Source organism: Drosophila grimshawi, unplaced genomic scaffold (assembly GCF_018153295.1).
Source record: "Drosophila grimshawi isolate 15287-2541.00 unplaced genomic scaffold, ASM1815329v1 contig_78, whole genome shotgun sequence".
Lineage (NCBI taxonomy): Eukaryota > Metazoa > Arthropoda > Insecta > Diptera > Drosophilidae > Drosophila > Drosophila grimshawi.
Window position 1 is genome coordinate 548,965 of NW_025063616.1, and position 72,089 is coordinate 621,053.

Consider the following 72,089-nt stretch of genomic DNA (forward strand, 5'->3'; position numbering starts at 1 on the left):
TTTGTTCTTTGCTTGATTGTGCTTTACAGGTGGAATAGTCACGTTTGCGACCACGGTAATGTCCATATTCAAATGTGAAGTTTCTAGCCCTTATAGTCTCTGAGATCGGAGCGTTGATATAGATGGACAGGCTGACACGCATACAGAGAAAGGACTACTTTTGTTGCTGATCAATACGTTATACGAGAATGCCTATATTCTTAATATGAGATCTCAATTTGTGTTTTGTCTGAAAACGACGGGTTCATACAGACAAAATGGATATAACAATAACAAATTTTCGGGAACGGATATGCATTTCTATACACATTTCATACATTTGCATGATCAAATTCTTTTTAATTAGTTTATGGGAGTACATAGTATCAAAAAAAATTGCCACAGCAACTCATGCATTGAAAATAACATAATATTTATTTAAATGATAAAGCCAATTAAAAACTAAAGTTTACAACATTCGAAGTATTTTGTTATATACAGCTTTGAGCGACATTTTATGACAATATTTTGACATGGAGGCATTTGAATCAAGTAAACAAACAAAATTAAATTTTAAATTTTTTAATTTTTTTAATTTAAATATATACACATATTTGCGTGATAGAGATGGGCATAGACACACATGCTATATGTGCTTAAATAATACAACTCCACAAATACGCGGAACACTAAACATGAACTTATATTTGTTCAAAACATAATAAAATGTAATAATATCTCGAACTATAGGCTGAGCTAGTTTTCGATTTGAAAACAACGATAGCAAAAACGACGGCTGTATTCTTACTAAATAAATCTAGCGATGTCGCGATTAAAAGAGTTACGAGTATAAAATATATATATGTATGTTATTCTTCTTCATACATTTTGATTCGATACATAGTGGCTCTATCTCGGGAGTGTTTGAAAACATTTGAAGGATTCGATTATGACAAAAAGGCTGAGGAGTTTCATGCAAATATCTGCTTACTTAGCCGGCAGAATATCAGAAAGGAAATATGTAAAGAAATTTAATTTTCTGACTAAATGGTCGAAGAATTTAATAATGAAGATGTAGAAAGGAGAGAAATATTGCAACGGGTTTGGTGAAGACCAGAAATGTTTACAGGGTGCAAACTTTTGATGAATTGTTGATGTGTGAAAATAGTGCGGATTGTTAAGGTAGATAAGAAATGCAAATCCTGATTCAATGAATTTGTGATCTAATCCAGGCTAACAGCACGAGCGGCTCAAAAATATTGCATCTAGACAACCAGCGTTGTTTACTATTACGGACAAAAAGAATATGCAATGGAAAGCGTCCAACTTTCATTTCTCGTAGGCTCATTAATCCACGAACTGTTGGTTTACTTAAAACCCAATAATATGCAACCAAAGTTTTTGGACAGTGGTGGTGTGCTGCTGGAGAACTAGTTGAAAAAACCTTATGCTCGATTCAAAATCATTGTGCTCATTCCTGTTGCACCAGCTGAATCAATCTGGCGCTGGCCAAAATTTAATGGAAATCGAATAGAAAAAGAATAACTTGAGAGAAAAAATCAGGAACAAAAAGATGAAAGAAGAATAGGAAAAAGTTTAATTATTTAACAGGATAGTATGAAAGTTTAACAAGAAAACACACAATCTACTGCGAAGAGCTGAATCATTATATAGATTTGAAGAAATTGTACTACTGTGCAAAAGACAAAGACGAATTTGAGGCGAATACAAACTAGAATGGCCAGACTTATGGGGTTGAGATAGGCGTAGACATCGAATACGCCTATCAATATGTATTTGTTGAAAACATATAAAATGTAATAATATCTCGAACTCCGGACAAAGCAAGTTCTTATGTTAGACAGACTAGAACTTAATTCCATATATGTTTATAATTACATATACGAATCATCATATGAAGCTAAGCGTCATAGTAAGAATTTTGTGCACACATCTTTCCTTAATACGTGTAATTACGGAAAGCATTTTTTTACATTTTTTTTTACTGATTTATATAATATGCTTATAGAATTTATCTCATGGCTCGCATTTTTCTCAGGCAAGGTTCTTAGATGTTTGTTTTGGAACAAACTTTCAGTATAAGTTCTTAAAAAATTGGTTTTAATATAATTATGAATGTATTTAACTATATTTAAAAACTTGCTTAATATTCCTTTACAATTAAGTATTTAAAGCATTTGTTGACCACTTCCAATTAGCAAGTTTTGTTTTTGCAAAAATTATGAATTTAATATTATCAACTTAAAAAAGCCCATTGAAGAATATATTCTTTCTTGTTATATTGACTATATGACTTATCACTTGTTTTATTTTTTTTACAATTTATTGGAATTGTAATTAAGTATATTCGATTTTAAATAGATACTTTGTGTTGCCATTTGGTACATTTAAGTGAAATTTCAACGAACTTTAACATTCTTTCATTAACTTTATATACACTGATACCGAAGCTGAATGTCCTGTAGATTGGCTTTGCGCAGTGTCCTTCTTGTATTATGTAAGTCCGTCCATCTGTCCGTATTAACTTTATTTAAATTATTTCAGCTCGAGACGTGACTTTGTGTCAGACAAATTGTTAATATTGTTAATTGGTCTCGCTCACCGGTGGCTGCCAATTTAGTAAAATCTCGAAATATCAATAAAATTTATAATTTCTCCAATTTTAAACTAGAGACAACAAAATTTGAAAGTGAACTACTGAATATATTATAGGTTAATCATTGGCCACCTCCGCTCAAATGCATCTTAGCACCTATTGGTATCAGAGTATTAAGCAGTCGGTTTGGTCCGACAGCATCGTCTTTACTTGTCTCTCACGAAATTAATTTGTTTTTCTATTTCTTAAGGTTATCTTATGATTTTTTTTTGTTTTCATTGCTGTGCACCTTGCGCATTTTTTGAGTGTCGGTTCAGCTAAATTTTAAGAAAATCCCTTATAGTGTACAAAGAAAAATATCAGAAATATAGCATAGGCAGTTGGAAATGTTATTCTAGCAATGACATCGATCGTCTTGGCAACGCGTATTGGATGCGGTGGCTCTTTTTTGCGCATTTGAACGAAGCAGGTCTGGAAATATAAAATGCATTATCGTTTAATTAGTATATGAAATATACTCGGGCTGTTGTCTCACCTCCGTGGCACAGCCATTGTTAACCGAATGGGTGCATGGGCTGCTGCTGCCGCCGCATGTGGTACATGCCACAATCTCATTCGGTGCTCCGGCGTCGCGTCGTTTTTCGCCCTGATAGACAGCCAACAAAATAAAACATTGTATTAATTGAGGATCAGTAAAAAGAAGATTTGTTAGTTTTAAATACAAGCAACAGACTTCATTTACACACATTCAGTTTGAATTCAAAAGGCTCAAAACGAAAATATATTGCTATTTTTGTCAACTGTCTATTTTGTATTTCGTCATAAAATACAACAACAAGAATATTTATTATTCAATTACGAGAAGTTTAGTACGTATGTAAATAAAATATAAGTCTTTCATTTTTATCAAGAAGTATGCATTGAAATGCAAACCATATTAAAAAAGTATATGCATATTTGTACAGTATACTTACAGGCTGTTATTTATCGAGTATACATGTTTTTTTGCGGCATTGAAAAAAGTATTAAAATTCACACATATAATTTGGCGGAATAAGTTGTTTTACTTGAAATAACAATTTAGTTATTTATATTGTTAGTTGTATTGTGTTTGTATTTGTTGTTCTATGTTTAGAAAATTTGAGTGCAATATCTTTTGTTATGTCTGACATGACGAGTAATGGCATGGGAATCGTTTTTTGCGTATTCATTCAAACTAATATTAGATTATAATACAATTTAATTTGATATTAAAGATTATACATATACACAAATTATGCTACAAAATTGTAAAGTGCTTTTAATTTGATTGTATATATTATATTGCACCAAAAAGCAAGAAGATAGCATCACTATCTCGTCTCCTTTTTTCTTTTGTATGCAGTGTTTTACTCAAAGCAACCATAGTAGATACACAAACCGTGCTAAATATTTTATGTGGTTAATACGATTTCTATAAAACAAGCAATGGATTGAAGTAGAAGCTTTTAACTTAAGTTAAATAATACTTTTTTGTACATATATATGTGATTCTAATTAAAAAAAACTAAGCTGGATAGTGCTTTTGTGAATAGGGTAACATGTAAATTGAGTTTCATTAAATAATACATTATTGATTTGATTACATTTTTGGGTTTCTCTGCAAACTAAATTAAAACCACTAAATATATGGGTTTTCAGTGATAAAAGTGATAAAAATAAATTTAACAGTGTGCAAGATGTTCTTAACTTCATAAATATATGCGTGTCTCTGAACTATTTTAAGATTAGCATACATCTGTTAATGCAGTATTACGATAGAGAATTTGATAAATATTTTAGAAATAAAAACAAAGTTTAAAAGTTATAAGAGATGGATATATATATATATATATATATATATATATATATATATATATATATATATATATATATATATAATATCCATGATACTGTCCGTCCTTTCTGTCCGTACGATTCTCCGCCACCTCTTAATGTAGGAACTTGAATACTTAGTGTTAAGGAAAGTGGGACACGCTAAAGTTCTTAAATTTGAAAGAAATTTATAGAGTGCCAACCTTTGTTAAAGAACGTGCGATTCGATTACCACTAGCGCTCTCATTGCACCCTTGTAGGATTTCTGTTTTCCACTGGTATTATAAAGCTGTATGATAAGTGTGGTTGAAACGTTCTCATTTGCTTAATTATAAAAATATTTATGTATATGTAAATAAATGTATATCACACATATGCATTTATGTAACACATCAAATTTTTAAAATTTGAACCACATTGAATTAATTTACAATAATTTTCATCTGTATTTAATCTCCTTTAAAATCTTGTTTTATTGGCAACACTTGTCACCAACCCTTAAAAAAAAAACTAAAATTTACAGTCCAGCTGAACTTATTAGAACTTAAACTTAAGTCACTTGAAGATCGCTGTCGGAATTCCAAAATAGATCATCAATGCCGAAATGAGAAACAAGTCTCACTCACACTTTAGTATATTTGCCAAAGTGTTTTGGTAGACAATGTTAATCTTTGCAGGGTGCCTTCCTATTCCCGCTATAAAAATATCAATAACATAAGTGCTTACATATCCATTTAACTACTCTACTTTAGAGCTGTAATATTAATTTGCAAATTTTAATAAATGCTATGATTATAATGACAGATTGGTCTACATAAAAAAATAATAAATATCACATCGCTCAGCTGTTCCGTATTGTGGTTTGGTGCCGACTTAGATAAATCAAAAGTGTCATGAAGATAGCTTAATCGCGAGAATCAATTCTGTTATTGACTCGACATTTTATGCTGATAAAGAATAATAATAATATGGTTCCTTCAATACGCTGGTACACAAAATAACAAACTTAAGAAACTCTATGTAAGTGTATACGAAAAAATTAATTCAATATACAAAGTCTTCAGCTTTATAGGCCGACAGAACAATATAGCTGGACTCAGCTTGTCAGCCTGTGCAAGAATACATACATAAATATGTATGTAGCTTAAATTCAGTATAAATTATAGTACGATTTCGACGTACTCACTTCAGTATAGTATTGAGAAAATCTGCCAGTTTGCCAAAACAGTCTCTTGAAGCAGTAAGATAAAATTCGTAAGGAATTCTATCGACCCAAAAACTTTCGCTAGACAACACCAGAAACTATGTAAACCTCATAGTGGTAGACGACGCCAATGCCTATCAGTATAGCTACCTTTTGAGGACCTGCTTTCAATACAACTATTTTTGTTATAAGGAAATTGAACGCTGCTTTATTATTAAAAATCTTCTATTAAGCAAAAGTTTTCATCGGCTAGAATTTTGGAAAGCACTTATTCTTCGACCGATAATATATCGAAATCAAAATTTGAGAATCACATCCTACTCCTTTAAAGCATTAAGAAAGTATGGATGACTTATCCATTATAGTCTAACGGAAATTTACGCTGACCCTTTGCGCTTTTATGCAGCGTGCAGTTACCAATTTAAAATGTTGTTCAATTAAGATGGCCTTAGTGTAAATACGAACAAATCTGCATTTTTTTTAGTCCTCAAACGGAAAGACTGCCTAAGTTGAACTTTAAGTGACGGTTCAATATATGGCTATAGATTTTGCTTGCAATCTGGCTCCACACCACAATTTTTGAACCCATTTTACTCTACCAAGTTTTAGCATGCTCTGAGGCTACCGGGAAAATTAAACACCCAACAAAGATTTCGGAAATTTGTATACGAGGACTTATAAGCACTACCGTACAACCTTAAGCATTTAGTTTCACCTTCTGGGAGAATCAAGTACTTAGACAAGTGCACGTCTGGTCACCGTAAACACACCACAGTGAGTGTAACTTATGATGGTAACGAACTAATGGGAATCCAAATTGCACTTATAATCCTGTCAACAGTTTATAGTATTACTATGACTTTAAAATAATAATTTGCTGTGAAAAGTTTTGTAATATTATTCTGTTCAAAATTCATATTTGTCTGAATTGTTAAGAAGCTTAGGAAGTGAATTTTAATTTTCATTGTTAATAGAAAAAAAACGAAATAGGTATTATATTCATCTTTCAACGAATGCTAATTTAAACACAGAGCACACAGCTTGTTTAATGATATCATCATTTTTTAGAAGCTATCCATGAAATAAAAATAGGACTAGAAAAATAAAAAGCTGCTAGATCCGAAAGACTCCAAAGGATTAAGTAAATTATTCCCACACAACCGTATCTCTTGCAAATACACCTGTAAGGAGAATCTGAATAACATTGCATCTTTAATATACTTCAGATCAACAAAATTAAAATTTCGGCTTTTATTGACGTTGTTAATTTCTTTGATGTGACGAAATCGGGAGAAATTTGCGATTAAATAAACTTAATCTGCATGTGGTATATGAGAACTGATATTCCATATTCGAAGATTTTAGCTTTTGTAGTCTCTAATATCGTCGTTTATACAGGCGATAGAATTTAAACCAATTTTTAATGGGTTCAGCGTTCAATTTAGAGGCCCCAAGTTGAATATTAATATTCCCAGCTTTCGACGAACGCGATCCAACAACAACTTAATTACTTCTACATTCACACAGATACTTTAGAAAAATGATTGTGCTTGCTGCAATCTGCTTTGTTCACTATGAAAAAAAGACTTTTCTAGAGATTTTTAGTTTTGAGATATTTTTGAAAAACAGAATGTTTTCGATCAAGTGATTTGCGAGTGGAATTCGAAAACTCATTTTCAAAATTTGAAGATTTTGTTCTTATATTCCCTAACAACACAGATATTATTAGAGCTTGTCACAGCAAAACCATAGATCAAGAATTTATCTCATTTTGGACACCTTGATACATATTTCACAAAGTATTATTTATAAAGATAACACCTAGTACATATATCCATTTTAATATTTGTGTACACACAATTTCTCAAAAATCTTTTGTCTATCTACTGAGTAAAGGGATAAAGCAGAAGACCCTTTGTCGAGCGAGTGCTCCCGAGCACGCGTGTTTAAATCCCTCTCAATTGTTTTCATTGGTATGGTTAGTTATCGGTTGTGCAGGGTCAAAAACAACATCGAAGGGATATTAACACACTTTGGGTTGTCGATTCGCAACTACTCACAGTTTGCACCGCAGCTTCAGCAGCGGTTGTTTTGATTGTCATTATTGATTTCGCATCTGCTGAGTAGGCACTGCTTGGTGAATTAGACCGAGAAGTTTTCTTGCGTGGTGGTTTTAACGGCAATTCGGACTGAACATAATCTTCGGTCAATTTAAGAGATGGCAAGGGTTGCTGCCCCAGATATTTCTCCATCTCATCTCCTTTTTCTCGGTCATTTGTCTCGCTCTCGATGTGCACCACTAGTGCTGGCGTGCTTGTGGCAACAGAGCGACGTAGTAGGTTGGAGCTTTCTTCCTCCTGCACATCTTTCAACTTAACACTTGTGACTGCTACATTCGTCGTCGCAGTTTCACCCAGCGCTGGCTCTTCATAGATATGTTCTGTAGTTATTGCGGGCGGCTTTACACTTGGCGGTGTGGATGTCGATGAACTGCTTCGTATGGCTTCTCGACCGTTCTTACGTTTAATCGAACGTGCACGCAAATTTTGCACAGCTGCACCGATGATGCCACCATGCGCCTCCTGCCACCGCATGCCGCCGCCAAGGAATTCCTCCTCCGTGTGCCTGAGTGTGTCCGACGTGGGTGACGAAGCTGCTACACACGGCGTGTTGGCTGTCATGGCGACGGTGCTTGCCTTTTTTTTTGAAGGACGACAAAGCATCGTGAGATTCTCGATCGATAATTTCCTGTATAGGATGTGTGGATGGGACGGTTGGGTGGTATATTTTTGGCTTATGCATGTTGTTCTTTGAAAGAAATACATATTTATATTCCGGTTGATGAGTAAGTTTGTCTTTTAAGTCAGGATTTCGTTGCTGTTTAGTCGATATTACTGTTAATTTTGTTATTTTCATTAAGGTTCTTTCATGCTGTTTTATATTTTGGAGTTGGTAAATAATTAATCTCTACAGTGCGATAGGGATATGATATCAATATAGAAAAAAATTACACATTATTTTTTTTACATAAAATGACACAATAATACACAACGACATCGGACTTGTTAAGGAGAAACCATTCGAAATCGTTGAGTGATATAAATTAATTTTGCCATTTATAAAACAACTTAATTGTAGCTTCAAGTCGAAGGTCTAGTTTAGTACTCGTTAATAATAGATTATGCTTAGTAATTTTTGTTAAGTCATAATTTTGTAAGTAAATAAATGTAGCTTATTTAATAGTGGTAAAAGTAGATTAAGAGTCTGACAACATTTGAACCAAATACAAATTGTTATTTTTAAGAGTCTGTTTTCTTTTTATATTAGTAAATCACATTTTTTTTCAATCACTTTTCTCTTCACAAAAAAATCCAAAATAAACCGCTTTTACATGTGTATTCAAATGTTTTTATATGTCTAAATACTTGTAATAGTTTGCCAAATGGAGCACTCTTGCAGCTTTCAGCATATTTAACGTAGCCATTTTATTTGGTTGCTGCGTAGAACTTTATTGATTGCAGTTGCAAATCATTTTCTAATTTTTCGTTCAATGTTGAAGTCGTGCACATATTTTCTTCTAGAAACCGTTGAAAACTAAATTTTCTTTATTTCTAGAATTATGTTTTTCTTAGCAAAAGTGAGTTTCTATAATGCCCCATTTTAAATTTGGACTAATCGGGAAAAAAACTTATTCTTAGTTTTATTTAGAGACTTGTCTTTCAAATCTTATCATTTTATATGGTATTGTATTGTCATTTTCCCATATTATGTTATGAACGCTTGACGGAAGCTCTAAATGAAAAATAATATAAATATATTTTTTTTTTAAATTGGAATGATAATTATCTTTTGGTTTTAATCAATTTTTTGGTTCAAAAATGTACATCAGCACAAAATCTTGGATAAACCGAATTCAACTCTTGCAGAACAAAGTGCTCAGATCTCAAATCTCTGGTGCTCCACCATACGAGTAACAGGACGCTGCACAACGATTTCGGTCTGCCGACAGTCAGACAACAAATTAACAGGCATACGAGTCGGTATAATGACCGGTTGCACAACCACGTCAACCCTTTGGCTTGCACACTTGGGTCAAATACAACGCAGGAGGTTGAAGCGCCTCCACACCAGCGACCTCTGGACTGTTGGGCGTTGAGTTAATGTGCCACAAATGTAACATTTGATGTTATTTATTAACTGCTAAAACCTGTTCTATTTTTATGTTATAGATTGTAATTCACTGTTATTATTCATTCTGTTACAAATCAATGTTTTATAGCCTTTGAATAGGTTGATTAATGTTTAAAATATAAATGCTATATAAAAAAAAAAAAAAAAAAAAAAAGTGTGCACCTTTTTTTTGTAGTATGGTTAATATGGGTATTGTTAGAGATTTCTTTTTATTTGCAATCAATTTATAGATAACTCATATCACTAAGCAGATAATAATTTATTCATTGTGACAATGTATTATTACACTGTTAAGCTAAAAGTAAAACTTTCTTTTCAGTATTCCTAATAAATACGAAGCTACAAGTAAAATTTTACTTTAATTGTTTTAACAAATATCAAATTGTGCCTTTCTTAAAGATTTTATTTAAAATGACGTACAACTCTGATTTGTTGTACAAAATATCTTTGGCAAAACACATATCATTAAGTATTTTTTGAAGTTATTTTTTATTTTTGGCTTGCGTATGATCTTTGACAGCTAAATAAAGGCCGATTTCAAATAATTAGTAAAAGAGTTATAGAGTTCATAGCGAATTGGGATTAAAGTGAATCTGTATTATATGCACGACTAAGAATTTTTGGTGTCACTAACAGCCAATGCGCTTGGGTCGATTACAACACATACATATTTATCAACAATGTAGATAAAGCTGAAACACAATAAATTGAACTAGAAATTGAGTCTATACAATTTTACAGATATGCACATACGTAAGTACATGAGTATTAGTATTTCAAGGAAAATTTTAAAGCAAGCGTATGTATAATTTGTTTAGTAAAAAATGTGTCTCAAGGCGTCTCAGTTGTCATCAAAGAACAAACAGAAAACATAGGCAATTTGTTGACATAAAAGTCCACAAAACTAATAAAAATGATCATACATCTTATTTAATTATAATTTCAGATTTTACATAACTACCATATAATAAATATATTCTTATTTTCGAGTTTTGCTCGGAACATTTTTCCCAATTATAAGTGATCTTAAAGTGTGTTTTTTTGTTGTTTTTTCTTTCTAAATTTTATTAACTCAAATTTGTAGTAAATATTGTGATGGTTGTAATATTAAATTAATTTACATTCATTTGTTATTTATGCACAAGTTGGTTGAAGTTATTTGATTGGTTTGTTTTGTGTCTCCTAAAAAGAGTATATTGAACGATTAAATATGGTTAAAATAGGAGTACGATGGAAATAATCGAGGACTTCATAAATAATATTTAACTAAAATGCTTGAAGCGTGCATCTACATAATGTAATTTGAATAACTGTTATAAATATAACTTTATTATTTGATTAAAAGGCAAATAACAATAAATAATATATGTTAATAGTCCAAATAATAAAAAAACGGAACGTTACAATTTGTAATGCATATAAATTTAAAAGCGAAATTCACATGCCATATGTTTGTTTTTATTTTGTTTGCTTTTAAGTTGATTTTTGTAAACTTTGAAAAGCAGGACTATTGAAGAATTTGTGGTCAATTATGTTTATGGTATGTTGTTACTAGTGTTCATTGACTCTTCAAAAATTGAAGGGAAGGTGCATGATTTCTGGTTAATAGCTTACCAAAGGACTTGCAAGAATTACTCCGATCCTGCTTAGTACCGCTGGAAGACGCTGCAAAAATGTACATAAAATAATATTCATACTCAAAACACACTTTAAGTTTAATTATTGCTGTTGTTGATTTTAGTTTTGACTGAATCGATCCTGCTATAAATTTGCATGGCTTAGTTATTATTAAGTTAATTATTTATATAGCATATCGTTTAGGATTTGTCTCAAATATAATATAAAATATCACAGAAATTGGGAACAATGTTCGATTTTTCTTTGGCTGATCGAGTATAATGCAATACACATCTAATTTTATTACGTTATTATATATTAAGTTTTATGTATAATATTTAAATATATGAATAATTAAATTAGTATTTTGCATTATTTTTTTTTAATTTTAAATAAAATCAAAATTATGTTTAAAAACTTGGCATATGGCGATCTTTAAATCTTGTGCTCAAATTCATGGTTATATCACTTTAAAGATACATTCTTCAGAATATTTGTCTAATCTTAATATCTATACATACGCCTAGAACATTTTATAATGATCGGACAATAAGCACAGAATACATTTAAGAAAATTTTTTCTATACCGCGGAATGGGACTATACATTTTTGTAAGTATTTGTACATGTAACTTTAACCCTATGTTACAATAGACCTGATCTGCGTACAGAGTATTAAATTATTGGAACTTTTGAGAGAATCGGGCTTGCTTGTAGAGATTATTATAATTTTGTGACAAAATTATATACATACCACCAAATAACAAAATCTATTAATTTTTAATTATGATGTTGAGCTGAGTTGATTTTGTCATTTACTTCTGGCACATTTCTATGATAGCCCGTCTTGATAAAAAGTATCAGCCTTTTTTATGTTAGACTTCGATCTGAAAGAGAAAATCGCATTCTCTCGCTTTTCCTTAATCCTTAAAAACAATAAATTTGCCACAATTTAAAAGCTAATGTCACTTTTTGTTAATAATTTCGATTAATTTTCTAGTGATTGTGTCGAAACTATCATTTTGAAGTTATTTCCAAATTGGTATTCTGCGGTATATTCGAGAAAACCGAAAATTTCACTGATTTTAAAATCTAGAGTCACCAAATTTGAAAGTCTTAACAAATCGGAAAACCAATTTTTGGCTGTTCCCCACCCTGCTCCAAAAATAGAGATATCATATATCTGCCGCAATTTAAGAGTTACTAAAGGTTTTAAGCTTGGAATGTAGATTATTAAGAATCTTCTCAGAAGCTGGGTCAGAAAATACTTTTTCTATGGTAATCCAGCTCCCATTGGGAAAGCATATATATCTCGCAATATTCGAGCTAACGACACAACATTAAAAAAAAAAAAACACCCACTTATTACAAAAATTTGTTATATTTGGAAAAATTACGTTTTAAGTTATGTATTTCTTAGTTTTTTTTTTACTTAACTTTATCCATCTTACTTTCATAAAGCACATATATTATTTATGTGTATATAAATATATTTTATGTCATTACATAACATTAATGAAAATGCTTAGCATGCCACTCAACTCAGTCTTTTTGTATAGTTCAATAAAGTAATTAAATACATATATATATATATATATATATAATATATATAAATATGTATATATATATAATTTTTATATATAATATATATCTACTAAAAATGCAATATAGAGTAAGTATACATACCACATTAATTAACATGTAAATCTTTAAAATATTAAAACAACATTTGATATGCTGTCACCATTTCTATAAGCGATTTTTTTTAAGAAAGATTTATTGCTTGGGATAAAACTAAAAACTGGGAAAATCTGTGAATTTGAGAATACGATATTCTCTCGTTCTTACTAATTTTGTTTATTTTTAAAAATGCAAACAAGCAAATCATCAACATCAGAATTAATACAAAATGTACATACATATAATACTGACAATTAATTGCAAACAAGCAAATTGGTTTTGATATTAATAAAATATAAATATTATTGAAGGGAGTATAATAATTTTAAAACTGAAAGAGATCTTCCCCAATCAGTATATATATTCACACCTCTTATTTCTTACATTTTTGTTCTTGAATACATCCTAACCCACTATAAAGCATTTTTTGAGGCACATATTTAAGTCTAGAGGATTACTATACATACAAGTTTTTACTAATATGATACAAAATAAGAGCAGGATGAATACAGACAGTGTAAATGATACTCTCAGAAAAATCCTATAAGCCACAGATGGAAGTAGCTGAGTGATAACCATTCTTAAAGATTACGATGAAAATCGTAAAAAATCATATTTCACATACAATTTTAGATTTAAAACAACAATACTTTGTAAAATTATAAGTAATATTTGAGCGCACTTCCACCCACAAAAATCTCGAAGATCTATATCTCTTATAAGTTTAGAGCTTCAGTTAAAAAATTTGGAAAATATAAATAACGCTCACAATAGTCGATATCTGCATTCCAGCAATTTAAGAGCTTTCGTTTCTAAATTTGAAATTTAGATAACTGACGACCCTTTCCAAAGGTTGAGCCCCGATATTAATTTTAATTTAAGCATGGAAAAAATATGGAGGCCAATTTGACGACAACCTTAACCTCAATTTGTTTCACACAATGCGTATATTTTCGAAAAACAATTTTCAGTAGTATTCAATTAGTTATAGTTCTAAATATCTATAAAAGAGATCAGGAAATTGGACAATTGTAGAAAAATTTAACCTGAAATAAAATATACTTTTTATTTACTTTAAGTAAGTTAAGGTAAGTTTTCCTTGGTGTTACTATATTATTATACACAAACAATTTTGAATTTGTTATCAAGGTACTCAACTTCCAACTGAGCTACGCGTTCGCTAGACCGCAGATAGAAGCTAAACTCGAGATAGTAATTTTCATTGCTATTTGATTTTCAGAAAAGATTTTTTCGAAAAAACGGTTTTGCAATTATACTTTTTAGAAATATTTTCTAGCATTTAGAAATATATTTCTGAAAAAATATATAAGAAGCCTTTCTAATTATGTTATTTATTAATATGGTGTGTATGTGTATAAAATATTTTTTCATAATTATTTACGCTGTCGTAAAAAATCTTTTTTTAATTGTGGCATTCGATTTATGGTAGGCAAATAAGTTGAGTTAAATATATAAGGATCACTTAGATTTTGGAAATATCAATACATTGTGAGTATTATTGCAATATTATGATAAGGTATTTATAATTAGTATGTTTAAGTAAGACTTAGCACTAAATTTGATGTAAGACTGTCGATACAAAGATATCAAGAGAAATATTATTTGAATAAAGGAATAGAGGAGATTTAAATAGTTAGAATATGAAAAGCACGAATCACAATACAATGACTGGAGTTTCTTTTTTCTATGACATTAGCTTAGGTGTAATTTAATGTAGTTTTAGTTTTGAATTAATTGGGGCTGTGAGTGTAATACACAAATTAACAATGAAACATTTTGTTGCGGTTTGGAGGATAGTTTGATTTGAGTGTGTGTCAGGGTTTTGTATGGTTTCTATCGATATACGGTTATGTTAATTTAAAATTTATTCTTTGTGAAATATATAATATAATAAATCAGCCACATTTGAGAATTCCGAGTGGCCTATTGTGCCTTATCTTACTAGTTTTGAGTTCGTTATCTTATTTTGCAAATTAATTTACCTGTGTTACGGGATTTTCACCGGGACGATAAACGACATTGTGTAATGGACGCTTGCGGCCCACATAATTGACACATACGAACTCCAGTAAAGAGGCGTAAATGAAGCACATACAAACGCCGTCCCACACGTTCATCGCCGTCAGATTAGAGACGACTGGCAGGGTGCTGCGAAAACCGTTCGAGGTAGTGAAGAAATTCAACATTGTTGTCACGCCTAATTATTGTTGATTGGTTTTGTTACAAGCAGTTGAGCATAGCATGATTTAAGAAAAATAAAAAAATTGGCATTAGTCATCAAAACATTGATATCAAAATACAATCGCGATGCAGACTTTCTGGGGACACGACAGCGTATCTTTAGTTGCAGTTCAGGGAATGTGAATTTTGCATGATAGTTGCAACTTACGTATAATTGAATTTGATGTGAAAATGTATATACACAATTGAGTATTCGAGTCAATATTTTATCAGGGCTCAGGCGAGGGAACTATTTAGTTGTGCAATGTGTGCAAAGCTAATTAGCCTCTACACTATACAGGGAGACATTTTTAATGCACTCCTAAAAAATACATTTAAAATCTAATTTTATATTAAACATGTGCAAAAGTTTTTTTTTTTTTGTCATCATATTCAGCGGAAAATATTATTGGTTTCGATCCTAAATTGATAGCCAAGAAAAGTGGTAAACAGCCTAACAGGTTGAGTTTATTTTAATAAATGGATTATAAATGTTCTACATTTTTTATATAAAAATAAAAAGGATTGCTTCAAGTTGGTAACAATTCCAGGATAATGAAACTGCTTTTAAACGAGTGGGGTAAATTTTCCAAAACATTTGTGGGCAGTTGATAAAGAATGAATTCACTATCCTATTTCAGGATAAATAATTTTTACAAAATAAGTCTGGTCTTAGAAATCACTGAAATTATCGGTTGCTATTTTCTCCAAAATACGTAAATAAACTCTAAATAATGAACACAAAGTGAGCAAAACTATGTCAAACCAAATGACTCACTCCAAAGGCCTCCTCACACTAGAGACTCGATAATTCTAAGAAAGTAACAGGCTCTAGAAGAGAAATTGTGACAATCGTAACCTATCATAAAATGTTAAGATCAAAATGCGGAGAAGCACGCGCAATTGTAAGATATGTATGCATGATTGCGCACATGTATACACAAAATGCGTAGTATTGCTCCTTTTTAATTTGTTAAATATGAAAATAAAACTTTTTTCCGTGATTCTCAACCGATATTGATGACATTTTTAAGGGCAGTCGATGTCTAGAAAAGCTTATCACAACTTTCACATACAAATTGTAAAAAATATGCTCATTTGAGATTTTCAATTGAAAATTTATATCCCGATCTTTGAAGGAGAAGTATCTCCTTTGTGGGGGATATGCGGTTTTATCGATCTACATTTTCAGAAAAGCAGCTTTTGGCAATTATAGGCAACGTATAGGGGTGTCTATAATTTCTCTCATTTCTATCGATATTTAAAGACGGTTACCGGTAATATACCTTTCAAATTTTAATGTATACATTTATGGGCGGGGACCTGGGATCGAGGCCGAGTTTTGAAGGACATCGCCAACCACCAGTCAGATTTGGTAGCTGTAGTCTTGTTAAAGCAGAACGTTGGAACGTTGCAGTCGGACGTAACCGACTGCGAAATACTTGACCATATGTAATATAAACTGATAGCAGGTAGCAAAGAACAGGGTTGGTGTAGCCAAGAAACACTGTCCAAGTTTGCCTTTCAAATTGCGATAGATATAAGCTAGTAACGTTTCTTCAAAGTTTGGTAACTGTAACCGTAGCTCTGAAATTACGGGAAATATGATGTTGGGGAAGGAGTGGGCGTGGCCGAAAAAATTTTAAGAGAAGGTTCCTAGTAATCTTCCATCCGAAACATTGGCTTTGGCTATTATGGGCGCAGGTGTGGGCGTGGCCATACAAATTTTTTATCAGCTTTTAAAGGCGGCTACCAGTAATATTAATACCAATTTCGACGGCTCTAACTCAGTAACTGCGGAAAATATAGCAATTTTTTTAAAAATCTTTAGCGGTGCAGGCCTGGGGACTGGGTGCGGTGGATGTTGGCGTGGCATATGTCGATTTTTGAAGGCCAACAACCTATTAATCAAATTTTGTGACTGTAGCCTTAAAATTGTGGGAGATATGTGGCTTATCGATTTATGAATATCGATTTTAACAATTTCCTAGCCCCTAGTAGGGCAAGTGTCTTATGAGGGCAAATACCAGTATATATTCCAAGTTTTAAAAAAAATGCGTTCATACAGACGGACAGACAGCATGATGGACATTGCACAAAACCAATATACGATGACACCTTCGGTAACAAAGAATACAAATTTAGCCTTTCAATTTGCGACTATCGATTTGAACGATTTCCTAGTCTATTAGTGGAGATCGCACCCCAATTTTAACACTTTGTCTGACGCGGGTACAGACAACTATATGTTCCTAGTTTCGATGCGCTTTAAGAGTATCGCTAGCTCTCATAGAGGAAGCTGGGTGTGTGAAACACTATAAGAGTATAATCAACACGATGAGACGACGCTTAGATTCGACTTTCGCCTCTGATGAACAGGTCTTAATTTCATTAAAAATTCTTAAACCTATATAAATATGTTTCTAATGCAGCCTCTTGTAAGGCGACCGCTAAATACCTCCTCTGCGATCTATAAAAATAGCGTGATCCTATTGAGGCCAGCCGCGAGTACCTACCCTTGAGAATGCCTCATGAGCCTGCTACCTGTTTAGAGCGTCACATGATCATACTTTAACACAGGGAGAGGTAGTGTATGCAGGCAATTTGCAAGCATTTTACAGGCGGAAGTACACGCCCTAAAGCGATGCGGTAGCAATCGAAACAATACGATCCTACAAGGTTGTCTCAAATGTGATTTTCTCGGTGAAGTCGGGCCAGGCTTGTGAAAATCTGGCAAGATTCTTTTGAAGCCAGAAAAAGTAAAAAGCTGAGAGCTCTGACACCAGGATTAATCATTGCTTTCTGCACATTATAGGACTAGACTAAGATCTATAACCATCAATCAATTAGAGCCGCAATATAACCAATAAAAATATAACAAAAATTCGACCAATAATAATATTAATTTAGATCAAATTAACTAAACTTGATTTGAGCGTTGTGTACGCGAAGTTATTTTGCATATTGAAACTTTCTAGTTATATAAGTGTCATTCGTACAGACTGAGTAAATGCCAGATGGCCATGGCTAAATAGACTCTTTTGGCTTTTGATGCTAACCAAGAAAAAATATTCTACGTGTACGAAATACTTTTTCTGTTTGTCACCAACATTGGCATAAGTTAACAAAGCCTGGTGCTAAAAATTGTATCAAGCCTCACGGGTGGGTCTTTGTGTACACATTTTATATGGGTGCTTCTTCTTACACTGTTATGATACGTTGGAATGAAAGTTCCGTTAGTTTTTCTAAGATTCTTACATAATTGTGTTTTTGAGCTAATTTTGGCGCCAATTTCAATTAAAGACAGTCACTTTCTAACCTTCGAAAAAGGAAATAGGACGTTATTTGAAATTTCTTTGAATGGGGTAATAAAGAATACATATTTATTAAATATTTTATAGGTAAAAGTAGATGAGATGCACACAAAAATTTGGAATAGGAAAGGACAAGACACTTTAACTTGAGGAGATAGCTAAGATCCTTGCTTACAAGGATAAAATAAAATTAAATTAAATGATGTCGATCGGCATCAGTAATTGATGGCATGTTTAAATTAAAAGAAAACTACAACAAATAATGTAAAAAAAAAAAAAACATAAAAAATGATCACACAGGCAGATATTTGCAATCTTCGCTGGGCTGCATACGGGCTGGGCTGGATAAAATGCTAAAATTCAATTTGATTTAAGGTTACAAATATGGAAACATTGTGTTCAACAAATCTTATCAGGTGGATAAAATGCTAAAATTCAATTTGATTTAAGGTTACAAATATGGAAACATTGTGTTCAACAAATCTTATCAGATGGTGGTCGGTTGGTTTGGACGAAAATGTGGTCAAAGCCAACGTTATCGAGGGCACACCACATATGCAGATTAAATGTTGCAAAAGGACACATGTCCTGGACCCACGAGTAGCAAAATGTGGTATTTTCTGATGAGAAAAAAATGTAATTTCGATGATTTAAACGGTTGAAAATATTACTGAAGTCTGAGAGATTTTACCTTACTCAAAGCTGTGACGGTGCTTCACTCATGATCTGTGATGAGATCTGAGCACTGATTTGAAAAATTTCCGTATGAGCTCGGAGGGTTATATAAACGTGTCCAATACGTTTGATGAACTTTATGGAGCATCAACCATACCCAAATGCCTTATTCCAGCACGATGCTCCAATACATGTACCAAGAGCCTGTCGTGGGTGGTTTCGGGATAAGAATTTTAAGCTTTTAGAGTGGACAGCAAGATCACCCGACCTGAATCCCTTAGAGTACATATGGGGTTCCTGTTTCGTCGAGTTTAAGTTGGTAATCGACAGTTTGAGACAGCTGAGCAGCTACGAAGGCTGTCGTTAAGGACTTGTCTAAAATCCCACTATCTGAGTTCTAAATAGTTGTTGTATCCATGCCAAATCAAATTTTTCAGATATAATGAAATCTGGAGGCTGAACACTTTATTAATTTGTTATTTTCATGTTATAACTAAATATTGTATTAATTTTATTAGCGCTGCCTTTAATCGAATTTCGCACCCTAACCTCGCTTTATATGGAAAAAATCAAGTGCCTTATACATTGAATATCTCTTCGCTTTTGCTCTGAAGAGTCTACTTCGCTCGCTATTTGTTATTGTTCTGATTTTCGCAGTTGTCTCAACACTTCGCAAAAGCATTGATTAGGCAGACTTCTAACTTTGTTGAAAATAACTTGGATTGTCAACTTAAAGCTAACAAAAAATTGGTATCGCATTGGTAAACATTTATGCATTTGACTCCACGGTATAATATAATTAACTAATATATTTAAACGCAATAGTTTTTCTGAGCAAAAGTTTACGTATTCCGCAAATGTTACGATAATTTCGTTCACAACGTTTCGTAAGTGCGCTTATATCTAAGGCACTTATCTTAACATTAAAAACAGTTTGTGTTGAAAATAAATTTACCATAAAAAATTATTATTGATATTAAATCTTATAAACCTATTTAAAGTGTAATATAAAAACATTAAACAAAAATAATTCTTACCAAAATCATGTTTTAAAATAAAAAAATAGTAAGACAATACATTGTATTTTATGTTTATATGTCATGTTTAAAAACATAAAACAAACTGTTTAAATATTTATTTAGTTTTAAATAAACCAACTAACAAATAAAAATGTATAAAACAGAAAAAATGTGTTCACTTATTATACTTTGAACGTATTAACAATGGGTGTAATGAAGTTGTGTATATAAAATGCAGAAGGAAGCATTTCCAACCCCATAATTTATATTCTTGATCAGAATCAACAACTAAGCCGATCTAGCCATCCGCCTATCCGTCTGCATGAACTCAGAGATTATAAGATATTATAGATAACCATCAAATTAAAAATATAATTTTTATAAGTAGCCTTCTAATTGGTCTGTAATATACCTTAATATACCTTAACCTTGTTCCTCCCCCAAAATTCACAATAGCAATTTTAACGGTAAACTTGAAGTATAGATTAATTGGAAACCTTCTTCAAAGATCGATAATTCTTGGCTACGTTCATTCTGTTCTGTGGCACCCGTTTTCAGATGGTATGCCTTATTGGTATCAGAGTATTTCGCAGTCGGTAACACCCGTCTGCTACGTTTTCTCTTGTGTTTTGTTGATTTCGTAAAATTACATATGATCCACATTTTAGAAATAACTGTTTCAGTCGATATTTGTAAAAAAAAACTCTTACGTTACGATAAAGGGTCAAAAGTGAAGTTTAGGAAACTAGTGGAATGTAGCATGCAGTGTTAGACTTAGTCTTGTGAATTTTTAGCAAAAATTGTGCAAAAATTTGAGGAAATATCATTTCACCATATTTTAAGTCGTATAAAATGCCATATTGAGGAAGACAACAAACTATTAAAGTAAATTAAAATCTAATTTTAATAAAAATGAATATGTTGAGGGAACTCTGTTGCTAAAGAAAGTATTTTATATAGAAATTCTTGACTTTTGACTGAACTGATGGTTAATTTTGATTTTATCTATTTTAGGGAAGTATCAAGAAAAATGTTGAGAAAGAGACATTTACACAAGGTCGAGGCAAACAACATTTCTCCGTAAAATTATGATTTTTCAAAGCTGTCCACTTAGATCAATTAATTAAGTTTTAATGATTTTTTTATTGTTTGGTGCTGCCTTTTGTGCATGATTGGATTGTTTGCTTGATGGACATGTGAAACATATGCCAACTAAACCTGTATTTTATGATAATATTGCCAAGAATCTGTGAAAATAGCTCTTAGACAGGTCAGGAACTTACTTGAAGAACGGACTCTAAAATGTCACTATGTGACACAATTTTGTTGATTTTAAATGAGGCTTTGTTGTTCTTTGAATTACGCTTTAAGATGTATATGTAGTTTTTAGTTCGTAGTTTGTACTCCGATCCCGTCAAGGACGGCGCCAGGCTCTAATAAAGGTGTGCGTGGCTATAGGCCTAGACAAAATAATAATAAAATGTAAAAGCCCACTAACCACTGTGGTAGTACTGTGTTGTAGTACTTTTAAAACAAGACAAGAAACAACATGAACTATATTGGTTTTATAGTCTCGGAAAGTTTAAAAAAAATACTATAAATGTATCAGTTTTGGAAGTTAGGTGAAACTGAATAGAAAACAGATGAAATAATTGTCATCCAGTTTTATTAAAAATGTACGAGCCTTTTGACGGAGACAATGTAAATCGCGATACGATTTTTTTTTAATTTGCTTATTTTGTTGCCGACTGAAATATGTTAATTTTGAGTGCAATCTAGTTATCTGACTGAATTCTTTTTATCATACGTCAGCGCACACCCTACCTCATACATTGTACATACTTCACAAAAAAACATTCTACATTGCGTTAGCTTTAATTGCACAGGGATCAGAGTATTATAAAGTCGGTCACATCCGACCAAGAACGTTCTTACTTGTTGGAATTTGATTTACGTACCGATCATAACACGGGCTGGCACTGCATTCCATTCCAGCCAAAATGTGATAAATGACGAGGTGACCAATATAATGCCAGGTATGAAAACGGTTGTAAAATAATATGCACGATCACGGGTAAATGTCAACTCGACCTGTAGGCAACTGTAATTACCTTAAAGTACAACGCCAAAATCGTTCAAGTTGGGGCCATTAATTAAAAATCTTAATACGCAACTGCGAACAACAGTTGACGCAGTTGAATTCTTAGACAAAAACACAGACAGAGACAGAAACACATATTTTTACAGGAAAGTAAATGTAACCTAGCCTACTCTAGACTAGCAAATTATGTTTTTTTCTCTATGCTGAAATTCAGGATGGTGAAAGAAATTAATATGGTATTTGATTTGTTCTGAGACTGGTTTCTAAGGAGATTTGGCATACAATATCGAAAACGGAACCCACGCTGTAAACCTTACATGAAGCAATAAACTCAAAAAGGGGTTGTTTCTCACATTTTGGTTGGTTACTGTTAGCGAATTTAAATTAAAGTCTTTAAATAGAATTCGCCTTTCGCTCTTTTATTTTTATAAAAATATGTCTTCAAATACAGACTACTTTATATGGTAGAAATTATAAAATATAATTTATTACTCAATTGAAATGAAATAGGACTATAAGTGACGCATGAAAAGGGCAATAAAAATATTTGGAAGCCAATTGCTACAAAGGCGAATGAAAACAAATTTCAATGGCGTATATAAAAATTAATTTATTAGTTTGTAGTGAAAAGAGCGAGGATAAATTTGATAAAGTAATGGGTTTTTTGTTAATGGTAGTTTTATTTATTAAGTATTTTATTTTTTTATATTGGTGGTATTTTTATTTAGTTTTTGTTACCTATCATTGATCTAGCAGGCACGGCATTCCATTCTAGCCAGAATGTTATAAAAGATGACGTCACCAATATAATGCCAGGTATAAAAACGGTGGTGAAATAGAATGCACGATCTCTTGTAAAGATTAAATCGACCCTAAGACAGCTGTAGTTCCCTATGGATTCGATTTTGTTTATGGGATTTTATTGTTGGTTTTTGTAGAAAGTAGGAGTTGGCCAAGTAGTTGTTGTCGTAACATTTAATGTATATTTTGGTTAGGGGTAGACAAAAATTAGACCATTAGATATGCAGAAATGTATTTGTTGGTAATATGTAAATATATTTATTTATTTAAATAAGCAAATTACTACGCTCCATACTACAAACTGAAATATTCTTAAGCAAATAAAAAATGGTAGTCTTCATTTATAAGATTCTAAAAAAAATAAATATGTAGCTGCAAATTTGGTTGATAGCCCGAATAGCTAATAAATTACTTATAAGAAATACACGCCTAAATAGAAACATATAAAATCAAATACTTATACAATATACACGCAAGAGATCAATACGTTTGCGTATTAAGTGATTGAGAACTTACCTCGCCAACTGTTTTGATCACAGGCCGTGGTTTGATTTTTTATCAAATATGCATTTAGCGTGGTCAAAGATGGACTCTTGCGTAATGTATCTTCGTCATTCTTCCAAACATATTTTATTTGGGCTTCCTCATAGGAAACTTGAAGTAAGCATAGAAGAGGAAGTAAGTATATATATATATATATATATATATATATATATAGAGAGAGAGAGAGAGAGAGAAAAAAACAGTGAGAAAATAAATACAATTATCGTTTCCGCTTCACTCAGATGCTCTTCATATGTGAATCATTAAAATAATCATTACAGATTTGGAGGTATCTCAGATTTTATAAAGTAACTCTTGAACAGCAGCCGAGTCGATATAGCCCTGTCCGTCCATTCGATTTTTTATTCTTATATGTGAGAAAGGACCACTTTTTTAATGCAATCTTGGTGAACATTGTTATAAATCCTTTGGTTTGCTGAAGGCAGTACGTTGGTGGGAGCTGACCGGATCGGACCACAATATCGCATAGCTACCTTAATAAAATTATATCGAAAATATTTCGATCAAGAAAGAACAGTTATTTTAGGCATACAGAAGATTATATATCCATGTAGACCTTGTAGATTTCAACCAGAGGTTAAATCAAATGTGCTGTCGTTGTCCAACATCTTTAGCGAAGATCAAAACAGACACCAAAACTGTTATTGCTGCACTTCCTTACCGTTTCTTTCTGGTGTGGACGTTGTGAGGATATATTAATTTTTAATTCTAATTAAGTTTTTATGCAAATGGTTCCTTACAAGATATCTTGCGCACCTTGAAACTTATCCCCATTCTTGCTGCAGGCTGTACATATGTCGCACAATCGGCAGAAGAATAAGTTATCTTACTACTTCCTAGATATGCAAACCAAGCTCACTAGTTAAGATAGATATAATGATCATTTGGCAAACAATTTATCACCATCGGACTAATATATCATAAAATTGGTATTGAAAAGGAGTTGTTGGAGTTTTTTTTTTTATTTTTTTTTATAATTAAATTTTATGTTAGTAGATGTGTCCGAAGGGATATTTAATATTGGATAATCCTAAGGTATTTGTTTTTTCTTCGGTTTTGGGTGTGAATGGGATAGTCTGTACCTGCCTCATAAAGAACACAAGTAAAAATGCTGTAGTCGAGAGATCGATAGACTACGATATACCCTGAACCCAGCTGTTAGGTATATTGAAGTGTTATTGGTAAATTTCCCTTTAAAAAGCAGGACTAAGAAGGACTACAAGTGCACTCATTTCTTATGACAGGTGCCTATACCTGAAGAGAAAAAAAACTACAACACAAACCCATAATACATACATGTATGTATGTACCGGCAGGTATATTCATAAGCAGCTAATGGGCGTTGTAGAATACAAAAACAAAGACATATTGACGCTAGAGTCGATTACCCCGCCTTCTCTTTCTCACACATGCGCTAGCCAACTTGTGTATACAGAAAATGCTTGCGTCTGCTGATAGAAGTATGAAAATAGATTTGGGCCTACTACATTGGTGTTTCTTACCCAATCGTGATCAAAGGCTGCCTTTTAAACTGTGGCTTTAATAGCTATCGGAAATGGAAATGTATCGATATTATTGAGCCAGAGGCTGTTATCTGCGCGCAATATATAAGATTATATATGCTTTATGAGGCCAGAGAGACTCTTTTTAACCATTTTTCAATGGATTGAGGGTATAATTAGAGCACTTCCATTTACCTGCTTGTATATATACATTAAGTATACAAAGAATTTGAAAAAAATAAATATTTTTCCAGTAAAAGTCGAACTTTTATTTATTTAATATATTTTACAGCCGGGTACAGAGTATTCTTTAAACAGGTATTGTTTCTTGGTAATTAAGGTATTGTAAAAAACTAATCAAATAAATTGCATGTGTGCAAGAAGCAAATTGTCTTATTGCCCCTTACAACTTAATACTGTCAAGTTAGACTAAAGTAAAAATTAAACAGATTATAAGTAAACAGACTTTTGACACTTTTGACTCGAGCAATTTTAAATAGATAAGATCTATTGTGTACTTACTGCTTTCCATTGAGAACGAGCACTTTGGATCATCAAATGGAAATATGTGAAGACTTCCCTGGCACGACAGAATCAAGTGACGCCTACAATAATAAGAGAAATATAATAATTAAGAAACGGAATCTGTAAGTATTGGTCGCGTTTATGTAGTTATTGCAAGAGATTTATTAGTTCTTATCAAACCAGCTTGTGAACAAAATTGTCGCTTTTGCAGTGCAATAATTCTTATTGCGGAGCTTCGAATGCGTTTATTACCGATTATGCTCTAATACATTATTTCAACTATATTCCAATACCGACCAACAAGGCTGTTCTTATTATAATCTGCGACTATAAGACCTCACCAGCCATCAGTAATGATCAGTCTCTTTGCTGACCTACAAAAGTTAGCAGCACAATCTTCACGATAGGTAGCTGTTTTATTGCTATTTATAAAGTGTGTCTCACAGCTCATCAGGGACAGTGCCTAGCAACAATTTTAATAGCCTGCCATAAACTAATTATACAATATTTTTCAAAAATTCCAAAGACCGATGGTGGGTACATATATTAACCACCATAATGAATATATGATCCCAATAAATTGGCTAGGCCGGGTTATGTAAAAAAGTACCTTAATTCATGGTCACATATTATTTGGACCATGGGCGTTATGGACACCTGTGTGCCATAAAACCAGGATTTTTTACGTCATGTTGATTATTTTCGGTATAGATAGACCAATCCTTCGTACTCAGTTTAGTTATATTTTGCATCTCGGGTGCAACCAGCCAAAAAGGACTATGGACAAACGGACCACCATTGAACAACGGAATCTCATCCTGGAACACTTCAAGATCGGATATTCACATCGCTAAATAGCAGAAATGGTAAATCTAAGCAAATCAACTGTATTTAACATCATTCGTCGCTTCGTGAACGAAATTCGGAAAGAGAACAAGGGCAGAATGGCACCAAACACGATTTTCACCGAACAGGAAGAGCGGAGGATCATCAGGAAAATAAGGGAAAATCCCAAGCTATCGGCTCCAAAACTGACTCCACAGGTGGAGGATGAAATGGGGAAAAAGTGCAGTGTGGCAACTGTGCGCCGGGTTCTGCGCAACCATGACTTTAATGCCCAAGTACCACGGAAGAAGCCCTTTATAAGCGCAAAAAATAAAGGAACTAGATTGACATTCATCAAAACCCACTTGGACAAGGATTTGGAGTTCTGGAACACATTCATTTTTGAAGATTATCCCAAATTCAACATTTTTGGCTCAGATGGACGGAATTACGTGTTGCGACAGTCCAATACTGAGCTGAATCCCAATATCCTAAAGGCAACAGTCAAGAACGGCGGAGGAAGTATCATGGTATGGGCATCTATCTCGGAGGTCGTCGTAAATTTGGTGTTTATTGAAACAACAATGGACAAGAATGTGTACCTCAATATATTAAAGGCAAATTTACTCCAAAGTGCCGAGAAGCTAGGAATCCGACGTACTTTCCGGTTCTACCAGGACCACAACCAGGACAACAACAAAGCATAAGTCCCCACATGATAATTCCACCGGCCCAGTCTCCAAATTTAAATGTTATTTAAAATTTGTGGGTTCTGCTGGAAAATAACTTCCGGAATCACAGATCCGATCTCAAAAATGATCTGCTGGATGAGTGGAGCAAAATCAGTCCAGAAACTACCCGGAAGCTGGTATCTTCGATGAATAATAGGTTAAGGGAAGTTATTAAGACTGTCCCGAAAAAGCGTTGACATGTATTTTGGCTATGTTTTCAGTTTTTGACTAATTTTAGTTAATTAATTAATATTTTAATAAAAACTAAAGTTTCCATTTCAAACGCGATATAACAGGAAACAAATTGGCATTTAAATATTTTTCGTTTGTTTTTTGTTTAAGCCTTATAGCACTTTAAATTTTTTGCTAGACACTGTCCCTGAAGAACTGTGAGACACTGTATGTATGTATATCGAGCACCATCACGTTTACCACAGCGCCCGTCATCAAGTCTACTACAACCCAGGAGTATCCGGTCACCAGCCGATACTGATTCGTTTCACCAAAAACAAGGTGCATCCGTTTTCTTGATGGATTTTTCGGGGATGGCTCGCTTGGAGGCTCATTGGTCTTCATGGTCATTGGATTCAAGTCTGCAGTCTCGTTTGTTAAGAATTGACTTTGCCGTTTAAAGTTCTTAAGCGGAGCTAGAGCTTCTGGCCGCTTACCGCTTCAGTCAATCGTCGATGATAAGAAGCTGCGCTACATCTCCAACTCGCGAAACTTTTCTTCCTGATTATTTTGTTCATTTTTTAGTGAAATTATTATAAAAATTACAAAAATTGTAGAAAGATAAAAATCCTCGCGAAAACATACATACCAGTCACATACACACAACTATAATGCATAATTATATATTATTTAATATTTCATTGTATACATTTTTCCCCGCAAGCTGATCCAATTTGACATAAGTGTCGTAACCTATATTTTTGTATGTAGCTCTATTTAAAAATGTTATATCTATTTAAAAATGTTATATATATAGATGAGCTATATCAACTTGGCGATCGCTTTTAATTCATTGCATTATTAAAACTTTTTGTAATTAAAAATTGAACAGTGCTTTAAAAAGAAAATGAAGCAAGAAAACCATTCCAAGAAATAATTAATAATAATTAAATAATTTTTAAAAGAACTTAGCTTTACTCGTCCATTACAATACAATATTGTCTGCTTAGTGATATCACATACACGAACAACACTCTTATACAAAACTCCAAGAAGAATACTGTTTTACTAGCCAGCAATATGCGAACTTATTCGGGAGTTGGAATATCCTTTTTTATTACTTTTTTATTAACCCATAACGAATGCCTTTACATATAATAAAAAGTAAATTATTATAAATAAATATATAAAAAAAAAAAATAAAAAAAAAAATAAAAGAAGTTTTTATTTTCTAAATTTCTTATTGGATAAAATGAATTAACTTGAAGTGAAATTTTTTTGGGACTCTCCATACAAGGCGGCACTGGAATCTAATTGGTTGGTTCGGTAGATATAAAGCGCATTCACAGATCCAATACCAATGAAGCTGTCAAATCGATTATCTATCGATAAGCCTCCAAGTGAAAATGAATCTCCGGGAATTGGAAGATTATAGCCACCCAATTTGGAGAGTAGTTTGGTGCTTTTAAATATAGGTATACAATAAGTATAACAAAAAGCTCTTGCTTAAGAGTATTAGTCCTAAGCTGAGATTGTAAAGCCCTTCGAGATTATAACTTGTGAATAGAATTGAATAAATATATTCTTCAACAAAGAGTTTTAATTTTCAACACGAGTTGAGTTGCTAAAAGAAAGTAATAACCAATAAGCCCGTTGCATGGTGAGATTCCCATAAAAATTCATGCCTCCCTTTAGGATTGGCATCTATTTATCAATATATTGCACCGGTATAAAACTATTTTGTAGTCGACTACATCCAATTGAAATGTTTCCACTGGTTTAGTTTAATTGGTTGAAATATCTGTGGCAGGAGTGTTAATTTGGTTGTGCATTTTAGGACACACACACACAGCACTCCGCATAAGCAGTTCGAAATCCACATACATTTTTTTGTTGTCAAGATTGTGATTTTGCTGAAAAAGTTCGTAGCTGTGTATTGAGAGGCGCTTGCATGTGCTTGCCATAAGTTTCAAATATTCTCGGAACTTTTTTATAAAGCTCTTAAGCCTTCCCAAAAATGCTATTATAACTCCCTTATAATGCTATTATGTAATAACGCCTTTGTAACCCACTCATAAAGCACTTATAACTCTATCTTTTCTCTGCTTTTAGAACTCGCATTAATACTGTTAGAAGTCTCTTAGAAAGCTCTCTAATATAACTCTTAAAACTCTCATGTAATGCTGCTCTATGCTCTTATAACTCTCCTTTCATTGTTGTATATCTTATTTAATGGCACATATACGCTTTGTAATGTCGTAGTTTTTCTTGAAAAAATCTACTTGATTATTAATTAAAATACATATATATATCGTCAAAATAGACTTATTTACATGTATAAATGCTTGTTGTTTTTTTTTTCGAGACCGTGCTAAATCGAGTGTTTAATCTTACAATGGTAAGAAAGTGGAAGCGGACCCTTTGTCTCGAGAAGAAGTGTAATGTAATGTAAAGTAGAACCTCCATCATCCTCAAATATAATAAATGTTAATTTTATAAGTTTCATGGATCGCAGAGTGTAAAATAAGAAGCAAATTGGATGATTATATATATTCACGTGTATGTATAAACGCATATTAATATTTTATAATATTATTTATATAAATTTTATATAATATATGAATTGAAATAAATAAATAAAAATTAAGCATGTCAACCGAACAGGAACAGACAGGAGTCACAAGGAGTCTTTAGTGGAGGCGACGTCATCAACGGCACTGGATGAGGAGTTTTCGATACTAAACTTGTTTAGGTTGGTGGCAAGTGACGTGAACTCCCACATATCGGTAACAGTGCCTTTCTCCTAATCACGATCTTGTGCAGATGAAATAGCTGCTGATTGTTACTTATCATCGTAATTTGGCTTATAAGGACTATAAGCTGTTTATATCCATGGATGCGCGAACGCTGGAAAATGACATTCCAGCCAGCCAATGGTCAAATTTAAGACGTCTAATAAGAAAATTAATGACATAGAGGAAAACAATACAATTGTTATGCGTGGTAAGGCATGCCATTTCAACGAGGATCCCAATTGCACATTCATGAGCCCTTATAAATGTCAATTAATAAAATTAAGCAAATGCACCTTAGGCTCGAGTTATATGCCATCATCCGCCGACACTGAACGCCACCAGACCGAGGCAAAGGTAAGTGTAAGTGTCTCGTTTTCTGCCACCGATGTTGATTTGACGGACATTATTGCCCGATTACTCTGCGATTTATATACCTACAAAATGATTAAACCCAAGGAATCCAATCAAACGTTGCAGCATTTCATTACGGGAGAGGATGTTTAATCTTGCAATGATATGATAGTTTAACAGAACTCTCATTGAGAATATGTGCGATAACACGTATGCGGCACCCTTTGTGACCATATTAAGTCAAGTTCTCCGAAGAAAATATAGTTTTAGAACATTGAGTCAAGACGGATTTACAGCAGCAAAAGTGTGCCAGGTATTATAAACAAAATCGTAGATAATTTAAGATACTAGCGTTCACAATTAGACCTACTGTAAATAATGCAAAAGCAGCTTAAACACAAATCATGACCAAACACATTTATATATACCCTTTGCCCAACTTAATAAGATTATATTTCAGTCACAAGCAGCAGCTGAATCTGCTGCTGAACTTGATATGCGCGTAGTATACAGAGGACATTTTCTTTAATCAGACTGACACACAGGTGGAAATGGTTTGATCAACTCGGCCGTTGGTCCTGAGAAAAAAAAAATATATATTTTATCAAGACGCAGATGCTTCTTTCCTTCGGTATAACTTCATTATAATTTTTTTCAACTAATTTTTTCTTTAAACTAATTTCAATGGATTCATGGTAATTTGGTAATTTGAACACACCAGTTTTATATGTCTTTCTCATTTTTTTTTTTTAATTTGTGTTGAGTACAGGGTATAATAAAATGAATCGAGATATTTCCTTTCCTGTGCGCAGATACTTTATCTTAAAAATATGGAACAATTCCGGGACAGAAGGTGCTTTCACAAATGATTTTTACGGGATAATCTAATTCAATATATTTTTCCATTGGCAGATACAAGCTTAAAGTTCACGTTTTCACCTAGAGACGAAAGATAGGTCACCAAACACCAAACACGCATAAAAAAATACATAGTCCGTAAGCAGGTGTCCGATCTGTCACTTTATTTTCGCTTGTAGCCTTGCACATCGCAAGACTTCCTATCCCAGTTAATGCATTTTCTTGTGGAAGCTGTCGCGTAAAAAGAAGCAGGAGACTGTTTCTCATATATTTGGTTGTTCTCTGAAATCTGCGTCTGTGACATACCTTTCTATTTGACTTATCAGAGGGCATAAGGCTGAACTTAGATGATCTTCTCTTAAAACGGAGGATATAAAGGTCTAGGACCAAATAGACACAAAGCATTTCTCGATAAATACATTGAAGCTATCGGTCCATATAAATTGATTTTATTGGAATCTGAATTCAGTTTGATTATCGCATGATAAGTACAAAGTGGTGGAGCTATTAGTTATATTTAAATGTAATGCTTTAACATAAACAAGTGTAGCAAGCTATTAGAAAGGCAACTTTTGGTTAATTAAGTTTTCACGAGAAAGTAGCTAACTTCTAAAAATTCACTCAGGAAAAAATAGATGGCAAATTTCCGCAGGAAAGAAGAAAAAAAAAATTTTTTATATATAGGATAAGTAAAGCTGATTAACAGACCAGTTAACATGAGTATGCTGCTACAGTACAAAATGGACAGTAAATATGTGCAATGTATAATTAATGTATAATCAAATTAGTGAGAAACACACCTCATTGCGTACGTAATGGTCCCGTTGCGAAATATTCTTAGAGCGAAATGCATTGGTATGATGGGATCCTTGAAATCGCCATGCATAATGAAGTAAGTGTCGGGCGTCCAGATACTGTCATGATGATGCAAAGCGTTTAGGAAATCATAGTGGGACTTATTGCCATATTGAAGGCGAGGATCGTTCCATTGCTGATTCAATAGAAATTCAACTTCATATTTCTGCAATAAAATTATACGTTAATAATGAATAATATTAGTTCTCGTAAACTTCTTACCAAGCTGCTCTCATCGGGTGATGCTAAGCTCAAAAGCAACACATTAACATTAACCGTCAGTGTTCCTATAAATCGATTTATAGTTTCAATATAGGTAGTATTTTAACTGTATAATGTCTCTGCTTATAGATAGAAATATATGAAACTCATAGTTCAATAGGCATATTATAGAAAAGAACTCAAAAATAATTAAAATAGTGCTAATATAAAAAAAATGTGTAAGAAGAGAAAATATATACTAGTGCTTGTGATTTGTTTAGGACATTTCACCAACCGCGATTATGTGGTCTCCTGGCATTTTGATTTGAGGCCATGTCAGGCGATTGTAAGCCACAGCAAAAGTCTTCATCTGTAAAATTTACAAACAGGCTAAAATAATTACACACTCAACATTTTTTTTTTCTAGTGTGATCAAGTGAATAATAATCTTATCAAGATTTTGAATAGTTAGCTAAACTAGATAAGAAGGAGAAGTACAGTCGCAACTCATTGTCTGTGCTGTGAATTATAGTCAGTTTACTCTGACGAATCTTGCTTACTCTGACCTAGAAATTTAGATGCTTTAATTCCGAAGGTAGAAGTTTTGAAGGAGAGAAGTATGCGCCACAATTGATATGTGAAAATCAATAAAGCAAATGTGGAGGGTAGATAGGCTTATTCAAAGACTGAAAAATCGGGAATGTTCATATATTTTACAGGTCTTAAGCTAGTCACAAAATTTGTAGGTTATAGTTCTAGCTATAGGTTATAATACCACGCTTGCTGATCATTTCCATTACGGCTACTGCATAGCGCTTGATGCAATCAATTGTAGCTATATGTCAGCTAGTTTGAAACGGCTGCACTTATTATTAGTTGTTTTTTTTTTTAGTCGTGACTTGCATCTCTTACTCACTAGTTTTTTATTATCGCAAGCAAATGGCCCGCACTTTTCGCCTTTACAAAAGCCTAAAACCAAAATAACTACAACATTTTACATTATTACTAATAAACATCCGTTTATGAATTGCTTAAATCAGAAGCAAATTCCCGTTCTTATAGTAACTTTTCGGGTTGTCCAATTAATAGATTTTTAGCTATTTAAGTACAGGATTAATTAATTATTTATAAGTAGAGTAATAACAGCCAAAGCTTGCTGCAATGCATGGTCTTTATTGGTGTTGTGTATTGTTATATATGGTGAGACAATTTAAAGAAAAGCTGTTATCTTCCTTACCATTAACAGGTGGCAGTAATCGTTTATCATAGCGCTTCTTCTCAAGTAATAAATCTAAAATCTCCTTATCTGAACTGGATTCGTCGAATCTGTGTGTAAAGAGTTTTGATCAAAATTGTACTGTTATTATTAGCAGTTAAGGCAGATCTAATTTATATCTGTGTTAAAATTGAAGAACAATTTGTTGGGTTGCAATTTTTGGGTTTCACAATAAGCTTTAGATTAAAGAACTGAAAAGCAAGCAAAATTGTAAGAACTCATTTTGGAAAGTTTATTCGGGAATAACTATAAAGGTTTTGCAGTGTGCCTTTTTATCTGGAGCGCTTTCTAAAATTGATGATAACTTTTTATACATGTATAAAGCAGGCAATATGTGCCACTTATAACACAATTATGAATCATTATCAGTGTTGTTGAGAGTGTATACGTAACGTGAATGGAAAAAATGATTCACTATACCCAATGAAAATAGGTAAAAGTATAACGAAATTGAGCAAACCGGCAGAAGGAGTAAAAATCTACATATAGAGTATATATTCTTGATCACAGAAGTTGTTTGCTTAAGTTTGTATACAACTCTGTGGCAGATATAAATTTTCAAATTCTGGTTGCTAGTAATCCACCTTCCAAATTTGTTGACCATAGCTCAAAATTGTGGAAGATGTATAGGATGTAGAACGATATATATGTATATATGTAAGGGATTGGACAAATTTCAGCCAGTCTACTGTTGGATAACTTTACTTAACATTAACTTATGCATTTTCGTTTCAGTGGGAATCATTTGGCAAGTCGATATTTTGCTCTCATTTTAAAAACTGCTTAAAAAACTGCCCGAGGGCGGAACTGATAAGTTATCTGCATTGGGTCAGATTTTCCGGTGAAAAAAACAAGTTTTGTGGCCCTAGGTGTGAAACATATAATAAACTTTAAGCCCAGAATATGCAACAATATATGTATTTACCAAATGCGGAGTCTCTTGCTTTAAAACAAACAGACGGACTGGATAACTGACTGACAGCCAGAAAGACATACCACTAAACCAATATAATCATTTCCCTTTGAAAAATAAAACTAAATTAAAACCAACACAAAATTCGTTAGATATGATTTGTTTACGTTTTGGTGTGGGTGCAAAAACTTACTTCGACCAATCGATACCGTGACTGTAAAAATTTTAAAAGAATATAAATTTCGACGAAATTGGTTACAGACGTAAACAAATTTTAGGTACATTTACAGATTTAATACACACAATACAATGAGTGGTAGTAGAACCTATACGAATTGTACTTACATGGGATGTTTGTCTAGGGCAGCCGTCTCCGACTGCGTGGCAGCGGCAGTGGATGTAGTGGTCAGATAGCATAACATCAGGATTATACTAGAGGCAGCATAGAAGCTGAAAGACTGACTATGCGCCTTATAATGCTGAGCCAAATACTGACATGCAATAGCTAAGGTGGCGGTCAGACTGGATAAAATAGCTGCTGACATTGTGGCGGGTACAAAAGTGCTGGTAACATTGTGCCGATGCCAGTGCAGATCTTCAAATGGCTTATCCTCATCTTTATCCTCCTCCAGTTTCCGCTGCTCTTCGGATGGTTCGTCTAGTGGCGTCGCTAGGGCATCTCGCGCTTCCAACAGCATTTTGTGTAGGCGTAGACAGGATATGCCAGCCAGAGACGTCCATGTAGCAATGTAGTGGTTTCTGCTGCTGAATCTGGTAGTGCGAAACTGACATAAGTGCTGTCGACGGCACTGCTGCTCATCTTTGTTAATCTTTAGGTTGCGGCTATTGCAATTCCAGCAATTTATATGCAAAGCGTTTGGCTTCGTCGATGGCCAAATATTGTGAGCAGCCAAGGCATCTTTGTTGTCATATACTTCTTGACTTAACTGTTGTTGCTGTGGTACCACAAAAAGCACTTGAGTTGTCGCTTTTATATTTTTGCGGGTTGCTGTTGCTGTTTGAGGTTTATGATTTTGTTGGTAGTTATCCTCGACTTTTATTTCCTCTACCCTGTTGTCTTTTACTGTTTTTGATGTTGTGATGAGAGAGCACTGATTTTGCGTTTGTTGTTTTATGCACTGATTGGGCTGCTCTCTGGATGCTTCAAAGACGCAGCCCATGTTACGAATACTGCAAGTAAAGTGAAATGTATGCCACAAATATATGTATATATATGTTTGCAAAAGGAATTAAACAAAAACTGAAAAATATTTTACCGATGTAACTTAATGTCTAATTTCACTATGGCAAATGTAGTATGTTTAATACTATTTTATGAGAAATAAGTTAGAATGATCTAGTCAAGACAGCCCGATAAATATATACCCTGAACCCACTTTTTAAATACATGTAGGTTAGCTGATAATTATTTGTTCAATGTACATGCTGATATTAGTTTGTTTAATATAAAAATACGTTGGGAAAGGTATCGATAAAAGGAAATGAACTTGAAAGACGGACAGAAAATTATAGCTAAGTCGACGTGTCTTAGTACATATGAATACGTGAATATAATAAGATTGACTGGATGTCATTATTAAAATTGGCAAGAAGAAAGGATCAATGGTACACCGGAAATATCGTGAACTGATTTCGAGGTATTCGACCTGAGTAAAACGTGCATCAGGTTTTTTCTGAGCCTCTGGGCCCAGGCGACCCAGGCTGGGTCGAAAATTTTGTCAGGAGTCAGTGTGTCGAGCAGTGACAGCAGGTCATAATTTCACTTGAGTTCGCTGTGACAACATCGCAGGTAAATGTCATTTGTAACAACAAAGATAATTCTCATAGCATTCAGAGTGTAGAAGAGAAGAGTTTGACTTGATTATAGAATATATAGACAAGTCAATACTAGAACTAGACCTCTTAAACTTTTAAAAATATTTAGAATTATCACATATAATTAATGCATTCGGATAAATAATCTGATGCAACTTTATGAAATGTAAAATTGAACAAGAACTGTAAGTTTTTCATATTTTTACGATATGTAACAGGGGCAGTGGCTCCCCTTGCATTGAAACTATTTTATGACAAAACAACAATAACATTGCAGAGAGGAACTTTATTGCTAAAAATGACTCAAGACAGGAAATCGATAATATAAATAATTTAAAACTTAAAAAAAAAACACATCTTCCAGAATCTTAAAATTAGATTCTGCAAATATGATGGCTAGATTACCTGTACAGATCGATATAAAAAATTCTCAGCCACATGAGTATTTTTGCTTCCATTAGAATCCGAATATTAAGCACGACACACTTGTTTTAATTTTAAATAAGCGGTAATAGTCAATCAGCTGGTATTAATCAAAAGTAAAAAATTAGCTTTTCACTTTAAACTTCACATATTACAACGTGCATGTTCCACTTCGCGCTCACTCGGCTGCAGTTTAAAGCCAAAGATTAATTAAATATCGCAACAGCGCAACTAAGTCCATAAAATACAAGTGCAAGTCTATTTAAATTACATGCAGAATAAACAGTAAACTGCACTTTCGGTAATAGGAAAACTAGCCAGACACGTTAAGCTGTTTAAGTTTAAGCCACCTGAGCTTAAAGTGCCATAGACAACGAAGACTTGTTGAAAAATAACAGTAATCAAAACCAATTTGCTTTAATTGAAGCACCTGTCATTTGTATACTTAAAACTGTTAGCGACTTTTCATGTTTAACACATTCACTTCAAATGGTAATGAAAATTATAATAGTAAAGTCAAAAACAAGTGAAACATTTATTTAGCTGTGTATATATATCAGCAAAGCTTTATGAAAAATGTTTTCCTATATGAATTCCCAGTTCTCCAGTAGAAAAAGCAAATTAGCTAAGAATGATCTAGTTGATGGAACTCATGTATGCGTAGTATGATAGTTTGCACTATAAACATGAAACGCTCTAGATACCGTCCGTTACCGTTACAGTGGACTTATGCGAAGCGGGCTCATGAGGAATTGTAAATATTCAAGTCTTGGTACTTGAGTCTGGACTGGGTCACTCTAAATGTAAAAACCCTTAAAGTAAGTATCTACGCTGTCGCCTTACAAGTGCCATCGTTACCTTTGCTGTAGATAAGATAATGGTGGGCATATGTTATTTACAGTTTATATATTTAACCCCAATAGTCAGATCGCGAGGTGCAGCAACAATAACCATTAATACTGCTTAATATTGACATTAAAAAACTTATGGTAAAAAGACTTTTACACGCTGGAACCAGTAAAGTGTTAAAACTATCTTTTGATAGGATGCACGAAATGCGGATTTGTACAAAATTATGGGATAAAATTCCTCGAGCACAACTTAATATGAAGCCGGTGGAGAAGCTTATTCTCGGTATGCTCCAAGCACGCAATGAAAAATAATAATAATTTGGAGCTATACGTCTCCAAGAAAAGAGACCGGGATAGGTGCTGCGAAAACAGGTTATCTGGAAATGGAATACTTCTTTATAGGTTATATGCGCCTGAAATAACAAGTAAACGGCAGACCTTCATCGCCGCACGTAAACATCTAAATCTTATCCGTTTTACCATTTTCATCAATGAAGACGGCATAGCGATTAGCTTGGAGTGCAAAAATGGCTCTTTTAGGCGAGGACCAGCTTACATGGGTCATGATGTGACTCGAAAACCTATCAGTTTCAGCTGATATCTGTCATAAAAGCAGTTGACCGAGATTCCTTATTAAAAATTACAAGGTGGTGCTTGACCTCATGTTAGTTACAAAACAGAATCGGGTCTTGGCGAGTATTAAAAAAACATTTCTTCAAAAACAGGCCCGGTTAAGTGAAGGAACACGCGTAGAATTAACTGGAATAAATTCATTGAAGACATGATATTTATTCTACCAGAGTCCCCCGTACGAAGAAATGAGTAAGGAGAGCGCTCGACTACGACCACTACGACTAAACCCAGCTGATAATTTATTATAGTTTTATTGGCAAATTTCCCTTTATAATTAATTAATTTTCCTTTTGCCCACTCAAATGTAAGCTGGACTGCAAGTGCTCTCATTTCTTATAGCAGGCACAGCCACTGATGAAAAAATCTAAGGCAGCAAACTAATTTTTTAACAAGCCCGTTCTGTTGATCAATAATATTTCAATGTATATTATATATCAATTCGAATTACTCAAGAACTTGTGAAGATTAAAAAAAATACCAGAACTCTGCTGAATAAAGCAAAAAGCTTGGATTGCACATATACATACAAAACTACAATGTTATCACAAGGTGCAAGGTACAATAAGGTGCTGCGCTGAGTCTCGTGCCACTCTTATTGCGCTAATATCGCAAGCTCTGCAGAGGCATCGTTCCTGGAAGAAAATAAATTTCTAAGACTACGGCTATTTAAAGGAGCCCAATCAAACAAACGTTCAGCGAAGCATCTTTCAGACTTCTACTAAGTGCACACTTACCAGACTGATCGGGACCGGCATCATCTCGTCGCCTCTCAGCATGAGAGGTGTCCCCACATCACATTTGCTTACCGATAGTAATTTAAAACAAATAAGAATGCTGTACTCGCTTGAGCTCGACTAAGATATACTCTGAACCGAGCTATTAAATAATTATTAGTTTTATTGCTTCTTAATGCCGGCACAGCTATTGAAGAGTAAATAAAACTGAAATCAATGATGTGCGACAAACGCGTGTATTTACATTCAGACATACGTACACGCAATCGAAGATAACGTAGAATACACACACAATCTTAATTATATTTGCGTCGATTATCATGCCATCCCCTTCTCACATATGCGTCCGCATGTTTATGCATATAGAAAAAGCTTGCGCCTGCTGATAGTGGTGCGGTCAATATAAGAATACGATTTTGACTATAACTTGAGTGTTTTTAATCCGATTTAAAAAAGTCAGTTGTGCATATAAGCAATATACCCTTTTTACCCATTTCAATGGCTTACGGTATTAAAATGGGCTATTAGAAGTTTAAAAACTTAAACTTCCCAGAAATAGAGGGAATCTTTCTGGATCAACTCCTGCATTTCTGCAACCAAGCCATAAGCTGCTTCAGTGGCAACCTAACTAAACACTAAAATGTTCTTCAGAAACGACTTCACATACCACCTTAAAGTATTTTAGACTCATAAGTTCTTCGTCTTTTGGTTTAAGGACAATATAATGGCTCCTTGGTCTCCTGTAGAACAATTATTCCTTTTGACTACCAATATCGTTCAAATCTAAATACCAACAGGCTAATCGATTGATTATCACCAGGCACATCAGTTGAGACACGTCCTGTCGCCACTTTTATGGAACGTGAGCGAAATTAAAGTACTGGACTTTATAAGGAGATGACGCTCATGTCATTGCGGAAGACATTGCCATAACTTATTCGTTCACATAGCATTAAAATTGTGTGATATATTTGGCCTCATTAAATTCCAACATCAGGTATATCGGTCTTGGGAGGTGGAGTGGGCGTGCCCATCCAAAATTATTTCATCGATTTTTGAAGAGAGTTACCGGTAGCATTAAAAATAGCTTTCTTTCTAGCTTTCAATTGTGGAAGTTATGCTCGTTTCAGATTATTTGGGACTGACCTCCTAAGGCGACAGGTGCGTGCGTGTTCTAAAAATGAATATGCTGATATTTGAAGAAAGTTACCAGCAAGCTAAGCTCGATTAAGGAAGCAGGTGTGGGTGTGAACATTTTTATCGTTTCTTAGTGGTTTCTTATCGGCAATTTACTTTCCAAATTGTATAGCTGATTTGCGAATAAGTAATAATCATTAATTTTATCAATTTTATCAGCCTGTTCGGCCTGCCTGAGATTCGAGATATAAAAAGCAAAACTCTGCGCCCTGTGCTCTGTCAGACAAGTTGTAGAAATTTAAGTGGGTTGCGGAGAAGTTAAGAAACCGACAAGATCGAGAATTACAAATCGGTAAAATCACATTTCTCCCACAATTTTAAAGTTAGATGGTAAATAGCTGGTAACGTCTTTCAAATATCCGCATATAAAATTCCTTGCCATCACCTCCGTTCCAGCTACTTCGTCCCAAAAAAAATTAATTGAAGATATCTTCCAAGGTTTTTGAGCTATATTCACCCCCCACAAAAAAAATATATATATTCCAAAGTCCTTCCAAACTTTCAACGTAGATTACCAGAAACTCATCTAAAGATATATATTAACATTTCTTAGAAAAGGCGTTCCTCGCCTCCAAAAAAAAAAAAAACTCGAAAATCTGCATTTCATACAATTTTATAGCCATAGCTACCATATACCAAAAACAACAGTTGCTATTAGAAATATATTTGTTTAATGCATTAATTGTCAAAACTAGATGGGGCAAGCGCTTTCTCATAGACGAGCTAGTCAGCATTGGTTCCAGGTTCGAACAAATTTCTTCACTTGTCATTTCCAACGTTTGAGTTTTCCATTTTTGGTTTTATTTTGCGCTTGTATCATATAAATTTAAATCGCCAATCATATATTTTTAAGGATACAAATTTGAAATCTATGTGTAAAATAAGGTAATATTTTAATATCGTGACCGTTTATATTGCTGTATCATGCACCTAATCTTAATCTTATTGTTTTTAAAACAGTGTTGCTTGTGTTTTTTTTTTATCCTTAACTCGACAAGTACGTTTGGAAAATTAACGTGCTTGCATTTGTGAGTAGAGAAGCACTTTTTGTTTCTCAAATTAAAAACTGAAAGCTAACGCGAAGTCGAGCAGTCGCTGGTTTCAAATATTGTAAAAGTAAACATATTTTAACAAATTGAAGCGCGACACAGTCTTGCCCCTCATAAATATTACATCAATTTGCTTTTCACATTCATTTAAATATATAATAGCAGATTTTGTTAATAGTCCCTCTCCATAATTTGGTGATTGCATTGCAAATAAGTTCCATGCTCGTAGAGGTTAGGTCATCAGGCAAACACTTAATATCTGAAAAAGTGGAAAAAAGTAGGAGATGGACCTTTCCGCTCTCGACTAAACTAAACAGAATACACTGAAACTAAACTCTACAAAAATTTAAAACGTTGTATTCGAGCACAATCTAATATTTTACCAAAGTAGCTGACAACAGGTGGTAAAGACCCTTTATCTGTAGGTGATATAGAGGGAGGCAGTTTATATATATTCGCTAGCCATATTTAGGGCGGGATGGGCATGAAAATATTACCAATATTCGAGATTCCTTGTAATCTTGGCTTTTGGGATTTTAGGGGCGGAAGTTAGCTTGGCCCGGAAACTTTTTTCCACATTTTGAAGGTTGTTTATGGTTTTATTGATCTATAAAGCGAGATACTGGGAATATATCTTGATCATTTCGGGTTTCTAACTTAACTATTGTTGAAGATATCTGCATATGCAAGGTGGTAGTGGTTTGGACATATATTGATATTTGGAGGATGTCGCCAATCTACGTTACAAGTTGTGTGACTTTAGCTTTAAATTGATCGTTATGTATATTTTTTGACTGATGAAAGTGGTTATTGGTAATTTACTTACAAATTTGGTGAGTCTAGGTCACAAATAGTGGAGATAAAGACATTTCCGATGTGGTCTGAGGGTAGCAGAGGTAGGCGTAGTCAGGACTGATAGTTTATGATGATGCCGCCAACAAGACACCAACTTAGTTTTGGGACTCTAGCTTGTGGTTTTTATTGCTTGCAATAGCGGATTTGATTGGTTTTTCCGTCCGTAATGTAGTTCTCCAAAAATTGAAACCCTTTATCTGTTACAGGGATAGACGAATATTATTCCAAGTTTGAAGTCTGTAACTTTATGTTGAGTGCATAAAGACGGACAGACAACATTGTATAAAACCAAAATACTCTCATACCTTCAGTTTCAGATAATAAAAATCTTTATTTGCAATAGGCTTGAAGTCTACAGAACAAAAAATTAAGGAATCAAGAGAAAACTAAATTAAAAACTAGTAGGCAATAAGGGACCACAGGTTAAAAGTATTGACCCAATGATTGGATGTAAGTACTTTCGTAACAATCTGTATTTAATTTTAAAAATAAAAGATTGTTGCTAAAGGATATCTGCGTTCCTAAGAGTCACTATTTACGTTGTGCTCTATGTTTTTTTTTCTGTAATGAATGAAGGGTGGCTCACGCGGACGGGCAGCATGACGGATATTAAACAAAAAACCAAAAACATAAAAAAACGGTCTTTCCGCTATCTGTACTAATAGTCTTTCCACAATTGAAGCAGTCAATAATTTAAGTGATAGGAATAACAATGATCCGCAGTTTTCATCACCAAGGCTCCGACTATCATCTTCAATTCCTCTAATCATAAGGATATGCGTTGTCGTATAATTATAATTAAACCGTTGATAAGACACACTCTAGTTTTAAAACTGTGGTAGATACAGGCTGTTGTGGATGGGGTGGGTGTACCAACGAAATTGCCTTGCAATCTTTGGTGGATGTCCCTAGTAATCTACCTTGAAATTCGATCTTTACCGGTAATAAACTTTTAAGATATCGTGACTCTGGCTTAAAAACTTTCGAATATATCGATTTATTGCGGTGCCTAAGACTCCAAAAGCTTCCATTGTTTCAATTTTGGTAACTCAAGCTTTAACACTGTTGGAAATATGTGATTTTATTGATTTATCGTTGAAGCGAAATTATAACACTTTGTTTGAGCCGGGTACAGATGAATATGTATTTCAAGTTTCAAGTCTCTAGCTGTAATAGTGTAGAACAATTTATTTAATCTACCCCATAAATTTTGTCGCTTTAATTCTGAAACTGTGTTATATAGGACATTGTGATTTGTGAGTACATTTTTGGCGACTGTCCCATACTATGACGTACCATAATTGACCGCATTTTGGCTCTCGCGTTGTTTAACTATCTGCTCAAAACAAATTTTGTTAATGCTTGTGTGTCTGAGTAAGGGATAAGATTACCGTTATTTCGTTGTTGTACTCCATAACAAGAAGATGAGGATAACTGGCAACCTGCATACGTATAATATTAGTAAACAACTCCCAGACCAGTAACCAAATTTATAAAGGTAGACAATATTTTTTCCATTTCCACTGCAGCAAGAAGACTCTTCGATCAGTTCTCAGCTGGTGTTACACTGTTATTAGAGACATTTTCTTACTAATGGTAGATAAATAGGAATGCAACGCATTCTTGTCTGCCTTCAAACAAGAAGCCCGAAAATATGCAACACGTCTCGCTCGCGTGCACTCTCAACACCCCGTTCTCATCATTTTATATTTATTTCTGGGTTGGCTCCACCCAGCTCGGCACGCAATGTGCGACATAGCGCTGACTCATAAGGCTGTCCATCAGACAAATACTGAGAGAATGAGTTGACTGACTGACTGACGCTTGGTTAGGTCTCTAAACCAACGTGTGTGGTTTTCAGTTCGGTGCTTTTGCGTGCAGCTCGTAATTTAAGCAAAGTGGGTCGTCAGTAAGTTGAGACTTGGACCTTGCATACCCTCGCTTAGTTGCTGTTTTTTAGTGTATACCCTCTAATAGGTTATATGAAGGGGTATTTTACATATGAGTTAGTATAAGGTCAAATTATCTATAAGAAATATGAAATAAATAGGTTATGGCGGTTGTGGTGGTTGGTGCAAGAGAGGATAGCCCCTTACCCCTCCCCTCAACCGACCCACTTGAAGCATACTTAGCTCATTGTGCTAAATATCTTAAAGTAATATTGATGAAAATAATTCATTTATTTATAAACTTAGTTTAATTTGAAAGCTAGACAGAGATACTTTTAAGATTCAGGGTTTCTCTAGTCATCAAATCAGTATCTACAAATTTAGAATTAAGATTTAGAAAGCTAATGATGTGTTTTTTGTATTAAAACCAAATAATTTTGGAATTTCCAGCGAAAATGATGTGTTTTCTGTCTTAATATCAAATTATTTTGATATTTCCAGAGAACAAAAATGGACAGACATGGAAATATGAATTAATTAGCATATGTATATTAATAATAACACAAAGACGACACTTGTACACGCCGTCTTTTGTATTTTTATCTTTTTATACCCTATATCCTGAGTAAATTGGATATAATAAAGTTATGTAAATGTATATGGGAGATGTAAAGAGCCAGCAAATTAGTACAAATGTACATAATACTTATTCGGAGGTTGTGACAGGAATATTTCTACTCTGGCTCTCTCAACTAGAGTCGTCTTACTTGTTCCTTTTGCTGTTATTTATTGATACTAGTTTTGACTGATGCCGTTTGGTTCGCCTCGTATTAAGTATTTGGTTTTGCTTTTGTCGTTGAGTTCGCAACATTCGCCTGAAAACTTTGTCTCGCTTTGGTGGCGACCAAAATCTTTGCAATTTGTTTTTGCTGCAAATATCGTTGTTGTATTTGCGTCGTTATAGTTGTTGTTCGTCTTTGCTAGGTCTCTATTTTTCTGTGCATAGACTGCACCTTGACACTAATATTGAAAGAAATGTGCACTATAAATAAAAATAGTGCAATTGATTCGCACGAGGGTTGTTTGTTTCCGTTTTTATAAACATTTGTTTAATAGAAATTTGAACGGTAAGTAAATATTTCTGACATTGATAGAAGAACCAAAATATTTTCCCAGTCATGAAATACTTGAAACTAACTCCCAAATTTTAGAGTTTCAGGAGCATATGTATGTATATAAAATTCAGGTCAAAGTTGGCATAATTTTTGTTGATTTGTGACATTAAAAATGTAATAAAATGCTAGACAAAGGCAAATTCTTGGCACTATGTTTTATATTTTTAATTAATTATCCAATTTATTAAGTGCTTGTTTGTTTTACGTATAATCTGCTGTATTATAATATAGAAATAACTTTTTTTATTATTTCACTTTAAAATTTTCACTTTAAACATTTTATTATAGTTAATAATTGACTTCTATTATTTTTATCGCATTTGTGTTGTTGCCTAGTGCACACACATCATTGTAGATGTTTTCGTTACTTCAGATTCTCACCCAGTGCACCACACCAAAACACGCTTTACATAACTCACTTAATGTACGAACACTCACAAAGTACCCGAACGCAACAATAAATTAACTAACCTAAGTTAAAAAGAGAAAGTTATAAATACAAACACAAATAGGAAAGAAAGTATGCTTTTTATATTTTTTTTGTCAATAACTTTTTTTTAAGGCTCAGTAATGTGTATGAAATATATTGTTGTTCTTTGACTACCGTGTTGTATTTTGTTGTTTTCCTTAGAATAAACTCTCTTAGAGCGTTTTCCATGTAGAGAGAGGTATTGTCGAAATTACTCCGCCTATACTTTGCCCTTTTCGCTGGTATGAAAATGTGAACTTTTTATCCGTTTTCGCAGTGCTGTTGTATTGCAAACACGACCCGAACTGAGCGTTGATGTCCAAGTTTCTCATGTAGGTGGCACAGTTTTCTTTCGGTTCACAAATACAAGAGAGAACCGGAGACTGCTGATTTTGTTGCGCCCATGCTTTTCGGATATGCTTTTTATAACTTTTTTCGTACTAAAGCTCTGAGCAAGTCCTCCGGTTAGCTTTGTATGAAAAGCTTGCCACTTGATTGCATTTAAATGTATGCATTCTCTTTAATTTCTCTCTTACCTTCGCTCTCTGCGTATTGGAAACAGCTGATTGATTCACAAGCTACATCCCCAATATTTGGTTTTTGTGTTACATTGACATGTGGCGCAAAATGACGTAATTTGCACCAAGACCACATTGCAAAGGAACAAATATAAGAAAAATTAGTGATTAGTTTAAATTAAGAATTTAGGAAAGAACGATATATTTACATTCCTTGCCAAGCATGGCAATTTACAAAATGATTATACCCATAATAAACATATGTGTTTACTACATATATATATACTAATATAAAAGTTTATTTAACAACAACTAATCTTTCGACTAATTGTAAATATGACAGCTAACTTAATAGTACCTTGTTCATAATTTTCCAAAACGTAAAATCACTAAAAAAGGTGAACAGAGCAGCGAAATGTTATTGTCATACGAAAGTTCCCCCCGCTAAACCTCTTGGCACGGCTAACTCAAGGGTTTCACGAAGTTACGCTACAGCAACCACCATCTGCAAAAGTTCCTCGGTTGGGAAATCGATAACATAGATACGTTTAAATGGTACGAACCACATACATATTTCCTAGAATTTTAAAGCTAGAATCATTAAACTTGGAAATTAGATTGTGATATTATATTAATTTTATTTTAATTATATTTTTCACAAGCAGAACTAGAGCTAGATAGACTTACCAAATTTGAAAGGTAGATTATAATATTTATTAGAGTCGACGAATATAAATACTTCACTTATACGTTTTCAATTATCAAGCTACATTTACAAAAAATTGTCTTTATTTGTTATACCCTGAATGCATTAAAAATAGGTTAAAAGTTTTGAGCAAAATTAAGTGACAGGCAGGAGGAAGCACCTCCGACATTATAATGTACATATATTCTTTACCAGGATCAACATCTGACTCGATAAATCCATTTTTGTCTGTATGAAAATGAGGATCTCCAAGATCCTTGTTTATATGCAATTTAAATTCTTGCATACTCCGCGACCAAGTTTATTTCATTTGATCGATTCGCGAGAGTGTGGTGTATTCTGCAGTGCTTCGATATCAACAATCAATTGCAAACCAACTTCCAGATAGGATATTTATGACCTTAGTAAAATACACTATGTAGATTATAAATAAGTAAATAAGAAGTTTCAATTGATTCAATTATACAATAGAGAGCGGTATAGTCTTTGATACCTGTGTTATACCAACTGATCACAAGTAGAAGAAGTTTTTATAGGCACTGGAGAGGGGCGGGCGTAGATGAATGTGCTTCGATTATTGAATAATCATTAAAGTGTTTTAAAAATTTGGTAGCTCAATCTCTAATTGAAGAAATATATGCTCGCTTTATGAGTTGTTAAAAATATACATTGTGTAGTAGTTGTTATGCTTTGATACCGAAGCCACCACTATACTCTGGTTTTGTGCAATGTCCGACTGTCCGTCCGTATGATGACAGCTTTTTTCGACACCCTTAAAGCTGGAGCCTTGAAGCTGGGAAAAAATCGATAATTACAATTAGATAAAGACACAGATGATATTAATTTTTGGTATCAGAGTATTTCGCAGTTGGTAACGCCTATATACCGGTTATACTAGTGTAGCTACAATTTCAAATTTGATGACTTTAGCTTTCGAGTTGCGCGGAACATATGGTTGTATCAATGTACACCATCAAGTATATCGCTTTGAGTAAATATGACTTTTATTGTTGACGTGCCTATATTAATTTTGGTTATCCAGCTCGGGCGAGTAAGTTCGGTGCGTCCAAAGATCAAGTCGGTGTGTGACTGTCTAAGAGCATATGACAACGCATGCAGACACAATATCATATACTTCATAATTATAACGAGAGAGAACGTCGTAGTTGGGCGTAATCGACTACGAAATACTGTGATACCAATAAGTCATATCATTTAATAACAGGTGCCACAGAACAAGGATGAAAAAAATAATTATAGAATTTGGTAAATCTCTTAAATTGTGGGCTTTTATCGTTTTTAAAGGCGGGAATGGACGTTATCCAAAATTTGTTTTCGGATTTTCTTTCAAATTTGGTAATTCAGCTTTAAAATTATGTGAGATATATGGTTTTATCGATTTAACATGTACATATATCGATTTGGAGTTTCCAGCAAGTTACCTTCCAAGTTTCAAATTGTGGGAGATGTGTGGATTTATTGACTTACACTTTCAAAAAATATCGACTTTGGCGTTTATGGGTGCAGGCACTAACTTAAGAGCTGCAGATGATATATCCATTTCAAATTTTTAGTGGCGGCGGCATTTGTGGGCGGAGGTGAACGTAACATATGCCTCATTTGCACTTTTAAATTTTTGCAGGACAAATCCAAATCATATAAATCAAACGGATCAACGTTGAACATGAAAGTGGTAATTGCAATTTCCGTGCTGGTTTCCATCGTTGGTTGCATGGTAGCCATCAGCTACCAGGATGTGCTTGATGCAGAGTTCGATTCCTTCAAGGTTGAGTTCGAGAAGGGTTACGCAGATAGCAGCGAGGATCAGCTACGTAAGCAGATATTCAAGAGCAACACTAGCACAATGCAGCCTACGCTGCTGCCGAGGAGGCCCTCGAGGTGGCAGTGAATCAATTCACTGACCTGCTGCTAAACGGATTCCAAGCAATTATGCTAATCAACTTCAACATACAGTGAAGTCATTGAGCCTTCGCAGCATATTCTTGGAATTCCGGCCGAGATTGACTGGCATGCGAAGGGTGTCGTTTCGCCTGTCAAGAACCAGAGGAATCGTATGATGCACGCCTTGGGCAACGCTGTTTCCAACTCGCACATGTTGAAATGAAAACTCCTTGGCTTATGCCATCGTGATGTACGGTCCGATATCGGTCATCGTCGATGCAACCCCATTTCATCTTAATGGCAGAAGATGCAATGCTCGCTGATGGATACAGACATGATTAGCTGGGACTTCTGTCTGCTGAACAACTCCTGGGGCCGACGCCTGTCCGCAATCAAGACAATCAATAAATTTAATCATAGAGCCTATTGAATTATATAAGTACATATAATATACATACGTCTATTTAATTTAGCTTGTTTTTGGTACAAAGTTGGGGACTCCCCAGATTAACTAAATTTTAGTCAAGAGCCTGGAATACAACGAGGTAGCTTTACAAGAAGCTGCATTAGATAAAAACTATGCGTATTTAGGTTTAACAATTTACAATAAAATTAAATAAATTTAAAAAAAAATTAGGCCTGCTCATCAGAGCACACAGTTGAAAATTGAACGTCGTCTCATCGTTTTTCATACAGTTTCTGTTTTCTGTTTCACGACTGGTGAACAAAATAAACTTTTATTTCGATGGTTTCTATGGCAATTACATAATATTGTGTCCGATCCGACTACTGCCTGCGGAAAAAATGGATATGTGTTTATGTGTGTATATGTCTGTATATGTGTGTAAGTTTTAACCTTAAGGTTGAGGAATCTTTTTATACACAAAAAAGAACATAGACTGACATGGCTATAGCGACTCGACTAGTGGCGCTTGTAATGGAACAAACTGTCTACTGTAGGGTATACCTTAAAATATGATCTTTGTGAAAATACAACATACAAGAGAGCCACTGGATAACAGCGGAGGTTGGGACCCGTTGATTCCCTAGATCTTTCGGGAGAATGGGGTGGGGTTGCCGTGTCCTATGACTCTATTACATAATTAGTTTTTTATTTATTATAGAATTTCATTTAACTATTTTAGAATCCCTGTTGAACCAAATAGGAAGTGCTAAACTTCGAAAGGCACAAATAATAATATCGAAAGTAGTTACTACTATTAAAGGGGAAGTTTCTGATTTCTACGTGACTGTCTACTAAATTTACCGGGACCTGAGCTGGTGATCGATCCTTTTCCTCTATACCCACCCAACCATGAGTCTCTGAATGCGAGATATGAGAAATTCCTATAATCCACTATAATTATTCCAATTTTTTTAAACGCTATAAATTTTCAATTTTATTTTCTCGGATCCTTCATGTTTGTTTACTAAAGTTAATATATTTAATATAAATTAAATATAAATTGGCAGCTTAAAACCTATCACAAATTTCGAAAGGTATTTAGATTTAAAAAAATTAACATTAATAATTTTAATAATTCAATTGATTCCATAAATTTTGTTGTTGTTTTATTTTTGTCTATGTATGCTGTCTGTGCGTCTGTCCTTATGTGCCTACGAACGTAACTCTTTCGAAACCCTTAGAAACTTGGAACATATACTGGTCTGTGCCCGCTAAAACTCACTTTGTCCTTGTCGTATCGCGCAGACTTTATCTTTTTGATCTTTATCCCGGGAACTTCGCTCATTACGACCGAATTGCATGACCAACAACTTAGCAACCAAAATTGGTGACTTTAGTCTTAAACTTGTGGGAGATATGTGGTCTTATCGAATTTGATAGATTTCCTAGAATCATGGTGATCGAATTGTCTGACGCGGGACATATCCGTAAATGTACCAAGTTTTAAGTCTCTATCTCTAAGGACGGACAGATAGCTTGACGAACATTGCACAACAAAGGTGAATAAACAAGTAAGATTTCTGTAGTCGAGTAAGCTCGACTACGATATACCCTGAACGCAGCTTTTAAATATGTTTTAAAATTATTAGACAATTTCCCTATAAAAAGTTTGCACCGAAATGTGAGCAGGCTGCAAGTGCAGCCTTTTCTTTTAGCAAGCACAGGCACTGAAGAGTAAAAAAACAAATAAGAGTTCTGTAGTCGAGTGAGTTCGCTACGATATACCCTGAACACATTTTTCAAATTTATTCTAGTTTTATTGGAAAATTTCCATTTTAAATGCTTTGTGAGCAGGTCTGCAAGTGCGCTCTGCCGACAAACACATGAATATTGATGCATGCATACCTATATACGTACACGCAAACGTAACAACAACCAAATTTGCTTGTTGAGTTGATCAATAATATGCATATGCATATGCATATTATGTATTAATTAGAAGGTTCTGCCCTTAAAATTGTATCATTTGATGCTATCGGAAATCGAAATGTATCAATATTCAAGAAACGGAGGCAGTTATCGATAACATAAAGCAAACTTGATCTGCGCCTGGTATACGAGAACCTATATTTTAAATTTGAAGTCTCTACCTATAGTCTCTGACCGCATATCTCCCACAATTTTAAAGACAAAGTGACTAAACGTGAAAGGTAACTTGCTGATAACTTCCTTTAAAAGGTCGACATATACAATTTCAGACTACGCTCGGCCAAGATCTATCTCAAGTTTAAAGCCAAACTTTTCCAAGTTCCTCCTTCAAAGATCGGTATTTCTGGGCTACACTCACATGTTATCAAATTGTATTAGAGAGTATTTCGCTGTTGGTTACGCCCGACTGCTTCGTCTCCTTTGTTAAATTTACATTCGAACATTCTCCATTTTCTTTCGTGCTGCATCAAATACTATTCTAAGTTTGTATGTTTTTCCAATATATTTTCTTTACTCTGCTTATTGGTAGTATTTATTAAAAAAGATTAAATTATTCATGCATCTAAAAATTAAATCATTTTATGCACATTTAATTTTTTATTTTGGAATATTAATATCCGTCTTAGCATTTGCTGTGATCGGTTGTGCTTTTGCTGTGATGTGTTCAGATGGTGATATTAATTAATCTTATCGTGTATTTAGTAGTACCTCTCTTGTTTTGCCTGTGCTTGTGTTCTTGTTAATTTGCCTGCGTTTTTTGAATTTGAATGCTTTGGTGATTTGGGTTTTCTGTCAGTAATTTTTCTGATTAGCATAAAAATCTTTGTATATACATTTGTATATATACAGTGCGCGATTAACAGCTGCGTTGTGTTTTGGTTTATGTGTGCGCTTTTTGCTCTCGCTCTCACGGTTTCGTTGAGCGTTGTACTAGACAAAGCTATTTGCTTACATACGTTACACGCTCGATCGCTGTGTATTGTTGTTGTTATAGATGTTTTTGTGTTTCGTTACTCTCGCTCTCCCGATTTTCGTGGGCTTGTTGTTTTAGCTGTTAAAAGTTTTGTCTATTTTCGTAGTTTATTCTTGCAGCGCTAAAGCTTGGTGTGGTTGTTTCCTATTCAATTTGGTGTGTACTTTTAGTTCTTGTTATTTTCTCTGTACAGTGCCAAATCTTTCTATAGTTATCATCTTTTCGAGCATATTAATTTTTAATTAAACATGTCTGCTTGAGACTTAAAAAACAGCAAATACCAGGCTGACCCAAAGGTCGATTTCATTGGATAATCTATTTAATAGTGTAAAACTATTAAATGAGCCTCTTAAGCAGAAGCGATCAACAGAGGCTGCTTTACGTCGGGAACCAACTTTATTGGCTCCGGTGCGGTCATTGCCCCTACACCACTAACGCCTACTATTGATAATGATCAGCAGTTCATGCAGTTTATTTCTCCTGCACCACCTGCAATAAATTGTGGTGGCTCTTATGTGTCCCATTCCGATTCAAGTTCTCCAGTTCTTTCTAGCAGGGCTCCCAACCCTCTATAGGCGTTGCACCTAGAAAGTAGATTTTAAGTTCGCGTCTTGCCCCTGATATATCAGTAGAAGATATTAAAGCATACATACCAGCTAAAGTAACATCTACTGGCAGTTAACAAAATTTAAATTTAATTATGAAAGAAAAATCTCCTGTTTTAAAATCAGTGTTCCGGCATAATTTGTTGTGCTAATCTCTGCGAATGTCTTAGTAATAAAGGAGCATAGAAATAAAAATGTATTCGGCCTCCTATTATACTGCCTCTAGATCCTTCTGGTGCTTTTTCTTCTAATGTTGTACCAAAAAACTAAAATCCTTTCTTTTTCTAGCTTATCAGAATGTTAGAAGTTTTAAGACTAAACTTTCTAAACGATATGTTGACAGTCTTTCTTTTGAATTTGATAGTATAGTATTTACCGAAAATTCGTTAAAACCTGATATTTTCGATCATTCAAAATTTTCTAAGATAATGCTGGTGATTCTGATCTTGGGTCAGATTATTTCTTATCTCCATTCTGTCCAGATATTGAATTTATAAGTACTATAATCGTACTTAATACTTTTCTATTACTTATTGTGTGTTCTTACATTCCACCTCAATTAGATACCTCTATATATCTAAATCATCTATCAGTTATTTAATATATTTCCTCTACGCTTTCTAATAGAGACTATTTGAATGTATGTGGTGGCTTAAATCTTCCTGATATTATATGGTCCGCTCCACCAAATGTATTGGTGCCACTCAGCTCAAATTAATTTATTGATGAGCTTCATGACTTGTCACTGTATCGAGTTAACCCTATTCGAAACTGTAACGACCGTTGACTTAATTTAAATTTGGAATCATATCCTACTTGTAGTATTATCTCTCACTGTGATCCATTTGTTTATCTTGAATATCCTTATCATCCTACGCTCGATTTGATTATAGAGCTGGTAACACTTGTGCCTTTTCTGGCAACGGATTTTACTCGTAAGAATCGTTGCTTCCGTAAAGCAGATTTTTTGAAACTTAAATAATTATTATTAGACACCGATTGATCAGAATAAAATTCATGCACCAATATGTCAAATCAATATTTTATACCACCATAAACTCACATTTCGATGCTGTGAAGGTTAATAGGCCTCCTTGGTTTTCGCGGGAATTAGGTTGAAAAATGTGAAGTGCAGATATTATAAGAAATTTAAGAAATCAAGTAATACTTTTGATTACTGTCGATATTTGGTTGCTAAAGCAACTTTTGTTACTCATATCTCGGGTTGTTATAATAATAACCTTCTTCGATGTAGGCTGCAATTTGCAAAGGATCCCAGGCAGTTCTGTGACTTCGTGAATATGAAATGCAAATCGTCGTTAACAAACTCCGTTTTTCATGAAGATACGAAAGTAAAAAATGATCAGGATGCAGCCGATTTGTTTGCTGAATATTTACAATCTACATATTCCTCTACTAACTTTTCACCCAATCTACCCAATTCTTAGGTTGCTCAAAGATCTAATTGCATTTTTAGTCCAGTGATCACTGAAAAGTCATTTCTTGGCGATCAATCAAGTCTAGGTATTCGCCAGGTCCAGATGGAGTCCCGGGATGTGTACTCAAGTACTGTTCTGAGTCTCTTTGCAAACCTTTACTTAAATTATTTACTTTGTCTGTTGAAACTTGTTCTTTCCCCGTTATTTGGAGAGAGTCCTTTATTATTCCTTTCCATAAAATTGGCTCAAAGTCTGATGGAAAAACTACAGGGGTATTTCCAAATTGCCCGCAATATCTAAGTCATTTGAGAAAATAGTAACAACTCAACTACAACACTTATGTGGGTCTATTATTTCACCTTACCACTAACATTCTTGAATTTACTTCCCTTGTGATCAAAGGATTTTAGAATGAAATGCAAACTGATATCGTTTGTGCAGACAGTAAGGCCTTTGATTCTGTTAACCATTGTCTCCTTCTTTATAAACTAAACCTTATTGAATTTCCTACTAACCTCCTTGCATAGATTTCTGATTATCTGAGTAACAAATAAAGTTGTATTCAAAACATTACGTTCTAAACCTATCCTAGTTACCTCTGGGGTACCCCAGGGTAGTCATTTGGATCCAGTGCTTTTTAATCTTTTTATTATAGACATTCCTTCTGTAATATTGCATCCTAAAGTACTAATGTATGCTGATGACGTCAAGTTATGCCTGACGTTTAATTATATGATCTCTCAATGATTATTGCAGGCGGACTTACTTTCATTTTTGCCATGGTGTAAAATTAATTTTCTCCATTTGAACTGCCATAAGTGTAAGAACATGTCATTTTATCGTATCTATCCTCATATTGTTAGTTACACGCTCGATGGGAGGCCACTTGATAGACTGAATGATGTAAATTATTTAGGTTTACTCTGGATCATCGGTTAAAATTTGATGGTCATATTAAATTCTTTGTCAACAAAGGATTTCAAGTTCTTGGTTTAATTAAGGAATTTGATGACCCTTATACGACAAATATACTCTTCACTTCTCTTGTACGTCCCATTCTGAAATATGGCTCTTATGTGTGGTCTCCGCAATACCATATTCAAATAGATTGGAATCTGTGCAGAAGAGTTTCTTACTTTTTGCTCTTCGTCGCTTTGACTGGGGTGTACTGCCTCCTTATATCAATAGACTGCTCCTTAACTTCCCTCCTTAACTACTCCTCGTGCTCTGCTAGATGCTAGGTTTGTAGTTAAATTACTTAATGGTGAAATCGATTCAACTGCGTTGATGAGCCAAATAAATTTTTCTGTTCCCTCTAAACCGTCACGTTGCTTTATCCCACTTTCTCTTAGTCGTTGTAAAACTGATTATGCCTTGCCAGAACCGTTTCGAGTACTCTGTAATGATTACAACAGACTCTATCACGTAATAAATTTAGAGTCCTATATTTTTATAATTTATAACTCAATTTTAAATGTTCCATTAATATTTTTTTGGTCTGTTTGGGTTTTTTCTAAGTTTTCCAAAACCATCCAACCAATGGACCAATTTGCATGTAAATACCCCTAAAATTATTATAAATATTTCTTATTTCTTAATTTATATGTATAGTCTTAAATTTAATCTTACATTGAATTTAATTTTATTTTTTTTTTACTTTTGTTATTTTTTGTGTAGACTGACTTTAGTTGATATTAAATAAATAAATAAAAATAAATAAAGTTGAAAGTCGAATTAATAAGGTGTGCTTACAGCAATATTAGCCAAATACACATTGACTCTGCGTGTGAATTAAGCAATAAAAGCTGCTCATTATAACTGTTAGTGCGGAGTGTGAAAACACAAAATCCGTTTTAAACTCTGTTTGCCATTAATTACGAATTACCAAACTTAATTATATTAAATATTTATAATTTTATTTTGGAATTGCAATTATAATTTTTGTTCGCTTGATGTTCCTTCTTTGTAATGTTTTAAGCTGGACTTTATTATTTATATATACTTGACACATTTTGTTGCAAAATATATATTTAATTTATATAACCTACTTGTTGAGTTTCCTTTTAAAGTTGGCTTATTATTATATTAGTTTTTTTTTATTAATTTATTGTTGTAACTTTCTCACCAGTCACTTTCGACACGATATGTTAAGCTTAAAATAAATGACAATTAGGATTTACTTACTTAAATATAAAACAAAGCTTGCATAACTAGCATAAAAAATGATCAAATGATCATTTAAAACTATCTAAATATAAAAACAACATCATATGAACCAACCTAAGTAGAATACACATTATTACTGTCCAAGTTTATGGTTTTATAAATTCCTTGTTTTATAGCTTATAGTATTAATATAAGCAGAGGAGATAAGAGTTTGCTAAAATAATATATATGTCTATATATTCATATACATACGATGCCAACAAAATTATTTCTGCCGAAAACTTCGATAAAAATAAGTTTGGTGGGTTTGCGACTTTTTTTTTCAAGAAATAAATTTTTATTTTAAATATTTGTATGTTTTTGTACATTGGGGCTGATTATAATATATATTAATATATATATATATATATATACATATTTATATAAATAATATTGCATCAGGAAAACAGGCAATTTAATAAATTTATATGCATACCTGCAAGGATATTAGGTTTCTACACTTTTAAATTTGTTTTACTTCGAGAAGGTAAATCGTTGGCGGGACGTTATTATAGTTTCTGAAGCACTTAAAACCTTGCACAGGATCGTATAATTTATGGAGAAATGTGTAACGCATCCATTGCAGCCATTTCCCTCTGTGTTTTCTGCAAATTTTCTGTTAGTTTTTAAGAATTATTGACAAACGATTGTTCTTTGCATTTTGCAAACTAAAACTTTTATTTTTGTCTCAGAGAGAGAGAGAGAAAGAGATTTTATTTATCAAGACAGTTGCAGGTGGACATTACCGACTGCTAAGAACGTGCTAGTACTTTGATACCAGCTGAAAACAGATGGGAAAAACATGGTTTAGTATGGAGAGGGAGGCGGCGGCGTGATGGAGAGGGTAGGGCTAAGTTCCATTTCAGGGTAAAATTACGAGTCTACAATAAACAAATTGGAAAGGGGCTAAGCAAAATGCTTAAAAACTTCTTTGTTTATTTTTTAGTTAATAAATTGTTATTATTACAAAATTAGAAAGGCGCGAAATGATGCAGCATCAATTTCGTCGATTCAGATACATACATTTGTACGCCTGTCTATCTGCATGATCACGATGATATTAGAGACTCTATAAGTTACAAGAAAAAATCAACCTATATCACTCTATTTCCGATAAATCGATTTCAATATTCTCTATCTTAATGAGTCACTTTGTTTTCTGATTCTTTATAAATATACTTTAGATCAACTGTTCATATTGTAATGTATGTACATACATATATACGATGCCTGATTTCACTCTTTTTGAAAAATTTGGGAAGCCCCTTGATTTGATCCTTAACGCTCATAATCCACACTAGTTTATTGTGTCTCTGCATAACGATTATATTCATTCAAAGAGCTGGGGAATACATTAAAAAATTAATGTTGGAGCGGAGTGAGCTATATTTTATCTAAGTATTCGGGGTAGGGTGCATAGTTCATAGTATCCGTTGAAAACAGGGGATCGACAAGATTAAAATTCTCGTACTGTTCGTATTCCCAGTGGCAAGAATATGTTGAACATGTTAAACGTTTTTACTCAAAGCTCACTAATTGAAAGTTGATAAATTTTAAGTCTAAAAAACTCAATGGTTGTATGAAGAAACTCATGATATATGATACCTATCTTCCACAACTAGTGGAAAGCCTTTTTTGAGTCACTAAATTATAAAGATATATTGGTAGTAACACCATTCCGAAGGCGAAAAATAATTTATAGACTACGCACACTCCCGTCTTAAAAACCGTGAAAGCCTATATTTCTCTGCAATTACCAAACATGGAAGGTATATTACTAAGAACCACACCCACTTCCACCCTCAATATTCTCGAAAGCTTATTGCTTATTGTTTTCAGAACATTTCGAAGTCGGTTACGTTTGACTGCACCGTTCTCACTTGTTGTTGTTGGGGTTGAATAATAAAATTTATCTTTTATTAATTTTTTCTCTTGCTTCGAGGCTAAATGGAGTCAGAAATTGATTCATGTCGGACTCAAAACTAATGAGCTGCCAAGAAACAAACATTTTCAATATTTATTTACATTTGCATTGTGCATTTGTAACACACTTACTGTCTATTTACATTTTTGGAAAGGAAAGTGCTATTTACTTTTGAAAGCCGCTGCTCTGAGCCGGCTTAAAAGCAATAAATAAATATGTTATTCCTAATATTATTATAGCTTATGGTAAAAGTTAATTTTATTTTCACAATGTAGCACGAGTTGTTTGTCGCCTTAAAGTATTTTATCAACTATTTAATTAATGTTGTCTAGTTATATCCTTGTAGAGGGTATTTTAATTTTGTTGTCAATTTTGAGATGTCATATTGTAACATGAGCAGAAGCTTAAAAGCAATCTTGATTAAACTTGGTATAAATCCGTCTTTTTGCTGAAGGCCGGAGGAGGAAGGTCGGAGATGATCAAATCGGACCATTAAATCACATAGCTGCCATAGTACAAATCGAAAGTTGAGCTTTAAAGGACGCGTCTCTCTTTCAAGAAAGAAACTCCAAGCAGTAATACAGATGTCAGATTAAATCCGCTCTACAAGGGTATTTAATCTTCGGTATGCGTAAGATAAACATTCTTTCTTTTTTTTCTTATTTATAATATTATACATAACTAATGTTTTTGCTTTATTATTTATTTTATTATTAAAATTTTCTTTAACTTTTGTAGCGTTAATTTTTGTAAAGTGTTTAATATACTCTATATTGGTTTCTTGCAATATTCCACATGGTCTCCGCATAGAAACTTTAAGCTTGAAATATATACTTGCTCATATCTCCGCCAGACGAAGTGTTAAGGGAGCAAAGGGATCTGAATAATCGTAGATAAATATCCTGGCCACGAGCACACTAAACTCAAACATATATATCTTCCATACTTTTGAAGCTAGCGTAATAAATTTTATAGATAACTTCCCTCATCCCTGCCGAAAGGCTATTTTGCACTAGTTTTCAGCTGATTAAAAATTAGTACTACACAGACTGTTACGTCTAAATGTAAAACTGGTTTACCTTGTTCCCAAAGGATAAAAAGACATGGCTGCATTTAGACGCATTCACACAAATCGCAATTATTACTATCTTTTATATAAAAAATGTTATCGTTACGGATAACTTCTTGAGAGATGCAGAAGAAAAGACAATATTAAACATTAAACAAAGTCGCGCTTTCCCATCTGTGTTGTATTGCGCAGTCGGCAGTTTTATTATTATTGCTGTCTTACAATTGCTTTATATATTATATTGCTTTATACTGAGTTTTAGCTGTTATCTTCCTCTTGCGCAAATTGTTTAATTTGGTGAGTTGCCTACATATGTTCACCAGGAAAAATGGACGGTCTAGTTTGGATTTGCTTAATGTTCATATTCAAGTCTTATATTTGCTAATTTGAAAATATTTACAACAAAAAATTTTTTAGAAACGCCAATTGAAGTATGAGAATCTTTGTGGCATGGCAACTTTATGGCATTTTTATGTGGCATGACATTTTGATTTTTATAGCTACACAAGATTTGTAATTCCAAGATTTATCAAGACTGTATAAATATATATTTTTAGTGTCAAATAATTTGAAAACTCGTCTATATTTTGGCTCTGTGTGTATTTTAGTTGCTTTGTATTTTAATAGTCAACATTTTGGTTCTTCTTTGCTTTAATTAGACATTAAGTTATTCATATGTGAGAAACTCAAAGTCAGAGAGAGAACTAAACTCTCTGTGTTAGCTAGACAAAAGTTAAGCAATATTTTTTGAAAATACATTGCAACTATCAAATGCTTTTTCATGCTGTAGATTATACACAAGTCTTAAACGCACATATCAGACTTCATAAACCTGACATGGGAATATTAAGTCAAACATTTAGTTATATTACAGATATGTACATACAATTTTAAACATGTTGGTTACCAATCGGCCGACTTGGATTATACTACAGCTTTTTTTTACATAAATAATGCATAATATTTATATATATGTATACAATATATAATTATATAATAACTGTTTTATCTTGTTTCTTGCTTCTTTAACGAAATCTGAGTATACGGTGGTAGTGGACCGTCCATCGGGCAATCTTTCCTACCCCGCAATATTTTTTTTCAATTTTATTGAGGCTTAAATTTCCAAACAGCAAATATATATATAAATATCAATTCATACATTTACTTATGAACATTAATTTTTGCAGAGAACCCCACAGTGGTTGGTAGAAGGAGAAGTAGGCGGGACTCCTCCAAAATCGATATTTCTTTCATTAATTGCAACTTCTTAAAAAAATCATTGCCTCTTGCAGTTAGATAACAAGAGATACTTGAATTAGTTGTCAAACTCAAGTAAAACGCACCCCACGTCAAACATTTCTGAACATCGCAAAAGCCGACATTTTTTACAGACTTAAAGTCACAGACTTAGGGTCCCAGCTATAGGTTCTTTAACTTTATAATCAGTAGGACTCTCTTATCTGCCTACAAGAGCGTACTCAGCTATCCGAGGCTGCCATTGTCTGCTTACATCTGATGTTACATAGTAAAAATAATATTGTTAGATCGGTAACGTCCGTGTTTCCAGTTCTTCTGAAAAAATGTATGTTTTACGTTTAATGCGCTTGACACAATTTGTATACAATAGCAGCACGAAACTTAAGCACAATTTTAATACGTTAAATCAAAGTTCAGAGCATTTTTGCATCATATTTTTTACACAATATAAAAATTTCAGGCATTTTCTTTAAATAAGTATTATTAAATTTGCATATCTAATGTCTTAGTTAATATAAATCCTAGACTATATTATGAAAAATGTCTATATTAACATTGTGACTTAAACTAGGGCGTATTCAAAAGCTTTTGGTATAATTTTCGTTCCTGGTAATTAACTGTATTTGTAAGCTTCGTAGGTACGGCGACAACAATGTCCTCATAAATAAAAAACATGTATTTTTACTGGCTTAAAACAAATTTAAAAAATAATAATTATAAATAAATAAGAAATATAATCATGTATTTAGCATTCGTGATTTCTTTTCGGGCAGCAGCGTATGATATTTAAGCAAGCTTTTACTTTTGCAGAGGCTATTATAATTTTGTCTCAAGATGATGTTAAAATATATATATTCTTTATCAGAATGAGAAACTGAGTCTATAAAGAATTATCTGTCTTATTCCGTATAGAGTAGTTTCTTTTTGTTTTAATCTATATTTACTGTGGTCAGTACAAATGTATATCTGAGACGGCCGCATCTGGCTTATTTATCTTAGGGCCGCAGAAACTATCGGAACGGCAGGAACATTCAGTTGAAACGATATACGTTTCTCTTGTTAAAATATCTTTGAAAAGTAGCTTTTTCTGAGTATATGGACTCAAGTCTAGAAGGGAATGTAATCTTCGGCGTGCCACAGATATCTATTAGTTCTTGTTATTTTATTTTTTTTTTTTTACAAAATGTAGTTCATTTATAGAAAATGATTAAATTATTTCCGTCTATCGGTTGTTCATTGAAATGGATTTAGTTAATAAATATATTTGGTTGCATTTCGTAGTAGGTTAAAACAAATAGGTTTTGAGAAAAATGTAACTAAATCAGAGAAATAATTCTCATGCTATTGCACTACCAGACATCGTTGTCGCCTGTCGCTCGTTCTGCTGCTCTCGATTGCGGTCATGCTCAGCTGTCTCGGAACTGTAGTATCAATCGGAATAAAAATTATTAAAACGATAGTTCAAATAGACTAATGTGACATACTTTGAACGGACTGCAACGGGACTGTCAGGTATATCCACAGGATTAGGATTGTTGTTATTTGTTGCTGATGAGCGACGTCCATTTCCAGATTTGTAGCAGAATATGGAATCATTTTCCAAATCATTTTCAATCTGCAATTGACAGACCATAGCTTAATATTTGCTGCGATAAAAATATGATTACTTACCACCTGTCGTTTATAAGACAAGCGTTCACTCGACACTGAGCCACACGAGGAGCTCTCTGACACAGCCTGAGTGACTGAAGCTACTATAGGTGGACTATTCGGACCCGGATATCGTTTTGAACAGACTTGGGACTGTATATGTTCGCAGATGCGTCGAAAACGGCGAATATTGCCTACGTTAGAAATAAAATACGCTTATATAAATAAATAATTATATATATATATATATATATACATATATATATATATATATAGATATATATGAAGATAAAATAAGTGTTATGGAGAAACTCACCTGACAGTAATGTAAAAGTTAGAGCAAATAGCATATCCGCAATATCACCTTGCTTGCATATAGAACTTATGTCCACCTAAAAAAAGGAATTTTGTTTTAAGCGTGTTTGATTACCGTGAGCCTTGCTACGCACCTGGAATTTGACATGACGTTGAAACATAACAGGTCCATTGCCATTACGTTTGTACTCAACGCGGAACGAGGTGGGCGATACCACACTATGTGATAATTCGGCCATCTGTAATTATATATATATGTATTAATACATTTTATTAATACATTATTATAAATATAATATCTTGAATTTTTTAACATATATCGTTTAACTGATTGTTGTTTATTGTTGAATACGTTTTGCAATTTCCCAAATCAAAGAAGTACATATAGCTTGATTATACCCTATACAAAGAGTATCATGCCTTTTTAAAAATCAAAATTTTTAGCTATCTATATATTTACATTGAGCTTGAACAAAATCACACTTTGCGACCCTATTGTGATGATCGGCATCATGCTTACGTACTTACCGATAGAAAGGCATGAATCAAATGCGCCTTGACTGTTGCAATGGGTTTGCCCTTGACCAATATGGTAAATGTCTCATCTTTTTCAGTAGTTATTAGGTTGCCAAACCAGGAGCGTTTAGTCAGCTCTGGCGATGACTCGGGCGTTAAATGAACCTCATCAGCAGAGACTGAAATGTTGGTGATCTGTAAGTATCAATTGTTTTTATTGAAGGATATCCATTACATACCCTGCATTTTCCTGCGATGAAAACGCGGACTGCCAAGAAAGCTGTTCTTAATGTTGGTAAGTCGTGTTTTCCAAAGCTGACCGCCAGGCGTATTGCAGGGTGAGCCAGGTATGCCTGGATTGCTATTATTAAGCATAGGCGATACATTAGGATTCACAACTGCAAAGGCAAGAGACAAAAAAAAAATAAATTGGCAAATTATTGATTCCTTGCTTTGAAATGAATGGATACCACAAAGGGTTAATAGAGCATGCACACACCACTATTCGAGTCTGTATCGTGGAACATACTAATGGCTATTGTCGGACCTGAGCTGGCGCGATGATGCACCGAAGGTGAAGCCGCTGCGGAGTTGCCTCCCGATTCTCGACCTAGACTGTTAGGTACGCAATCTCCATATTCTCGAGTTGGCCCACCGCCACTGTGCTCCTGCGCTTGACGCGCTGAATCACGACGCTCCATGCGCGTCTCCCTAATGGCCACTACATCGTTCTCAATGCTTTTTTGTGAGCTGTGCGAGGGTGTCCGACTGACCGACGGATGATGCACCGAACCAGAACGCTCTCGATCCCCGTATGTTGAATGGCGTGAGGCCACTGATGGTGATGATGGCCGCGACATTGCATTGGCTTGCTGTTGCGTTGAGTTTATGGGTGTATTGCAACGGGTTGGACTGTGATATGAAGAGCTTCGCACCGATGTAGATACCGTCGTGGGTGAGCGTCGTTGATGATTCCGTGTGCTGCTGTACGATCGGAAACTATTGGAGGGTTATAAGCAAAGTTATTGACTGGAACTTATAAGAATAAGAAGATCTTACTTAAATGCTTGACGTCGCGGCGTCAATGGCGAGCCCTCCGAAATTTGTCCATAACTAGGCGCATTAGTGCCATTGATACGACACTTGTCCAACCGCTTACGTGGTGGATCTACTGCTTCCAGTTCGCTGCGTGATTTCTGTGCAAACTCTTCATCATCCTCTAGTGCCGGCCGACGACGTTTGCGCTCCAGAAGAAGAAAGTAAATGACTTTTTCGGTATTGTGACTGTAGGTCGGATTTCATTAGTGTTTTGTAAGTTAAAGCTTACTGATTGTTCACCTAGCACTGAGTAACTCCTGCAAGAGTTTATCTTTCTCCTTGAAGCATCCCAGGGAACATATGGCATTCAGCACATCAGGATCCACAGCAGTGGCAGTGGGTATGACATGTGTTTGTACTACCTCCATCATGGGAAGCTCCAACTCCAGCTCACCTTTACCACCAGCTGTGACCCACGCATGACGATTTATTTCGGCTAGCTGAAAATTTCAAAAGCATTAGGGCGAGATAAACTGGTAGATACAACACTGTGTTAAGGTCCACAAAAAATGTGAAACCTATTATTTTCGTTCAGAGAGCTAATGCATAATCACATATTCACCACCCATTAGAAAACTATAAAGATTATCAGATCACTCGCCAAATGGGCAGCTACACAGCATACCAACAGATTTTCAATCCATGTCTTTTCTTAAAAAGATGATGTATTGACTTTTAGATCGTTATCTCAGGAATATATAATTTCTGAATCCCAAGATGCACTGCGACATAGGCGCTCCATAGGATAACTATAGTTATCGAGAAATCACTCAAGCAGAAGTTCAGTCTCAATGGCTTCAAGAAGAATGCACTTTTAACTACATATTCACATATGCAATCACTGACATAATGAGTGGTCTAAGTGTCGAAACTAGCATAGTGAGCCTTAAAGATCTTGCATACTCTCTTAGTCTCTTACTGCAAATCAGATCTGTTAAATGTTCATTTTTTGACATAAAAAAATATTGTGCATAAATATGCTAAATGTAATATTTTAAAATTTGCAGATTGCGAAATTTGTTTGGCTGTTTACATCAAATAGTTCGAATTTGCACTGTGAATTTGTCTGTCAGCGTATTCAAAAAACACATGCGTTCAAGCGAGCTTCATAAATATTTATCAACTACGGCAGACCTTTTTACCGCACTGCAATAAATGAAAATTGCAAGACAAAGGACAAAAATGTAAAAAAAAAGTTAAATTCGCGTCGTCTTATATAATATTTATTTAAGCTGTAATTATAAGTTACATTCTTCTAAAATAATTAGAGCTCTACATCATATATTTTCAAAATGGATGCATTAGACATTTTCGCAAATCGGAGCTTCGAAAATGGAAGCGGAAAGTTTTCCGCATTCGTAAAAGAGAGCAGTGACAGATTATACATTTTTTTCTTAAGCACTATACAAAACACATCTTAAGTTAAATAAGAATTAATAAAATAATTCAATTTTTTTATATTATGAAGTATATTCCTGATCAGTGTCAACAGCTTATTGGATCAAGCTTTGACTATCTCTCAGTGTATCCTTTTTTATAGATGTCGCTTTTCCGACTTCAAATTTGGAATAAAGGTTTTAGTATATAATAAGCCGGTCAATATCGATGAGAATCGATTACCTATTTTAAATTAGTTTATTTTCTTGCAAAATCCATTATTTTCGTTCAAATTTGTTTTGATTTGTTAAGTGGGTTTATGAGATATTAACTTTAACAAAGGCTGACTGCTTCCAAGACCGCCTCAAAATTACTGTGATGTGGCGCATTTAATTGCATTTTTTTAATACATTATTTTGCTTATTCTGGTGACTTACCGTTAAACGCCTATCTGGATTAACTTCGATCATACCACGCAAAAGACTCTGGCAATCGGGAGGCACAAAATGCGGAATATGAAAAACCCCGCGCTTAACTTTCTCTAGGAGCTGTCGCAAGTTGTCATCGTCGAAGGGTAACGCACCTACTAGCAGAGCGTACAGTATGACTCCACATGACCATACATCTGCCTTGCGTCCATCATATTTCTCACCCTTGTGGAAGAAATAGAATCGGGAATAATGTACATCAGAAATTAATTTGTATAGCTACTAGTTAATTTTCTGCAAATATATGTGATTGCCTAGCATACGAATCTAAATGTATGTAAAAATTAATATTTTGTTGTTCCATAAGGTTCCACAGAATTAAAATTGTATTCAAGATCTAAATTGGGGTTTGATAATCACATCAACTTATTGTCTGCCTTTTTATTCGCTTTTTCTACACTTACACGTATTACTTCGGGACAGGCGTAATGTGGTGATCCACAAGAAGTCTCCAGCATGCTACCAGCTGGTTGAAGTGAGGCCATGCCGAAGTCTGCGATCTTAATATTATTCTTTTCATCTAGAAGCAGATTCTCTGGCTTTAAGTCTCGATGGCTATAAATTTAGTTCAGAAATAAAATTTGGATTTATTATTCTGATAACGGATTGCTTACCATATTGAGTGTGAATGGCAGAAATCCAGTGCGGAGATTATTTGCCTAAAAAACTTGCGTGCTTCCTTTGGGGTAAGTCGTCCTTTTTTAACGAGATAATCGAAAAGTTCACCTCCAGATACGTGCTCCAATATTAGATATAAATATTTCTTATTCTCATACACGTCGCTCAAGCCAAGTACGTGCGGGTGATCGATTAGTTTCATGATGGCAATTTCACGTTCAACCTTGAATAAATTAATATTTTGCAAATATATTCCATGATCGCTTCACAAATTGTCCAATTAGATAATGGTTTATATGCAATTATCACCGATGTTAAATTTACAATTCTTCTCCCGCATTTTTCATAGAATTTTTGTCAACCCTGATTCCGAAACTGACAAATTTATATCCATATTTATAAAAATTAAAAAAAAAAAATAAAAATTATAAAATATTTGAAATGGTCAAAAATTGTTTGACAGAATTAGCAACACCCTGAAAAATTCAACTAAATTAAAAATTCGTAAGGGTTAGTAATTTTAAACGTTTTGGGCAGACAGAAAGAAAGGACGAGAAAATAAAAGTGACTTATGAGCGCGACACGTATAGTATAGCCGTCGACACGTTGAGACGATGTTTAGTTTCGAACAGCCCTTTATTTGATTCAAAATTCTTAAACCTAAATACATATTTTCTTATCTAATGCAGTCGCTTGTAAGGCGAAGGCAGTGTATCTCCTGTGCTATCTCCAAAAATAGCGTGACCCCATGCAGGTCAGCCTCAAGTCCCTACGCTTGAGAATGTCGAATGAGTCCGCTATCTGCTTCTTAGAGCGTCAAATGTTCATACTTAAACACTTATTTAAGCACTTTCAGATACTTCCCGGATATATGTTAATATCGCAAATTTAATAAGAATCAGAGAGTTCCACAGGGATAAAAAAGATGAAAAATAAGACATGTTAGGCGGTTGATGTTGATCAAAAGTATATATACTTTATATTCAAATGAATTTCTAATATTTGAAAAAACGTATTCAATTGTTCTTTTTATGAGAATCTATATCCAATCAGCTTTTTGATATCTGTTATTGTGAAACCGTTATATTATTCATTATTTATAAGCAGCAACGAGAGCAACTCGACTGAATTGACTTTAGTGTATTATGTGAAAGTGTGAATATGAATATCCAATTTACAAAGTATTCTGATTTTGTGCAACAATTTAACATAACTTAGGAACCAGTTTTTGCTTTACAAATCTCGTTTATTTTATATTAAATGAAAATGCCGCTTCGAAGATTGTTTAATTTGACATAATGATGTAGCCGCAAGATTACATTGCAACCATGAAGCGCTTGTCCGATGAGTTCTTTGGAAGCGAATAAATAACATTTTTAAGGACGAATGTAACTATTACTTACTAATTAGTGTTAAATTTATAGATAGAATGAGCGAATTTAAAGCAGACGAAAATTTAACTTTTGGCATTTTAACCTTGATATTGTGTAACAAACAGAACATACATAAGCGTAATGCTTTCAAAAAGTGCACAACCTCTATCGCATGTCATCTTTAAGATTATAAAAATTGATTTGTATAGACAGAATAAATATAATTGTTTGTTCTTTGGCACGTAGTATAAATCGTAGGCATAATAATAGGTAAAACTGATCGTTAAGGTCTGGTTCTGATTGCTTACCTTCATTAGCACAGATTCGCTGAGTTTTTCGCGATTGATTATTTTAATGGCAACTTTTTTTCCAATCACACAGTGCACGCCCAACTTGACGAGGCCTGTCCGAAAAAGTTAAAGCTTTTTATTAAAATGCTATGTAAAAAAATGCAGAATATTATTTTAATTATTGGTATTTGGTTACCTGTTTGACCCTTGCCAAGTGTCTTCTCCAAACGATATGGACCCACAAATTGGCAGTTTTCTGCCATTACATTGTTCTCCTTTTGCATTTTGTGATCTTGTTGATTCCTGTCTATAAGCTGTTAGTAAGAGGCGTCCGAACAGTTACTCTTTTTCCTGATACTGGCACATAGTTTCCAAAATAGAGTTGCTGCTGAATGATTTTATAACTTTTTGATTGTGCTGGTTGTTATTCGTAGTTACGTTCGTTAAAAGTTTTCCAAGTGCATGTTTAACGTGTATTGTATTCTTCACATGACGACAATCAGAACTGCAAAGATAATAAAATAAAAGAAAAAATAACCTTTTGTCTTTTACTGTTATATTGAATCTGCTAATTGTGTAGAGGTGTAAGAATGAATCACATCAACCAGGATTCCAGCGTCTAGAAACACTTAATATATACAGATATAAAGCAGACACCTAAAAGCAGCGATTTTCGTCTTTATGTTTGCAGCGTGAAAATTGGAATTTATTGAAAAAAAAAAAACAGTTTATAAGTATAGTCACCAGACATCTACGAATTATATCTGGATAATATTGGACATACAATTCCGGAAACGGACATTTCCTGATTTTGATTTTTTTTTCACTTTTTATGAGAATTAAGTATGGTTCGTATCTCATTTTATTTGAAAGTTAAATTCATTTAAAATGTTTGTCGCCAATCTTAAAACATAACAACCCCTTAACGAAATGTTAACAAACTCTCTGTATTTTTATACCCTGTACAATTAAAAGTTGGTAAAAAAAAGGTATAATGGAGTTGTTTAAAAGTACATTACACACAAAAGTAAATATCTCCATCTGCATAAAGTAAGATGCACAGTCAGCGTGTATATGGAAAACAAATTTTAGATACGAATTTGTTGGAAGCTAGTGATTTCAAGTCGGTCATGTGAATAAAAACATGTGTTATTTTGCTTCTTTTTTTAACATTCAAAACATTCTTTCATTTGACTCGAGTCTAATGTATTACTCAGCTGGGTTCTCCTAGTCGAAAGCAATTTTACGTGTTGCTGGCTTGTGAAATCAAAGAAATCTAACGACATTTTGCAGTGGGGTACCCGCCTATCGATAGTTGGAGATGCTAATGATCAACCAGGTGGCAGTCCCCTGTTAATGGGGCAAGATCACTAAGCAGACAACACATAGAGACGTCAAATCGACCAAATTTTGGAGGCTTAGCGAGTCCGAGCAGCGAACTCAATTCATTATTTTACCTGTCGTTCTTGCGACATGCTCCCTAATAGAATTGAGACCCAGCCATTTATGAGCGTGAGTGCATGCGTGCGAACAGCTACGGACTTAGTACATGTGTACCAAAATATCAGCAATATTGCTAGTGGATCGCGCAGCACTCTATTCTTGTCTTTTTGTGTGTGAGCTGCCACTCGATTTAAAATTTGTTAGTTTGTGGGCCCATTTTATGACCACAGCTCGCAACATACAGTGTCTCGCAGCTTATTTCGGCAGTGTCTAGCAAAAATTTTAATTGCCTGCCATAAACTAATAATACAATATTTTTCAAAAATTCCAAAGACCTATGGCAGGTACATATATTAACCACCATAATGACTATATGACCCCCATAAACTGGGGTTTTCCCGCCGGCTGGGCCGGGTTATGTAAAAAAGTACCTGAAATTATGGTCACAGCTTATTTTCAACAGTGACATTATGGACACCTGGGTGCCATAAAACCCGGATTTTTTACGTAATGTTGATTATTTTCGGTATAAATAGACCAATCCTTCATAGTCAGTTTAGTTATATCCTGCATCTCGGGTGCAATCAGTCAACAAGGACTATGGGCAAACGGACTACCATTGAACAACGGAATCTCATCCTGGATCACTTCAAGAACGGATATTCACATAGCCAAATAGCTGAAATGGTCAATTTAAACAGGTCAACTGTATACAGCATCATTCGTCGATTCGTCGACGAAAATCGGATAGAGGACAAGGGCAGAAATGCACCAAACAAGATTTTCACCGAACAGGAGGAGCGGAGGATCATCAGGAAAATAAGGGAAAATCCCAAGCTATCGGCTCCAAAACTGACTCAACAGGTGGAGGATGAAATGGGGAAAAAGTGCAGTGTGGAAACTGTGCGCCGGGTTCTGCGCAAACATGACTTTAATGCCCGAGTACCACGGAAGAAGCCCTTTATAAGCGCAAAAAATAAAGGGACTAGGATGACGTTCGCCAAAACCCACCTGGACAAGGATTTGGACTTCTGGAACACAGTCATATTTGCAGATGAGTCCAAATTCAACATTTTTGGCTCGGACGGACGGAATTATGTGTGGCGACAGCCCAACACTGAGCTGAATCCCAAACACCTAAAGGCTACAGTGAAGCACGGCGGAGGAAGTGTCATGGTATGGGCATGTATCTCGGCAACCGGCGTCGGGAATTTGGTGTTCATTGAACCAACAATGGACAAGAATGTGTATTTCACTATATTAAAGGAAAATTTACTCCAAAGTGCCGAGAAGCTAGGAATCCGACGTACTTTCCGGTTCTACCAGGACAATGACCCGAAGCATAAGTCCGGAATAGTACAGTCCTGGATTATCTGGAACTGCCCCCACATGATGATTCCACCGGCCCAGTCTCCAGATTTAAATGTCATTGAAAATTTGTGGGCTCTGCTGGAAAATAACATCCGGAATCGAAACATATCCAGCAAACAGGATCTCAAGAATGCTCTGCTGGAGGAGTGGAGCAAAATTAGTCCAGAAACGACCCGGAAGCTGGTATCTTCCATGAACAATAGGTTAAGGGGAGTTATTAAGGCTAAAGGATATCATACTAAGTATTAACATCCTTATTTAAGTTTTTATACGCCAAATATGTTACTTTTCTCTAGACTGTTGAAATAAGCTTTGACCTGTATTTTGGATAAGTTTTCAGTTTTTGACTAATTTTAGTTAATTAATTAATATTTTAATGAAAACTGAAGTTTCCTTTTCAAACGTGATATAACATAAAACAAATTGACATTTAAACATTTTGCGTTTGTTTCTTTGTTTAAACTTTATAGCACTTTAAAATTTTTGCTAGACACTGCCGAAATAAGCTGCGAGACACTGTATATTGTGCACTTTTAAAATAGGGGCGCGTTGCATTCGGGACGCTGTTTTCAAGACCCGAAGCAGCC

General features: G+C 34.1%; 2 protein-coding genes and 1 long non-coding RNA gene across 22 annotated transcripts in view; all 3 read right to left on the bottom strand.

Annotated features, from left to right (window-relative positions):
• Window positions 1-350: 350 nt before the first annotated feature.
• On the bottom strand, window positions 351-46,558 carry LOC6557201 (glutamate-gated chloride channel). Of its 20 annotated transcripts, none has more exons than XM_043215806.1 (15): window positions 45,094-45,346; window positions 35,205-36,050; window positions 35,053-35,073; window positions 33,908-33,996; window positions 32,966-33,040; window positions 32,692-32,756; window positions 32,415-32,635; window positions 25,881-25,963; window positions 23,809-23,946; window positions 22,349-22,501; window positions 15,145-15,359; window positions 11,460-11,510; window positions 7,715-8,350; window positions 3,132-3,242; window positions 2,155-3,067 (listed from the first exon to the last, which is right to left on the bottom strand). In XM_043215806.1, exons 1-15 carry the CDS (start codon window positions 45,195-45,197, stop codon window positions 2,921-2,923), a joined length of 2,955 nt encoding a protein of 984 aa, XP_043071741.1. In that variant the 5' UTR covers window positions 45,198-45,346; the 3' UTR covers window positions 2,155-2,920. The 20 variants fall into 20 exon arrangements, with proteins under 20 accessions (XP_043071750.1, XP_043071751.1, XP_043071747.1 ...); XM_032743390.1 differs by lacking the exons at window positions 22,349-22,501; window positions 45,094-45,346 and adding exons at window positions 23,230-23,382; window positions 46,106-46,558 and having other exon boundaries at window positions 2,156-3,067; XM_043215805.1 differs by lacking the exon at window positions 22,349-22,501 and adding an exon at window positions 23,230-23,382 and having other exon boundaries at window positions 2,156-3,067.
• A 1,232-nt stretch (window positions 46,559-47,790) lies between these two features.
• LOC116805858 lies at window positions 47,791-49,638 on the bottom strand. The gene is made up of 3 exons (XR_004365433.2): window positions 49,555-49,638; window positions 48,683-49,478; window positions 47,791-47,987 (listed from the first exon to the last, which is right to left on the bottom strand). It is a non-coding gene; the product is annotated as an uncharacterized LOC116805858 (long non-coding RNA).
• An 11,752-nt stretch (window positions 49,639-61,390) lies between these two features.
• LOC6557290 (serine/threonine-protein kinase BRSK1) overlaps window positions 61,391-72,089 on the bottom strand; it is a 21,049-nt gene continuing 10,350 nt past the window's right edge. The window contains exons 3-17 of the mRNA XM_001985655.3: window positions 68,885-69,193; window positions 68,707-68,801; window positions 67,022-67,248; window positions 66,812-66,962; window positions 66,357-66,572; window positions 64,783-64,982; window positions 64,504-64,728; window positions 63,944-64,443; window positions 63,684-63,842; window positions 63,457-63,623; window positions 63,063-63,167; window positions 62,930-63,005; window positions 62,635-62,807; window positions 62,448-62,578; window positions 61,391-62,384 (exon numbers count right to left, since the gene is read on the bottom strand). Coding sequence (XP_001985691.1) covers window positions 62,300-62,384; window positions 62,448-62,578; window positions 62,635-62,807; window positions 62,930-63,005; window positions 63,063-63,167; window positions 63,457-63,623; window positions 63,684-63,842; window positions 63,944-64,443; window positions 64,504-64,728; window positions 64,783-64,982; window positions 66,357-66,572; window positions 66,812-66,962; window positions 67,022-67,248; window positions 68,707-68,801; window positions 68,885-68,972 — 2,598 coding nt within the window. The 5' untranslated portion in view covers window positions 68,973-69,193 and the 3' untranslated portion in view covers window positions 61,391-62,299. The remainder of the gene's footprint in view (window positions 62,385-62,447; window positions 62,579-62,634; window positions 62,808-62,929; window positions 63,006-63,062; window positions 63,168-63,456; window positions 63,624-63,683; window positions 63,843-63,943; window positions 64,444-64,503; window positions 64,729-64,782; window positions 64,983-66,356; window positions 66,573-66,811; window positions 66,963-67,021; window positions 67,249-68,706; window positions 68,802-68,884; window positions 69,194-72,089) is intronic.

Excerpts from the sequence above, each read along its gene's own strand:
- LOC6557201 (XM_043215806.1), bottom strand. The coding sequence starts at position 45,197 with ATGTTGCGAACTCAACGACAAAAGCAAAACCAAATACTTAATACGAGG. Across the intron at positions 22,502-23,808 it reads TGATCAAAACAGTTGGCGAG|GTAATTACAGTTGCCTACAG; the intron begins GTAAGTTCTCAA and ends TTGTACTTTAAG. Across the intron at positions 15,360-22,348 it reads GCCAGCCCGTGTTATGATCG|GCGTGACAACAATGTTGAAT; the intron begins GTACGTAAATCA and ends AACAATAATTAG.